The 72089-nt window shown below is 39.4% G+C and overlaps 3 protein-coding genes across 9 annotated transcripts in view; all 3 read right to left on the reverse strand.

Moving 5' to 3' along the window:
* Positions 1 to 16531: 16531 nt before the first annotated feature.
* On the reverse strand, positions 16532 to 42472 carry LOC121400045. The gene is made up of 3 exons (XM_041582488.1): positions 41126 to 42472; positions 22807 to 23002; positions 16532 to 20469 (listed from the first exon to the last, which is right to left on the reverse strand). The coding sequence occupies exons 2-3, from the start codon at positions 22992 to 22994 to the stop codon at positions 17097 to 17099; spliced, it is 3561 nt and encodes a 1186-aa protein (XP_041438422.1). The 5' UTR covers positions 22995 to 23002; positions 41126 to 42472; the 3' UTR covers positions 16532 to 17096.
* A 5929-nt stretch (positions 42473 to 48401) lies between these two features.
* Positions 48402 to 69325, reverse strand: prkag1.L (protein kinase, AMP-activated, gamma 1 non-catalytic subunit L homeolog). 2 transcript variants are annotated; one of them, XR_001934290.2, is made up of 14 exons: positions 69222 to 69325; positions 57714 to 57768; positions 57502 to 57608; positions 56730 to 56811; positions 54992 to 55050; positions 54687 to 54732; positions 53884 to 53938; positions 53510 to 53636; positions 53242 to 53407; positions 51455 to 51492; positions 51031 to 51177; positions 50462 to 50555; positions 49644 to 49785; positions 48826 to 49167 (listed from the first exon to the last, which is right to left on the reverse strand). XR_001934290.2 is itself a non-coding variant. In NM_001092499.1 (13 exon segments), coding segments are annotated over 13 exon segments (1005 nt in total). In that variant the 5' UTR covers positions 69231 to 69237; the 3' UTR covers positions 48402 to 49147.
* A 1458-nt stretch (positions 69326 to 70783) lies between these two features.
* kmt2d.L (lysine methyltransferase 2D L homeolog) overlaps positions 70784 to 72089 on the reverse strand; it is a 99348-nt gene continuing 98042 nt past the window's right edge. For all 6 annotated transcript variants that reach the window (XM_041582489.1, XM_018247369.2, XM_018247368.2 and 3 more), the window contains one exon: positions 70784 to 72089. This exon is cut by the window's right edge and continues 1390 nt beyond it. The gene's annotated coding sequence lies outside the window, so the exon portion shown is untranslated.

Here is a 72089-nt window from a genome sequence, read left to right on the forward strand (position 1 = left end):
AACTTTCAATACACAAGTGTTGTTCTGTGTTCCTTTTACCTCGACCCTCCACCGAGTCTCCATTCAGGACCAGCTCATTGAATGTTCTCAGTCCCCAGACTTCGTGTGTATTTTAGATTGACAAGTAAATCAAGCAATAATTTCTCCTCTGTTAGGGAGCCCAAGAATAACATTGCGACTTTTGTTTAGAGTGAAGTTACAATAATTACTTGACTTGCCTTGTAAAAGTATGTGTTTTGTCCTGAAAAAGCTATAATATTGTGATGTTTGATTATAGTCTGTGATGCATATGTGATTATATTCTGCTTTTCAATTATTTTATCATATGTAAGTACAGGAAATGTATTTTACATAAGAAAACAGACATAATTCCTCTTTTTCTTTTTAAATTAGGAAGCCTCTCATGATACATCATGTGATCGGTGAGATCATTTATTTGTTTCTTCTTAATAATTCTTGATGAAATGGATAATTTTGGCACTTTCTGAATCAATTACAGTGAAACCTCAATTTTACATCCCCTAATTTTAAGTTTCCCCTCATTTTATATTGCTGTTTTGTGGTCCAACATATATATGATGCTTAATACATTTCACTGATTTTACATATTTCTGGATTTTACACCATATTTTTCTGGTCTCCTGAAAAACGTAAAATGGGGGTTCTGTATACAATAGGTTTCCAACACTATTAATTGGACAAAGATGGAATAAGACAAAATATTTGAACGCAATTGCAGAATTTTAACAGATATACAATACAGTACAAAGGGAATCGATTCTCGATTTAAAATATCTAATAAATCATTCAGAATTAAACAAGATCCACCAAATTACAGAGGACTTTTATTACCCCAGGGTGATTTTAGTGGGGTCATGCAAGGTTGCTGACACATTTCTTTTTGCCAGAACTATCCAACAGGTTAACTTTCACCTTTTGACACATAGGGGCAGATTTACTAAGGGTCGAATATCGAGGGTTAATTAACCCTCGATATTCAACCATCGAAGTTAAATCCTTCGACTTCAAATATCGAAGGAAAAATCGTTCGATCGAACGATTAAATCCATTGATCGAATGAATTTCCTTCAATCAGAAATTACTAGGAAAGCCTTCCCCATAGGCTAACATTGGTGCTCGGTAGGCTTTAGGTGGCGAAGTAGGTGGTCGAGGTTTTTTAAAGAGACAATACTTGGACTTCCTGTTCGGCGCCTGAGGTGATGGAAGCACAGAGGTAGAGCTCCTACTTACCAGGGTCGAGAGTCGGCACATAGAAGCTGTTCTCTTCATTTGAAATTTGTTTGTGTTGGTTCCCAGAGTGAGGAGAGCCAGAGGAGCAGAGAGGAAGCAGGTTTTTGGTGGTTTGGCTTCGTATGACTGCTGAGGTGTTCCTAATGTGCTGAGCTCTTTAGTTACCTCAGATTCTGCCATTGCATTTGTCAAGCCCACGCTGTTTTCGAGATTCACCTGTGAACTTGCGGTTCTCTTAACCAGGGGCTCTGCTGCATACTGGTTATATACTACATTTTGAGTCAGTTATCGCAAGTTCTAAGCAACATATTTGTAACAAAATGGTGGCCTCTGATTTCCTGCTGGGACACTGAGTTATCAGCTAACTTAGTCAGAGCTGCTTGCTGAGTCTTATTTTGTGTCACATTGTTTCAATTTTAGTGACAGGAATGTGTCACAAAAAAGCAGTTATCTCTTTGCTGACTAAGACTAAACATTGTTGGTGATTGCTGTCCTTACTGATACTTTTGTTACACCTTTATTGTATACAATGTTGCAAATGCTTGAGGAGGATTGTAACCATAGAAACAAATCAATGGTTACTTCTTTGTGAAAGGAAAACAGAGACAAAGAATAAAACAAGAAGGAAAAATTGACTTGTAATAAAAGCTTTATTAATATTGGGATTGTTGCTCAGGTTTTCTAATATATGAAACATATTCTCCTTCCTTCACAATGTCTTCTAAAGCTAATGGCAAAACATATGAGAAGGCTAACAAGAAAACTGTAAAGCTACAGGAATCTCAGGCCTCTAGTTCTGTCTTTTGAGAATGGGGAGGGGTTGTGATTGCTCTTCACCAGATGACACTTGGGAACACAGGATATATATATATATATATATATATATATATATATATATATATATATATATATATATATATACTCATGTAGAAAGCTGACGCACACTGGGATTTATCAAAATAAAACTTGTTTTATTGGATCGACGTTTCGGTCCACACACGGACCTTTATCAAGATGAAGATAAAGTGCAAGTGTAGACAATTTTATAGACTCACCCACCAGTGAACCTTCAACAGAACACGCCCACATATCAAGTGAATATTTTAACCCTAGAAGACCCAAAAGTCCAGCGAACATGGATGATTTTAACTTGGTCTGAAAAACAAAGTGCATAGAACCATATAATTTAATATGTAAAAATGCATAATCACATATTATAAATCCACTTAAAAACTGTACTAAAATTGGTAAAGAGATTTTTCTCTAAAAAGTGACATTATAGTCAAAAGCGTGAGCTGTTTGCATATAGATATGTTACTATCTGTCAATAACAATACAAGAAATAGTCTAAACTTTATAGTTACTTATAAAAAGCAAGAAAAAGAGCAATATTCATTAAGTCCTTTAGGGGCAATGGTGTTTAGCATTTTAATCCAATATACCTCCTTTTGCAGTAACATGCGATCCCAATCACTCCCCCTAGCCGGTTCGGGAACTAAGTCTATGCCCATGAATTTGAATGTTGGAAGATTGTGACCCATTTTTAAAAAATGTTGTGGTAGTGGCAAATCAGATTTTCCATTTTCTAAGGCTTTTTTAATGGAAGACCTATGATTACCCATCCTCTCACGAAGGGTATTCTGCGTTTTCCCAACATAGGTCAATCCACATGGGCATGTTATCATGTAAATGACATGTGTGGATGTGCAAGAAATGCGGTGTCTAATCATGATCTCTTTCCCAGTATGGGGATGTTTAAAAGATTTACCTGATACCATGTATCGACATGTAATGCAACCCGCACATTTGTAACAACCTTTGTTTAGTTTACTTAAAATGTTACCACCAGATTCATAGCATTTAGTTGGATCTGTCTGCATTAATAGGTCTCTTAAATTGGGTCCAAGTTTGTAACCCCACAAAGGTTTTTGGGTAAGCAATTGGGATAATTTTTTGTCACTTTTCAAGATTTGCTAAACACCATTGCCCCTAAAGGACTTAATGAATATTGCTCTTTTTCTTGCTTTTTATAAGTAACTATAAAGTTTAGACTATTTCTTGTATTGTTATTGACAGATAGTAACATATCTATATGCAAACAGCTCACGCTTTATGGATTTATTAGACATTGTTTTTAGAGTATTTTATGACACTTTTAACACTATATCTACTATAATGTCACTTTTTAGAGAAAATTCTCTTTACCAATTTTAGTACAGTTTTTAAGTGGATTTATAATATGTGATTATGCATTTTTACATATTAAATTATATGGTTCTATGCACTTTGTTTTTCAGACCAAGTTAAAATCATCCATGTTCGCTGGACTTTTGGGTCTTCTAGGGTTAAAATATTCACTTGATATGTGGGCGTGTTCTGGTGAAGGTTCACTGGTGGGTGAGTCTATAAAATTGTCTACACTTGCACTTTATATTCATCTTGATAAAGGTCCGTGTGTGGACCGAAACGTCGATCCAATAAAACAAGTTTTATTTTGATAAATGCCAGTGTGCGTCAGCTTTCTACATGAATATACAATTTTTTCTGACTAGCAGCTGGGTCTTTGCTTCAGTAAGTGTGTGCCACAGCCCTTCTACATATATCTATACCTATTTGCCGTGAGCACCACAAGAAATTGAAGTTTTTTGTACTTACCCACCATATAAACATGGAGGACTTTATGGAGAAAAGCGGACAAAATTTGCTGTTTGCAGAGACATGGCACATCACAGAATCCGAAATTGAGAAAGTATTGTGGCAGAAAACCAACTCGGATGAACCTTCCGTTGATTGTCCGAAGGACATTTACAATAAGCTTCTACACCTAAAGAAACGAGAAATAGATTTAGACCTGCACGGTCTCTTTCTATCAGATTACTTCAGATCTAAAAGGATACCGAGAGGTTTCCGCATTAAAAATGTACCTACCATTGGTCGCCAAAATCCAGACTTTTGTCGAAAATGGATTGGAGTGCTGAATCGCTGCTCACTGGACCTCATGGTTCTGGTTATCGAGGAAGCCAGCATCGAACTGGTTAAAGTGAGAAAAGAATTAGCCACACTGGAAACGAATCACCACATGTCATTAAATGATGTATCGTTCAGTGAGTATCATCATAAGCTAAAGAGTAATATGGAGGTCTTCAGACAGGATTTAATGCGCTTTAAAAGAGAAAAATTACGTAAAGTTGAAGATGACTACCAACAGCACAGGGTCTACCGCTGGCTCAGTGGGAATAGAGAGCCACCAAATTGGCGTGGAAGCTCCCAAAGATGGCGCAAATACAGAGGCCGTGCTGTGAGTACCGTGGATAGCTCCGGTGATTCTGCAGGCGAGGATGATCTGACGTCATCAGAGCGCGACGTTCCCTCGATGCAGCCTAGCAGCGCAGCTGTATCTGGAAGCAGCCAACAACCGGCCCATTTTCCAAGGGATACCCTACCTACCGATCGGGGGCCAGTGGATACCTACACCCCAATAAGCACCAGGAGCGCCGGCAGAGACGCCCTAGGCGCACCAGGAGGGGGAAGAAGCGGCCGAAGCCGTCCTCCAAAATATCCCAAATGAATCCGATCTACAATCTATCGCACCACACATTGACGCCAGCGGAGACCTCACTGCTGAACAAAGGTACCTCATATGTTCCTACTGTGCCATTCAATGGTTTTAAATGGGAAGTGGAATGTTATAAAATGGGAAGGAAATTACGCTTATTAGATCAATTTGGTGAAGCAAAACAGCCTGCATTGAGCTCAAAATGGAAGAATAAAAGTACCTTTGATCCAGCATTATCCAACACTAACATTAATGTTTTCCTTCAGACTGTGTCACATGAAGTCAATTCTCTCCCTTTATCTGTTTTCAAAAGTCATCCAAACTTGACGGTTCTTGAAAGACAGGCCTTGAAATCTCTAAGCAACGATAATACGATTATAATTAGACCTGCAGATAAGGGCGGTGGCATAGTCCTTATGGACTATACAGATTACCATAAAGAATTTATGGGTCAGCTTAATGACACCACTGTATATACGAAATTGAGTATTAACCCTGTGAATAAATTCAGATCTGAAATAGGATTGGTATTGGAGCATGCGGTTGAACAGAACTGGATCACACTAAGTGAGAAACAATTTCTTTTCCAAGTGCATCCGATCTGCCCAATTTTGTACTGTTTACCCAAGATTCACAAAAATTTGAGTAATCCCCCGGGTAGACCGATTGTCTCATCAAGGGGTAGTCTGCTTCACCCTATTGGTCTATATCTTGACCACCATTTACAGAGTACAGTTCAGGCTTTACCTTATTTTTTAAGGGACACACAACAGCTTCTGGAGATTTTATCAAACACGATACTTCCTGATGGACCTATTGTATTGGCAAGCATGGACGTATGCACCTTATACACAATAATCCCTCATCACGAAGGAATAGAAGCAGTACATTGGGCACTTCTCAATTCCACTACATATAAGGGCCCACCCATTGATTTTATCTGGCAACTATTGGAACTGACCTTGAAATTGAACTACTTTCGATTTGAGAAAAAATATTACTTACAAAAGGAAGGCACGTCGAGGGGTGCAGCAATGGCTCCTGCCTATGCCAATTGTTTTATGGCCCATTATGAACAACATAATATTATACCTAAGTTTGGGGAATCTTTATTGTTGTGCCTACGCTACATAGACGACATACTATTAATATGGCGTGGTGATGTGATTGGGTTGATGAATATGGTTGAACATTTAAATGCTCTGAATTTTCCAGTCAAATTTACGGTCACACATAACTTGCAAAGTATCCAATTTTTGGATGTTGAAATTTTCAGACACAATAAGGGATTAGGGTATAAATTATATCGCAAGCCAACCAATAGAAATACCCTTCTGTATTCCACGAGTTTCCATCCTCCTAGCTCTAAAAAAGCAGTTCCATTTTCGCAATTTCTACGCACTATGCGCAATAATTCAAATCAGGATATCCGTGAAAGACAAATAGTGGAAACCGCCGATAGATTTAGACAAAGGGGTTATCGTCAGCATGTAATTACCAAATCCGTCGAAAGAGCCCGGGAACATCTAGCACAGACACAGGATACTCAGCAGATAGTATGTCCCAAGGAACAGAATCGTTTCATTGTAGCATCCAGTTTCACGACTGGTTCCATGGCGGTCAGAAATATAGTTGAAAATAGTTGGCCAATCTTGAAAAGTGACAAAAAATTATCCCAATTGCTTACCCAAAAACCTTTGTGGGGTTACAAACGTGGACCCAATTTAAGAGACCTATTAATGCAGACAGATCCAACTAAATGCTATGAATCTGGTGGTAACATTTTAAGTAAACTAAACAAAGGTTGTTACAAATGTGCGGGTTGCATTACATGTCGATACATGGTATCAGGTAAATCTTTTAAACATCCCCATACTGGGAAAGAGATCATGATTAGACACCGCATTTCTTGCACATCCACACATGTCATTTACATGATAACATGCCCATGTGGATTGACCTATGTTGGGAAAACGCAGAATACCCTTCGTGAGAGGATGGGTAATCATAGGTCTTCCATTAAAAAAGCCTTAGAAAATGGAAAATCTGATTTGCCACTACCACAACATTTTTTAAAAATGGGTCACAATCTTCCAACATTCAAATTCATGGGCATAGACTTAGTTCCCGAACCGGCTAGGGGGGGTGATTGGGATCGCATGTTACTGCAAAAGGAGGTATATTGGATTAAAATGCTAAACACCATTGCCCCTAAAGGACTTAATGAATATTGCTCTTTTTCTTGCTTTTTATAAGTAACTATAAAGTTTAGACTATTTCTTGTATTGTTATTGACAGATAGTAACATATCTATATGCAAACAGCTCACGCTTTATGGATTTATTAGACATTGTTTTTAGAGTATTTTATGACACTTTTAACACTATATCTACTATAATGTCACTTTTTAGAGAAAAATCTCTTTACCAATTTTAGTACAGTTTTTAAGTGGATTTATAATATGTGATTATGCATTTTTACATATTAAATTATATGGTTCTATGCACTTTGTTTTTCAGACCAAGTTAAAATCATCCATGTTCGCTGGACTTTTGGGTCTTCTAGGGTTAAAATATTCACTTAATATGTGGGCGTGTTCTGGTGAAGGTTCACTGGTGGGTGAGTCTATAAAATTGTCTACACTTGCACTTTATATTCATCTTGATAAAGGTCCGTGTGTGGACCGAAATGTTGATCCAATAAAACAAGTTTTATTTTGATAAATCCCAGTGTGCGTCAGCTTTCTACATGAATATACAATTTTTTCTGACTAGCACCTGGGTCTTTGCTTCAGTAAGTGTGTGCCACAGCCCTTCTACATATATATATATATATATATATATAGCACCATGGCCTCCTGTAACTCACCACAATTTTACCCAATAAATCAGTGAGCTTGCCATGTCTATCTATCATGTTTTATGGAACCCTTCAGTAGAAGACACAAGTGCTGCTCTATTAACTCTTACTTGTTACAGATCCGCAATGAATCACTCAGTTAACCCGCTTTGTGTCAAGTGATCTATAGGGTGCCGCTCCATTAAAGTCATTAGCACTGAGCTCTCCTGCTGAGCTGTCTCTTATGACGAGCAGAAGACTGCACATAACATCTGCACATAACATCTCTGCCCCCTGACCCACCACTGCCCCTGTTCATTGCATAGGCCCCAGACAAGTTTCTTTTTTCCCTCTATTCAAAACCATTAATTGTGTAGAATTCTACTCTGGTTCTATAGTTTTATGCTTCTGATTCATAGTTTGTGTGCTGCCCTCACTTCCAGAAACAGTTTGGAACTCACTAGTCAGGGTTAAAACTGAGAAGTTACCCAGATACCTTCACCTGTAGAGTGTATGTTGCTGATAGCAATGAGTTCTTTTTTCCCTTCGATTAAGGGTAGGACTCCACAAGCGATGATGATGATGATGATTTTTGTCGCATGTGTTTTGTCGGATCGCGACAAAATCGCTCGTGGAGTCCTACCCTAATACATCCTTTTGTATCTGAATCAGACCCTTTAAGGGCTCATACACAGGCAGTTTTTCCTGCGCTCCCATGCGTTGCGTTTTTTTCAGATCAGCCGCAGGGAAACGCAGGAGTAGACGCACTCAATTATTGTGAAGGGGGCTGTACTCACACAGACGCATGTATGTGCCGAGCGCAGGTGAAATGCAGCATCCCTCCTGCGATCGGCGCATTCATGCGTCTGTGTGAGTACAGCCCCCTTCACAATAATTGAGTGCGTCTATTCCTGCATGGAAGCGCAGGAAAAACTGCCTGTGTGTAAGAGCCCTAATGCAGGTATTGCATATGACTGTGAATGAATCATTCATGTACTAATGAGGCAGGATTAATACAACACTCACACTCATGGACTGGATTTCAGGTGTGGTTCCGTGTATGGGATTCTATTTATATCAAGCGGATTTTCTCGGTTGTTTTGTGTTCAGTTTGGGTGCAGTGCTTATGAAAGTATATATTTTATATATTGGGGAAATGTATCATTTATTGTTTTTGGATGTTCATGGGATGACATCATGGGAGGAATAGATGCTTATGCCTTGTTTATGGTGTTTGCAACCCATACAATGCTATAAGGGTCGTGCCTCATTGCTCTGTTTAATTAGTCACTTCCTTATCGTTTGTGTGAGGAGAATAGGTCCACCTTTTCCATAGAACTTACTATAGCCAGAGGTACAACATGCCGGCTGCTTTTTCTCCATATAACGCAAACAATATCTGTGTGCCTTCCACCTGCGCAGTGGGAATGTACTAGCCAGGAAGCAAAGCAGCTGGATAGGTTAGGATCTGTGATAAAAAGGTTTAAAGGGGTTGTTCACCTTTGAGTTGACTTTTGGGGGCCGATTCACTAACTTCGAGTGAAGGATTCGAAGGTAAAAAACTTTAAATTTTGAAGTTTTTTTTGGGCTACTTCGACCATCGAATGGGCTACTTCGACCTTAGACTACGACTACGACTTCGAATCGAAGGATTCTAAGTAAAAATCGTTCAACTATTCGACCATTCGATAGTCGAAGTACTGTCTCTTTAAAAAAAACTTCGACCCCCTAGTTCGCCATCTAAAAGCTACCGAAGTCAATGTTAGCCTATGGGGAAGTTCCCAATAGGCTTGGCTAACTTTTTTTGATCGAAGGATATTCCTTCGATCGTTGGATTAAAATCCTTCGAATCGTTCGATTCAAAGGATTTTATCGCTCAATCGAAGGAATTATCCTTCGATGTTCGATCGAACTATCTGCGCTAAATCCTTCGACTTCGATATTCGAAGTCGAAGGATTTTAATTCCTAGTCAAATATCGAGGGTTAATTAACCCTCGATATTCGACCCTTAGTGAATCGGCCCCTTAGTATGATGTAGAAAGTGATATTCTGAGACAAATTGCAATTTGTTTTCAGCTTTTATTATTGTGGTTTTTGACTTATTTAGCTTTGTATTCAGCAGCTCTCCGGTTTGCAGTTTTCACAATCTGATTGCTAGGGTCAAAGTTACCCTAGCAACCATGCATTGATTTGAATAAGAGACTGGAATATGAATAGGAGAGGGTCTGAATAAAAAGATGAGTAATAAAAAGTAGCAATAACAATACAAGTGTAGCCTTACAAACATTTGGTTTTTGATGGGGTAAGAAGAAAAAGACTCTTTAAAATTATAAAAAAAGAAAAATGAGGATAAAGGGGTGAGCCACTCCTTTTACTATAAATTCAATTTGCTGTGGGGCCCAGTAACATGTGGTTACCCCACTGGGCTCCCTATTAATGTTCAGGAAGATAAATTATTATTCAGAGCTATGCTTGAGAGAAAGTTCTGGAATGGGAGAGAGGTACAGATGGAGCAGACTTAATCTAGAATTTCACCTCCAGTGGCTGAACTTGGTGGATTTGTAACAAAACTGTACACATAGCAATGCCTTTTAACCTCAATGTAAAGTTTTCCATAATTCCAGCATACTAGAGGGCAGACACCAAATAGGTGAACCACTCCTTTAATTCCAATGCCCCCCATGTCCCATCAACTCACTACATCTAAATAAAAATTATCAGAATTTTTCCCCTCATTTTTCTTCATTGAAGCCAATAAAAAGATTTAGCCATTTACTGCAAAGTTTACCATAGAACAGTGATCTCCAACCAGTGGCTCACAAGCAACATGTTGCTCACCAACCCCTTGGATGTTGCTTCCAGTGGCCTCAAAGCAGGTGCTTATTTTTGAATTCCTGGCTTGGAGGCAAGTTTTGGTTGTATAAAAAACAGGTGTAATGCAAAATAAAACCTCCTGTAGGCTGTCAGTAAACATAGGTGCTACCAGTAGCACCAGTGACTTTTTGAATGCTTGTCTTGCTCTTCAACTTTTTCTTTTAAAATTTGAATGTGGCTCACAGGAAAATAGGTTGGGTCCCCACCATAGAAGGAATAAAGGTCAGGTATACAAAACTGGGGGTAATCAGTGAAGACCAGAAAATGTTTTTGCTCTTTTACTGTCCAAATTCAATTAGCTGACCGTAACAGCCCCTCACACTGAGAATGCTAGAAGAGAAAGATAGTAGAGAAGAGTAGACAGGTGCGCTCCGCCAATGAGGCGAGCTGAGGCGCTCGCCTCAGGCGGCAGCGCCAGATGAGTTTCCAGGGGCGGCAAAAAGCCACTCCTGTCACTTTAAAGAGCCGAATTTCCGGTTTTGAAACCGGAAATTCGGCTTTACTAGTGCGAGAGAGCGCAGTTGCGCTCTCCGCACTAGTGTTTCTGCGAGGGGAGGGGCGGCATTTAAGGAGCCGCCTCAGGCGGCGTCTTCATTAGAATCGGCGCTGAGAGTAGAAGAGAAAACAGAAGAGTAGAAAAGAAGGATAGAAGACCAGAAGAAAAGACCAGAAGAGAAGGCTAGAAGAGACAGACAGAGGAGAAGGTTAAATGAGAAGATTAGAAGAAACAGATACAACAGAAGGCTAGAAGACAAAGAGAATGTTAAAGGAGAAGATTAGAAGATACAAATAGAAGAGATGGTTTAATGACAAGGTTAGAAGACACAGATAGAAGGGAAGGTTAAACGAGAAGATTAGAAGAGACAGAAGGTTAAATGAGAAGATTAATAGAGACAGATAGCAGAGAAGGCTAGAAGACCAGAAGAAGACTAGAAGAGTTCTGGAAGATCTTTAATCATACCTCCTTTACATATACATCCATTAGAGCAGGGGCAGAAACATTATATAACATCCACTAGGGAAAAAAAAGCACCAGTTGAGCTGGAACCTGTTGCCTCATTTCCTTAAGGAACAAGGGAAAGTTGTTCTCACTACTTTTTAAACCATTAGGCGGGAGGCTGTGACCACAAAATACATATAGACAAATACAAGAGGTCCTTTGCACTCCACTCATTTTCAATATATTAAGGACACTGAGACATTTTGTGCCGTAAACTTCTAAAAAATGCCTTACCCTTTAAACAACACAGGGATTGTTTGTCCATATATTGCAATATATTTAAGCTGGCCAACTACGTCAAAGTCATCCCATATCTGGCCAGTCCTATGCTCAATTTTATCTGATTCATTAAGAATTCTATTGCTTCATTATACATTTTATAAAGGGACTAAGTTTTACCTGCAACTTACTTGCTGCTTTTAAGGTCAAAACTCCCAAATGGTTGTTCTTTTATTAGACACCACTGGGATCACCTGACTATAACTGGAAGGGTGGGAGCTACAACATGGAGCTGGTCACTGCTCCTGTATAAACTATAACAACAAACCTGTCCAGACCAGGGATGACTGTGGCATAGTTGGCCAGCTTAAATATATTGCAATATATGGAAACAAATAATTGAAAAAAACAACCAATCCCTGTTTGTTTAACTAAAGCTTTACTAAAGAAGTAGCTAGAAATGTTATACATTGTGTTTTTGTGCATCTGTACCAGCCCAAGGCAACCACAGCCCTTTAGCAGTAAAGATCTGTGTCCCCAAAGATGCCCCAGTAGCTCCTGATTCACTGCACATGCTCTGTGCTGCTGTCACTTACTGAGCTTAGGGACCCACTCACAATATACAGTACACATAGAATAGAAATGTCAGAATATAAGGCTGATTAGTAATTAATACAGATAATTACTACATTAAACCAGTGCAATTAGCATCGGAATTTAATAATCAGCCCTGTAGCATCAGCTTATATTACAGCCAGGGAAGCTCATTTTCTGCTGGATAATTAGTGACGAGCCCTAAGCTTAGCTTCTCAACAGCTGCTCAGATCCCACTGAGTATGTGAGTGTCACAGTTCATTATATAAAACATGGCATTTTTAGCCACATTCATTTTTAAGCATTAGTTCTCCTTTAAGCACATTCAGACCAGGTGTGGTTAGTACAGTACTTGGTTCTACCATTATTCTTTATTAATATAACAGATATATACTGTAGCTCCTTGTAGAGAATGTTCTATGGCCTACATAAGTCTCTGCACTAGTGGAGTTTGCAGGGGGCACACATGCATTTGGGGGAAGTACGTTCAATTAAAAACTATTTTTTTTTTTGGTTGAGGGGGTAGTCAGGTAAGTTTTACTTCACCCCTGGGGTGCTATTGTGTCTACTTGTAGAGTTGCTGCACATAAATATACTCGGTGGACAGCCCATAACTCAGGTTCCTATATTGCGCTTGGGACATAAAAAATAATAGTATCTATTACACAGTATTAAGAGTTTCTCTATTAACATAATTAAATGGTGACAGTTCCTTAGCCAACATGCATTTTAATGGCCATGTAGTAACACCACCTAGTGGATCATCTGAGCTTTGCAATGTTATTGGTGGATGATTCAGAAATTAAATGAGACTGCTGTTCACAATAAATAAAGAGTGAGGCAGAATGTCCATGTCTCCGGCAGTGTACAGGAAAATGCCATTTGTCACTGCACATGAATCAGACTGCGCAGCTCCTGAAGCTTTGAGTTACATGGGCAGGATCAGGGCAGCTCCAGTTGTTGCTTCTTTAGAAACCTGCCAGCAGTCTGGGTGGGAAGAAGACTTTGCAGCTGCACCATTCCAGCATGAAAACCATCCAAAGCTTTACTGGTACATCAGGAAGCAATAACATGACATAAGGGAAGGGGAATTATCCTGACATGTTTCACACCATGAGCCGAGTAATCACACAGGAGCTCATGTCTATGATAAAGCAGCTTGTGGCGCCAAACATGTTGCACTTATTCCACCGCTATGACCGTGTCACATTATTCCTTATGCACATTCAGTCAAGCCTGGAATTGTTTTAATGGAGCAGCTTACCTTAAAATTTAAGTAGGGGTCCCCAACCTTTTTTAACCCGTGAGCCACATTTAAATGTAAAAAGAGTTGGGGAGCAACACAGGCATGAAAAGGTTCCCTGGGGTGCCAAATAAGGGCTGTGATTGGCTATTTGGTAGCCTATATGTGGACTGACAGCCTACAAAAGAATCTACTTAGCAATATACTTAGTATTTATTCAATTTAAACTTGCCTCCAAGCCTGGAATTCAAAAATAAGCACCTGCTTTGAGGACCCTGAGAGCAACATCCAAGGGGTTGGAGAGCAACATGTTGCTCACAAGCTACTGGTTGGGGATCATTGAGGTGGTGTTTGTCAGGCTTGGAATTTGAACTGCCATCTGGTGGCTCAGGATTAATTACAACAATATGGAATTATAAGGAGATTGACCGAGATGATTAACAATAAGCCTAAAAATAAGGATAAACAGCAAAAAATAAGAATCAAAATAAAACTGAAATTTCATATTTTTTTATTGCTGACCCAACAGAGAGCATTTTTAGTTGCAGCCTGGAAAAGAAAGGAAGGCTGATAATTAACTACCCTGTCTTAGTGCAGTCTGGAGCTACTGCCTGCCCTGTCTTAGTGCAATCTGGAGCCACTACCTGTCCAGGGAGCCCAGGAGGCCCTATTTAATGAGCACTTGGTTGGTAAAACAGGTCAACCTCTGTATACTGTATGTTGGGGGCCCAGTAACATCTAGTTACACCACTGGACATGGTTACAGAGGTGCCAGGGTTATAGAGGGGAACATGGGAAAGGTCATTGGGGTAAATAAGAGGTGGGCCAGTAATTTCCAGGTCCAGCCATGGCTGGTATTTTACCTAAGCCAAAAAGCCATAAAAGCTAAGAATAACTATAAAAATGTAGTCTCACACAGATTTTTTTTCCTGGGGTCAGTGACCCACAACAATTACATCAGATTTATTTTAGTCAGAGAAAAGGCAGAAATAGAAAGGCAAATAGTTCAAAACAAGTGACAAGAACAGGCCCAATCATACAATTGGGGGTCTAAATGATTTTTTATTTATTTCAAATTTAAAACAATATATATTTTTTTTAAAAATGGTTAATGTTTGATCAAAATGTAGTGTCCACAGTCCACATCTGAATTCTGGGCCTTGTACTTTGAGAAGCTTTATATGATAATTGTGTTGAACCCAAAGTTCTGCCATTGACTAAGGACACATACATCTAGTACATATTACAGTATGACCATTTATATGATATCCTGCTGAAACAGCAAATGTAGTATAAAGAATAATGCACAAATGTATCAAATGTATCAAATGTTATTAACAGCAATCCTAATTGTGAAAATAAAGCCACACAAAAAACTGTGAATGTGAGAAAACAAAGAGGAAAGTGTTGGGAGACCTGGGCCCAACGGTGACGAGTAACACTACAGACACAACTCCATGTGCCATAGCCTTTAAGAGTAACTGTCATTTTGAAATAATCAATTCAGATTCATACAAATCATATAATAATAATAATATAAAGGAGGAGCGTGTACCCCCATCTTCCATTAGTTCCATTCTTAATGGTTAGTGATGAGCGAATTTTTTTGCCAGCCATGCATTCGCTGCGAAATTCCACATTTCGCCATCTGCAAATTTTTTGGCGAAATTGACAATGTATTTGGACAAAAAAGTCGCCATAAGAAAAAACGCCCATGGACTTTAATGTATTTGATATGAAAAAAAATTGTCGCACGCGTAAAATATTGTCACACTTTAAAAGAAAATAGACTTCAATGTGTTACGCAAATTTTTTATGGAAACTAAATGGAACAGATTTGCTTATCACTTTTAATGGTATATCACCAATGGCCATAAGTAAATCCTAAATTCCTTTATTAAAAGCCATGGTATTGACTCCAGATGCAGACATTTCAGTCTTTCATGAGTCTCAGTAGTTTGTGCCCCATGACAGTTGGAAAAATTGTTCCAGTTGGGAGTATCTGCCCATAATGGCATTTGAAGGTATTCCTATGGAAACTGGAGCTGTACCATTATCCCAAAGGGTTTTGCAGATATATGTTTTTCTGATGCAGCTAATGTGCACTGTGAGCCCCAGACTAATAGCCAGGCGTGATTCTCTGCCCCTGGCCAGCCTGAGACAGACTTTCTGATGTCACCCCCACTGCCTACAGTTAGGACCTTTACACTCTCTGGTTTAAAAATCAGAATTTCAGCTCTTAAAGGAGAAGGAAAGATCCAATCCAAGGGGGGTGTAAAATGTTAGGGCACCCCCAAGATTGTAATCACTTAGATGATATGATTGGGCCAAGGACCAGACTGAGAATTAAAATAGGCCCTGGCATTTCAGGTACACAGAGGCCCAATCAGCCCACTAAATAGTAACTTTTTATGGCACCTTATATCAGCCCCTGTGGCATTTGCCAGAACCCAAAGATTGCGAGTCTGGTCCTGATTGAGCCAGTGCTCCTGTTATCAGAAAACTGCACCAGCTTGGGGCACTTGAGAGTGAACAATCCTCTTCCTTAATTCGGTCTTCCCATTGATGAGCAAACATAGTAAAGTTAAAAGCCACAAAAATTATTTACAAAAAAAGGCATTCAGTGTCTGACATAGAGTAGGTTGGGGTAGACTTTGCCTCCCTGAGCTGAAGGTCTGGGGTTTGAGCACCTGGACCCCGCATTTACAATCAATGGGGGGTCCAGGTGCTCAAGGCCCAAACCTTCAGCTCACGGAGGCAAACAATTGCAAAATAGAAAAAGGCTGGCACAATCCGGACCACACTCCACAAGTTGATGCAGTAAAAAAGTATTTATTCAGGCAAACAAAACATCACAGCAAAGAGCCTTATGCGTTTTCTGCCTTAGAGGCACTTAATCACAGCCTATGTTTATGTGCCTGAAAGGCATGAAACGCATAAGGCTCTTTGCTGTGATGTTTTTTGCCTAAATAAATACTTTTTAACTGCATCAACTTGTGGAGTGTGGTCCAGATTGTGCCAGCCTTTTTCTATTCTGCAAGAGTTAAAAGCCAGACTTTAACAAGTTTTTGCTCTACGGTTCATGGGTCAGCCACTGGATTTTAAAGAAAGAAGGGAGGAAGAGGATCACTCGCAAGTTGCCCAGGCCAGTGCAATTTTCTGCCAACAGGAGCACTGGACCGGGATATCAGGTAAGTCATTACAATCCTTGGGATTGGGATCTTGCAGTCATATGACCATGATGTTCCAGATCTAGCAATGATGTGACAGTGATTTATGCACTAAAACAGCAGCACTAAGTTAGCGATTTGAGCAACAGAGTTTACATTAGGTTTATGTGAAAACTGAAAGCCTATGATTTCCATGTCCAGCAGCTGCTGCATTCTCCCCAGCACAATTCACTATAAAATGCAAAACATTTGAACTAAATCACCATAAACTAGAATATGATATTGTTTCATGTAAAAGGACCAGTAACACCAGTAAATGAAAGACCAGGTGTCAGTTTGGTGCTACTCATTCACTGAAGGGAAAAAAATTCTTGCTGCGTTCGGTTAAGATCCTGTAGAATCTCCTCAATACAGCTGTTTAAATCCAATCCTGCTGCCCCCTCCTGATGGCTATCAAGGTTAGAACATTCAGTGACTACATCAGTTGCAAACACACTAGTCATCATGGCAGCAGATTCACCATGCAGCACATCCCCAGATACATCACATGCAGGTTGAGCTTCCACACAGCTCGATTCCACCTCTTCTTCTGTTTGCCCTTTAGACAGTATGACAGTGACCTCTGAGTCTGATGTGTCTGAACTGCAAGAGGTCACTACTTCTTCATTGGTTGCTTTATAGTCTACTGAACCAGAACAAGAGGAAGATCTGTCTAAGTCTTCATCGGTGTCGGAGTCAGGGGCTGTGTGGCGCCGAATGCGTGACACGGCTTCTCGCAGATCCTTAGCAAAGTAATTGTACTTTTTTGCATAAGGTTTCTCTGGGGGGCTGTAAGAATGAGTCTGATCTGTCGCTGGGCTCAGCAGTTTGCTTTGGCCACTCTGTGCCTCATATAGATTAGCAACATGTCCATCAAGCTTTACAGACTTCACCTCATGTTCTGCCCCCTCTCTGTTATGTATCTGCCCAGAAGCAGCTGAGAAATGCTTGGTTTTCCCTCTTGCAGGACTATCATGTTGTTTATCATGTTCTGAAGCTGGACCTGTGTTGTCTTTTGATGTCATCACTTTCTGCTCAATTATCAGATTAGCATTTTCTGTATTTGCCCAATTAACACAAATTGTGTCTGTGTTCTCAGTGTTGTGTGCGTCATTGTGCTCCATTAGAGATGCCTTGGGTTCCATCTTGGCTGATGTGTTCCCATGTAGCTGGGGGGCACTCCTGTTGCCTTTGGACTTAGCATTTACCTGAAACTCTACACTTGCCCTGTCAATGTCATCTGCTGTCATATTTATATTATTTTTCGATGTCAGACTATGAGCATCATCAACGTGGCATGTGGCATCCAGTGCACTATTACACACCCGCTTGCTGCTGTTGCAGGACAGTGGACAAACCTCTTGGTTATTTCTAATGGCTACAGTCTGAGAAGAAAGAACCTCCTGGCACCTTTCACTATAATCTTCTTCTGTTACGTTGCGTTTAGCAAGTGCTGCTTGGCTTTCCTCCGTACAGGGCGCTAGCGCTATCATTTTAGCTCTGTTTCCTGGGAATTTGTTTCTTTCCAAATGAGGCCGAGCATCATCTAGTTCATCTGCAGACAGCCCCAAAATCCGTTTTGCTCTTTCCTGCATATTGGGAACTTCTCTTTTAGTTGGCACAGACTGTTCAAATCTATTTGTTGTGTTGCCAACGTTGGTTTCGCATTCATCTGCCAAATGGGATATTTTCCTGTCCCTGGAATATTCTTGAAAGTCCACAATGTCTTCTGTTGTCTGCCCTTGACAAACTTGCTGCTCAGTTATAAATCTCACACGCTCCATTTTTGGTGGTGGAATAAACTCTGCCCTAATCACTACGCAGGTGGCATCAATCACAAACAACCCATCATTTTCCTTGGACCGTTGTGGTTCTTTTTGAGGTGGAACAGTCTCTGTTAACTGGCCATTTCTGTCCCTATGCTTATAGTCTTCATATTGCCTCCAGAAATTCTGATCATGGCTCCTCCCTGGTAAAGTATTTATTCTTCTAGGTTCTCTCCATTTGGGTAAATTTGAGTCTCCATCCTGCCATCTTTGTTTGCTGGAGTACACAGGATCCTTTCTATGCAGCACTGCTGTTTTCATGCTGTCAGACACATCTTTCTTCCAGGGCAGAGTATGGCTATACCAGCCGTATGTGCCTTTACCTGTGAAGGACGCTGGCTGTTCTCTAGATCTTGACTGTTTACTAGATACAACTCTCAGGGTTCTTTCCCCCTTGGATCCACCATCCTCATCAGGCTGTATAGAATGTTTATTGTCTGCCCCTCCTCTTTTACTTAAGTAGTGTAATTTGTCATTTGTATAGCTGTATCCCAAATCCCTTGCCAACTTCAAGTCTTGTGATGGAATGGGGGGACGGGACACATCAAAGTGTCTAGTATAATGTTGCCCACCATACATAGTAACCTTATCTCTTGTCATCTTTGTTATACCTTTCCTTTCAGTGGATCCTTTCTCAGTTGTCCTTGGCAATACATATTGCTGGGGTATGATCATTGTTCCATATGTCATTTCATCAGTATGCAAACCTGGATTCTTCACTTGAGCATAAGACATAGTAGGCATAAGTGAATGATCTTCTCCTGCAACAGTCTCATATATATGGTCACTAAATGTATTGGCTTTTAGGTGTGGCTGGTTGACCTGCCACTGGGAGTAGAACTCCTGGAACGGATTAGGTTTTCTATCCCACTTAATGTTTTGGTAGGCCTGTAGATCATACTTTTGCTTGGCTGCTGCCCATTGACTCCCTTCATGAAGGTTCATGTGAGATGTTGGGGTTAATTTCGGGATGTTTAAAGATTCTGCATTGCACTGTGGGACTTTATAGTCACCCTTCTCACATTTCTCTGTACAAGCCACTGGTACACCGCCACTGACTAGTTTATTTTCAGGAAGGATATTTGAAATGTTTTTTTTCCTACAGGTAGAGAGGATACGATGGGATGAATTGTATGAAGGGGGTGGAACATAAGGAGGGGGTTGTCTTTGCTTTCTCTGAACCTGATTTTCTTTTGTAAACTGGATTTTGTAGAATTCGTTACTGATTTTAGAGCCACCTTCTGCATATATATTGTCTAAGAGCTCCTGGTGCTTAATAGCAGGTAAGTCTGAACCTCCTCCCTTGGGCTGCTTTGGACTCTTGAACCACCACCTTTTCTTTTCTTGAATCTGCTTTTCTTTATGTTGTACTGCTGATTTTTCTTTGTCCAGTTGTGGCTCAGAAGCCCTTAGGGGTATTTTCGGAGTGTGAGAAGTCAATTGACTAAGAAAAGATTCTGTGTCATCCCGTTTGGCTACCTTTTTTTTCTCCCACTTATAATAATCAGGTTCCCATTCTCCATATAAACTGTAATCCTCCATGTGCTTGGCCATCAGCCTGTGTCTGTCAGAAGACGAGAGATTCAGTGAATCTGCTTGTGTTTCTTTCAGCATCTTCCGTCTCTTTCTATCCTGTTCCCTGGCGTGCTTTCTAATCATCTTGTTTGGATCCTCATACTGACGCTCATCTCGTCCACCTGCATTTATTTTTTGATCTGTTCTCAATAATTTAGGACCTCTGGCTCCTTGTGGCAGAGAGGGAGTCCAGTTTGTAGAGTCCTGAAGTATAGAACTTTGGCCAGGTTGGGAGTTAGGCAGCACCCGATTTGGATGTTTCATGGGTCTTCTCTCAACCAACCTTCAATATAAAAAAGATAGAAAATTATAATTTTTATATATAAAGGTTAATTACTTTTTCACCGTTACCCAGCATGGAACACCAAAGATATACATTCCATTGCAATAAAACAAGACAGTACATCAACAAACAGCCAACTGAATAGAATTCCTTTCTTCATGGTTTTGAAACACGTTTAATATTTGGTACGATTAGGCAAACTGTACAGGTATGGAGTCCATTTTCCGGAAACCAGTTATCCAGAAAGCTCTGAATTATGGAAAGGCTGTCTCCCATAGACAAATAACCCCCTTTTTTTTAAAACTGATTTCCTCTGTAATAATACAACAGTACCTTGTATTTGATCCAAACTAAGATATAATTAATCCTTATTGGAAGTAAAACCACTCTATTGGGTTTATTTAATGTTTACATGACTTTCTAGTAGACTTAAGGTATGAAGATCCAAATCTGTTATCCGGAAAACCCCAGGTCCCAAGCATTCTGGATAACAGGTCCCATACCTGTACTATATTCTGAAAATCAGTCCACACCTGCTGCTGATTGTGTTTAAATGAAATGCGATCAATGCATCTGATTTTCTAGAAGTGTCCCCATTTTTTCCCCATGATCTGGACACCTTAACAAATATTAAAAGTAAACAAACTCAAACTTTGTTTTGTTTTTGTTCATTAATTTAATGGCAGGAAAACCAACAAATTGGGTTGTCTTTATTACAGTATATTTATGCTGAGAAGGGCCACCATAAACCTTATTAATCTGTCCCTGGGATGGGCATTGGAATGATAATGTGTCATGTCATACCAGCAGCAAGCCGGCCTGTACAGAGCAGTTGCAAGGCCCTGGCCTTTGCAGAGAAGGTTGTCCTAGGAGATAATATCACCAATATAAGGAGGGGTGAGGAGAAATTTAGCAGGAAGATCTCTTTCAAGGAAAAACAAAGGTAAAAATCACTGAGGGTGGTGTCAAATGTTAGGAAACCCCACTGATACCCCAGGCTAGTGCTCACTGAAATCTGCACCAGCCCAGGTCACTTCTTAAGGAGCACTGCTCTATCTTCTTGCCCTTCTTCTTCTCCATTTGGGCTGGTGCATGTGCAGTGAAGGGAAAGCTGAACTTCAAGCAAAAAGTCTGCTTTTTCATTTTATTGTGCATGTCTGGCCATTGAAGAATCAAGAAGTAGAAGAAGATGGTCCCTCTCTGATGCACCTACAGAAATACCCTGGGGTGGTGCAGTTTTCAGTAACCAGGAGTACTAGGCCCAGGGTATAAGGTAAGTGATTATAATCACTGGGGGTGATTTCAAATTTCATTCTCCTTTAAGGCAGAGCCTCACCTTAAAATAAAGTTTTTATAAAACCACTTTCCAGTGTGAAAATTATGATGACTATCTTATAAGGCCTTCTTCTAATTCATAATACCTTGTACATTACTAATGAAGCACTATCAGCAAGATATTGGTTTTAAATCATAAAAACTAATTTAAAAAAAAGACTAATTGCAAATTTTTAGCACAGGGTTGACATGGCATAGCACAGACATAAGCATAGGGGCTTCAACAATCTTAAAAGGGTTTACCTTCCAAACACTTTTTTCAGTTGAGTTGTTTTCAGATTGTTCCCCAGAAATAAAGACATTTTTCAATTACTTTCAATATTTTATTTTTTACAGTTTTCCCAAAATCTAAGTTTAATGTTCATGTCTCTAGTGTTTCAGTCTGACAGCTCAGTAATTCAGGTGCAGACTATAAACTGTTTTTTTTTTTTGCAACATTTAGTTGATACATTTCTCAGCAGCATCTCTGGAGTATTAGCAAATATTGTATCAATTCTAACAGCTGCCTGTAATGAAATTCAGGGATCCTGCTCAGCAGGGACAAAGATAAGAAATTTATCAACTAAATGTATCAATTTAGAACAGTTTAGAGCAGTGATCCCCAACCAGTAGCTCGTGAGCATCATGTTCAACATGGCACCCCAGGAACAGTTTTCGTGCTTGTGTTGCTCCCCAACTCTTTTTACATCTGAATGTTGCTCACATGTGAAAAAGGTTGGGGACCCCTTGTTAAGAGGGTCAGTGACCCCTCTCTCCCAGAGCTGCTTTAGAAAGGTGACTTATACTTCAATATTAGAAGAACAGTCACACATAGAAAATAGAAAGTAATTGGGAAAAGTCTTTATTTCTGGTGAGCTGAAACCAACTGAACTGAAAAAAGTGTTGGAAGTTGGACAGCCCTTACTATCAGGTCAAAGCCATTATGTCAGTAGTACCTTAAATGGGGAGATTTTAGCTCAGACTCTTCACCTGTAAACCTTTCAAACAGTCACAATAACGTACCTCCCTGGAATTGTACTGTATATGCCTCGGTCCCTGTGTGGCCTCCTGGGTATTTCCACATCTTTAGAATAGGTTTTGTAGTCTGGCCCAGGCAAGGTTCTGTACTTTCCATGGGAGTCTATGTACGTACGTGGTGCTGTGTTGTACAACCAGGCACCATCTTCATCCCTCCATCTGTGGCTGTCCATTCCAACACCTAAAGAAACAAAAAAAGTTAATTGAGAATAATTGTCCAGACTGAGTGATATATTGGCCAATCTGGTTATGGAATTACCCATCAATGTATGCATGTCATGACCAATGTACTTAAAGCTGCCTTACACAATAGACAAAATGGCCATTTGTCCAGGATCTATGAGGACAGGGGGACCCATGGTCTTCCCTTTAATCCATCATAACCTGAATGAAGCATCACTCAAATATGATAGTCTTGTGCCAGTACTGCTATGGGCCTTCCAGTTAGGGTTGACACCTTTTGTGGCTGGGGAGCCTGGGCAGGTGATGTCAGACAGGTTCCGCCGACAGAAATCACAGGGTCCCATACAACAAAACTTTTGAAGTCAGCCCCCAAGCCCTGCCCAGATCCCACCCACTCCACATCACAGTTAGAAGATCACACAGACATCAGCGCTAAAAAAGGCATCCACCCCCCACAAGTTATAAAAAGCTATTGGGGACCAGGGCCACTATAAGTCTCTGCTTCAGGACTTCAATTTCGGCTGTTTTTGTGACTTTGGGTCTTTTCGCCACTTTGGGACTTCGGCTGTTCGGCTTTTTCGGCACTTCCACATTTTGGCTGTTCGAGACTTCGGAAGGATGCAGCACGGCTTCGGCGCTGTCAAGGAGACCCGGCTCTTTTGAAAAGTTCAGCACTGCCGGGCCTCCTTCAGGCTGGTACAATTGCACCCCCAGTGCCCCCCTGATGGCAACCCTGATGACAGGGGTGGGGTGGGTGACTTTGGGTGAAAACTGGACAGGTGCAACATTACCTCCAGTGGGATCTTTGCCCTGGGACTACCAGTACCCCAAAGCAGTCAGATTTTCCTGATGGATTCTCTAAAAAAACAACAGTATAAACTGGAGCAACAGAACTGTCTAAATGCCACATAATTTCTCTCTCCACTTTGTATGCCCACCCATGCCTTAAACTCTAGAGAGGCGGGGTGCTTCCATTTTTGACAAACACAAAGCATTTCAAAGAAATGTTAACCTTAAAAAAGTGAATGTAACATTTCTCAGAGTGCCCTTCTAAGCTGATAACTGCCAAGATGAGAACTGGTAGAAAAGACGACTTTTCTCTCTGACTTCATCTAAATGACATCATCGTCTCCTTCTGAAATTTGGTCGGCTGAACTGAGCAGCAGGTGGCGCTATTGTTTCCATTTCATTATATTAAGGGTGCAAAAACATTCGTTTGCTTTGGCTTTTCACCCAAATAATATTTTGCATAATTACAGCAAACACGAATTAACATTTTTCAGGAATTAAAGTTCATCACAGAACATACAAAACATTGTGGGTATCGCCACTTGCTTATATGCATGCAATTTTAAGAGCAGATTTACTTTTTTGCTGTTTTAATTTTTATTAAATTTTTTAACATGATATTTGGCTCTAGTGCAAAAGAAGACAGAAACACTGTACACTAGATAAGCAGAATCCCTGAGTTTCATTAAAGGACCAGTAACATCAAGTTAAAAAAAAAAACCACAAGGACAAATAAAACTTTTAAATCGTTAAGTCTTTATTAAGAAATAACTTACCGATACTCCACTTGCGCTCATCTTCAGAAAAGGCAATCCGACGATCTATCGTGCAGCGCTCAATTTTTTCTTCCTGCTTTCCTTATAGGAGATAGACAGGGAGGAGAAAACAAGCGCCACATGATGGATCGTCGCCATGACGTTTCCTTTTCTGAAGAGGAGCGCAAGTGGTAAGTTATTTCTTAATAAAGACTTAACGATTTAAAAGTTTAATTTTTCCTTGTGTTTTTTTTTTCGCACAGAAAACGCTCTTGTAGTCCTACCCTTATTTAACCACTCCAGTGCCAGGGGCAGTTCTGCCATGTGGAAAGATTAGTAACTTATCTTCAGCTGTCACAATTCTACAAAAAGCACATGACATGACTCATGATAGAGGCATCCCTTCCAACATTCCTGCCTGGAAAATCAACACATATCAAGCCACGCCCTGATCCTGACCACACCCAGTTACACCCAAACATGTATCCATTCTCAGACCTGCATTTGGGACAGCCCCATCTATATAATAGGGAAATGAGCAGATAAATTCCTTGTTACTTTTATTATACACCTGTATTTTAATGGAGTTTCAGCTTCAGTTATAGCTCATATAGGAGCAGAAAATATAAGTGGGGGGCTGCAAGATAGTTGTGCCTCAGATAACCTATTTAGCTATGATAATATCCATTATCCCGGAAACCTGTTATCCAGAAAGCTCACTATTATGGGAAGCACATCTCCCATAGACTCCATTTTAATCAAATACAGTAGAACCCCCATTTTACTTTTTTCAGGGGACCAGAAACAAATGGTGTAAAATCCAGGAAATTGTAAAATAAGGGAAATGTATTACACATAATATATAGGTGGGACCACAAAACAACAATGTAAAATGAGGGAAAACTTAAAATCAGGGGATGCAAAATGGAGGTTCTACTGTAATTTAAATTAATTTTGTTTCTGTAGTAATAAAACAGTGCCTTGTTCTTGATCCAAACCAATAAATAAATAAATATATATAATGAATCCTTATTGGAGGCAAAACAAATTCCATTGGGTTTATTTAGGTTTAAGTTATTTTTAGTAGACTTAAGGTAGGGAGATCCAAATAACAGAAAGTCAGGTCTCAAGTGTTCTGTATAACCCATACCTGTACCAGTAAATATTTGATTTCCCCAGCCCTATGGGTGTCTTTGTTTAGCAGTTGCTGCTAATGCCACTGTGTTTTATTGCTACTGACAAACAGTTATCGTCATTTATGCTGTAGCAAATTATCTGCACATATACTGTGAATCCAGCCTATTTCCCAGACTTTACTTCACTTATAGATTATACTGACTGCAAAAAAAAGGTTCCATATGAATAAAAACACATCTCTCCATGGGCCAGATTTAGGTGGGACGGCCCCAGTCCATGGGATTGATGGGGGAGATGTAGCAGATTGGAGGTGGGGTGTATATTGTCCCAATTTTCTGATACCAATAAAGAAAAACACTGAAAGAAAATGTAAGTAAAATCCATGCAACATTTCAGTCGTTTTAAAGTCATACTGTATGTGCATATAATTGTAGTTGAATCACTATTTGTTTATTCATCTCGGTAGTCTGGTTTTGACAATGTAGCAGAAGTCAGTTCTTCAGGACAGTTATTTGGCTGGTTTCTGCTACGTTGTGTCGGAATTCAGAACCAGCAGTGCAGAGATTATAAACAGCGAGACAGATACCGCTTTCAATAGCAATAACTTTTAAAAAAATAACTTCAAAAACACTGATGATGTTTAATAGATGTATAATGGAAAGCTGCTTTAGATTTACTTTTTGTTTCATGATGTTAAAATGTTTTTTGGTGGACATGTCTTTCAATCAGCTGCTAATGACTGCTGTGGCTTCTAGCAAGGTGTTAGTTTGTGGTTATGAATGGTATGTATAATGTATTATCTTGGGGGGTTGGAAAGCACCCAGTTAGTGCCACTGTGAAGGGATGAGCATATTATATATATATATATATACATATATATACATATATATATATACATATATATATATATACATATATATATATATATATATACATATATATATACATATATACATATATATATATACATATATATATATACATATATATATATATATATATACATATATATATACTGTGGTAGAGTGACCAGGAAAAGGTGGAAAAAGGTCACTCTAGCCTGTAATTTCTCCCCAGGTACTGAGAGAGGCTCCAGGAAGGGAGTTATTAAACAGAGAATCAGCGCTCTGTTTCAAGACTTTAGTAGCCAGGGACTCCATTCCGCAGATCCAGTCCAGAGATTGGAGTTCACCTTCCACAGGAAAGCTGTCCTGTGGAAAGACTATTTAAAGTTGATTGGAATAGGCGAGTGTGTCTCTCAACAGGGCACAGCAGGTAGGAGACCTGGCTGTGTGAGGAACTCCCAGAGGAGCTGGGAGTGCTGCCTGTTACTGCAAGAAGCAGAGGGAGCCCGTGACTCTCACAGAGATATTGTGAAGAGAGTGAGGAAGCCAGGAGGCTGAATAAGCACTACAGGAAGGAGTCCTGTGAGTACAGGGGTGAGCCAAACCATTTCTTGTGCTGTTTGTCCACAAGGGGCCCAGTCTAGTCAGGGACTGCTTCAAAGTGTGAAGGTAGTGCCCAGTGGGCTAGATTTTATTTTTATTATTTGTTTTGAATGATAAAATGGTCACCCCTGGGTCTGTGCATTATTGACGGTGTATGTTAAAGTTGGAAAATAAACCTTTGTTTTCCTTGAAGAAACTGTGTGTCCCTGTCTTTATGCTCCTTTCTCCTATGCTGCCTGCTCGCCATTGACTAATCCCCCCTAAAAGTTACGTGGTCAAGCCGCCAGCTTGTCACATATGGTGTTTCGGATGCGGGCAAAACAAGGAGCAATAAAGACATACACCTGTTTAAAGGGCTGATGAGCCTAAGAGACTTTACCTATAAGCCTGTGAATATGGCAATTGGTGCTGCTAATCCCATTTCTTCAGCTGTTCAGCAGGAGGCTGTGAGGGCCGTGTTAAAGAAACAGGAACAGCAAGGTGGTGACTGGTGGATGCAGTTCCACAACGATTGGGAGAGAGTCTGCGCGCCAAATGTGGTAAAGATGCCAATGGGGAAGAGATTGCAAAATGCCCCAAAAGTGAAACGTGAGCGTTTCTGTGAGTTGCAAGGAGCAGTGGCAGCTCCTGAAAAGTCTTTAGAGGAAAAGACTAATTTTTTCTGTGTACCACAGAGAGAGTTCTTCCAGCAAGCTTCCTTAAAGGTACAGCGACCTGTGTGTTTTCAACAGATGCCAAAGGAAGTGAGGGAGACTTCGCGAGTGGCAATGGAAGTCACTGTGTCTGGATCCAAGCAAGTTAACTGGGTCCCAAGAGGCGGTACCCCAAAGTTGGAGCCCAGGCGGTGGGCACAAGTGCAGCATGCCAAGGAGAGAGGGTATGCTGGTTTCACAGTCCAGTCTGGCAAGGTTGGCCAAAGATTATCCCCAGCAGTTCCAGAGAGTCTGATGCCCTTCAGGAATGGTGAGACTGTTCTTAAAGGGGCGGTGGAAAGGGAACAGCAGGCTGGGGGGGATAAAAGACTGGGACTGTGGGAGGAAAGGAAAGGTCCTGGGACCTAAAGAGTTAAGTGCGCAATCAGAGTGCACTGTGCCTGTTAAAGGTACTGCTGAAAAGTCAATAGAGGTGAAAGTGAATGGGATTTCACTGTGGGTCACACTGGACATTAACTCAACTAAGTCGTTGGTGTTGCATGAACTGTTAATGTTTGTTCTACCCTGGCAGGAGCTCCCGGAGATGCAAGTGAACTCTGAACCGACTGTATGTCTGTCTTTTGAAACCACCAAAGGGACAGTTGTTCACTCCCTCGTAGTTGCCAGTGAGGGGGAGGTGGAAATTGTTCTGGGAACAGACTTTCCCCTATTCTGGGTGTTGTGGGGAATCCACAAAGGTTTAGATGTGGAGCAATCAAACCAGGTGGTTAATAATGTCTGTTCTATGCAAAATGTTATGTGTAATTTTGCTGACCAATGTCCAGATGTGAATCCTATGTGTGTGACTGTGGGGTGTGAAGTAACACCCAAAGTAAAAAGTTTAGGGGTGACCCCCAAAGTGAGTTTTTCCCTAGCAGAGGTGAATTCTGCAGTGCAAAGGCTGGAAGGTTTAAAGCCTAATTTAACAAACCTAAATGTTGCCAGTGTGAATGAGTATGAGACTGCAACTCTGGTGCAAGAAACTGCAGCAAATGTGGAAAGTCTGCATGGGGAATTGTTGAGCAGAGAAAGCTCAAATACTTTAGCAAACAAGGAGTTAAAGCAAATAGATGGTAACCCTTTGTTTCCCTGCAGTAGCTCATCTATCAAAAGTCTTTATGAGGATGGGTGTACAAATGAGCAGTCTCAGTCAGGTGGTAGGGATAACTTGACTGGGCTTATTGAAAGGGAAAGGTGCGCCCACTGTTTTAGTATAGAGCATGTTACAGACAATTGTGCTCTATATTTTGCAATACAAAGGCTGTTTGAAGTATGCAAGCCGAATTGTGGGAATGAGACACCTGAAAGTATGTCAGGTGAGAGACCTGAAATCCTTGACTGCCAAGCTGTGTGTGTGAACACAGTCAATGCAAATGATGGTTTGGAAAATAGTACCATGACTCTTAATGGTGATAAGCCAGACGGTATGTCTGAGGAAGCGAGTGATAAAAATGTACGATTGCCTCCTGAATCTGTGTGTGTGCAGGTGTCAACCACAGAACTGTTCTCCAGTGTGAGAGTTGAAACACAATGTACTGTAGAGGGAAAAGTTTGTGAAGTAACAAGTTCCCCAGTAAAATGTGTGCCTTCTATTGAGAAGTGGAGTGTGCCTGAGAGTAGCTTAACGGCACAGACTGCCGGTAAAACAGTGAATGTGAACAGACCCGAGTGTGCTGAGATGGAGAATGGTAACATGGCTGTCAATGGGGATAAGCCACATGGAGTGATTGCGGTTGAAAGCAAAGTCATGACTCCTGTGTTACATTCCATGGAAAAGTCTCAGAATCTGTCTGTCTGAAAGAAGATGCGTTGGGTCCCAATACAAGTGATCCCAAATGTGAGTTGCTTGCTAACCCTGAGCATGTGACTGAGTGTGTGTCTGGCTGTATAACACATGTCTGTGAGCAAGATGCAACCAGAGGGCAGACTAAAACTGTTGGCCATGGGCTTGAAGTGAAAGCCCTCAGTGTGTTTAAAAACCCATCATTGCCAGTTGCGGAAGGACACCCTATATCCCAGGCAGTGGGTAAAACTAAAATGAAAAGCGTGCATGATGGTAACAGAGATGCCAAAGTGTGTGTGTCTTCCCTAGTAAATAAAATTCAGGAGTTGGAAGTGTGTGTGGCCGCTCCCATAGAGACACATGTGTCAGATTCATGTGGTAGCAATAATACGTTTTCATTGAAGGGTTCATCCAAAAGGAACTCCCAAAAGTCAAGTAGGAGAACCTGGGTGACTAAAGTAAGGCAAAAGTGCAAGTACATGGTCATGCTTGAGAGTCACTCAGCCTTACAAAGAAGCATGCATGTGGTATCCCTGATTGAGATGTGTGTGTTGGATCTCATGCAGAGGAAAGAAAACATGAGGAAACTTATAGAAATCCCTTTAAGAGAGAGAGAATTTCTATTAGGGTTTCAATGTGCTCACCCCTACGGGTTGAAGCAGAGAGGGGGGATATGTGGTAGAGTGACCAGGAAAAGGTGGAAAAAGGTCACTCTAGCCTGTAATTTCTCCCCAGGTACTGAGAGAGGCTCCAGGAAGGGAGTTATTAAACAGAGAATCAGCGCTCTGTTTCAAGACTTTAGTAGCCAGGGACTCCATTCCGCAGATCCAGTCCAGAGATTGGAGTTCACCTTCCACAGGAAAGCTGTCCTGTGGAAAGACTATTTAAAGTTGATTGGAATAGGCGAGTGTGTCTCTCAACAGGGCACAGCAGGTAGGAGACCTGGCTGTGTGAGGAACTCCCAGAGGAGCTGGGAGTGCTGCCTGTTACTGCAAGAAGCAGAGGGAGCCCGTGACTCTCACAGAGATATTGTGAAGAGAGTGAGGAAGCCAGGAGGCTGAATAAGCACTACAGGAAGGAGTCCTGTGAGTACAGGGGTGAGCCAAACCATTTCTTGTGCTGTTTGTCCACAAGGGGCCCAGTCTAGTCAGGGACTGCTTCAAAGTGTGAAGGTAGTGCCCAGTGGGCTAGATTTTATTTTTATTATTTGTTTTGAATGATAAAATGGTCACCCCTGGGTCTGTGCATTATTGACGGTGTATGTTAAAGTTGGAAAATAAACCTTTGTTTTCCTTGAAGAAACTGTGTGTCCCTGTCTTTATGCTCCTTTCTCCTATGCTGCCTGCTCGCCATTGACTAATCCCCCCCTAAAAGTTACGTGGTCAAGCCGCCAGCTTGTCACAATATATATATATATATATATATATATATATATATATATATATATATATATATATATATATATATATATATATATATATATATATATATATATATATATATATATATAATATATATATATAGATATATATACCACACATACACACACATACACACACATACACACACATACACACACATACACACACATACACACACATACACACACATACACACACATACACACACATACACACACATACACACACATACACACATACACACACATACACACACATACACACATACACACATACACACATACACACATACACACATACACACATACACACATACACACATACACACATACACACATACACACATACACACATACACACATACACACATACACACATACACACATACACACATACACACATACACACATACACACATACACAACATACACACATACACACATACACACATACACACATACACACATACACACATACACACATACACACATACACACATACACACATACACACATACACACATACACACATACACACATACACACATACACATATATATATATATATACATATATATATATATATACATATATATATATATATACATATATATATATATATATATACATATAATTAATAAAGCTGTGTCATTGTATTAACCTTTTAAATGCCACAGATCGTAGAATCTACGTTCTGTGGCAAAGGTACTTGAAATGCCACAGAACGTAGATTCTACGTTCTGCAGCATTTCCTGTTTCAGGAGCGGAGGAGCGGCTGTTAGAGCCGCTCGCTCCGTTCCTGCTCGATCCCCTGCCCCTAGGCAACGAGCAGAGCAGGGGATCGAGTGGCCCCTGGGGCGCGATCGCCCAGGGGCCCAAAAAACAGCAGCAGGCACGTGTTACTTACGTGTCCTGCTGCTGCAGCCTGCACCGGATCGTCGATCTCCGCCCCCACAGCACACAGACAGGAACCACGAGGCAGATGTCTTCCAGGGGCTCTTCCTGATCGCCTGCAACAGTCTCCAGCGATTTTTTCAGGTTAGTGCAACAATTACACACACAAACACACCAACACACACTTATTACAGTAATACACACTTAGATTCACACTTACACACACTTACACATACATTTTTGGGGATTGGGGGGGTCACTTACACTCACTGCACTTACACACATGTGCACACGCACACACGCGCACATAACATGTAATTTACCATTTGTACACACGCACACGCACATACATGGCATTGTGGCCTTTTTTTTTTTTTTCTTATCGCATCGTTTCTTTTTTTGGCTGAAAAAAATGTTTTATTGCCATTACGCATAGCGTATTCGCTAACCGTACTGTGCAATACCTTTTGTATGTTATTTCGGTGATTATATTGCAATTTGGGTATTTTGGTGCATTTTTAGCCATTTTATTGAATTTTTAGCCATTTTATTGCATTTTCAGCTCTGCATATATTGTGTTCACTTTTTTCTAGCCGTATAACCTGTTTGGCCCATCTAAAATATTCAAACTGTGATTCTGACAGCTGATAACACTAGTCTGGAAAAAAAACATTGATTTTTGTGGTTTTATTGGATTTTTTTGCATTTCACCCTTTACTGCCTTATTTTGTTTTGCCTTGTAAATTTTATCTACTATATATCCATTTGGGGGTCTCTGTGCGCCACATAGTTTGGTATATCTATGCATTTTGGGCATCAAAGTGTTCAGTAGACCTCTGGCGTTCATATTTAGGATGTTTTATGCTGATACGTTACAAAATGTGGGGCATATAATGGGGTAAAATTCAAGCTTTCTGACAATTTTCAGAAATTTGATAAAAACCGTTATGTTCAGCATTGCTTTGCAGTTTGGCAGTTTGCAGTAGAAACACTTATTTACCCATATTGGATTCGTCAGAATGTGTACTTTCTGAAAATATATGGTTTTCTGGGGTCTCTGTACTGTTAGGGGGGTCTAATGTCGCATAATACACACACCAGGTGCTTATATTGCAGCAGCCAGCGCGTCAGCTGTGAAAATGTATATACACTATTGTCATTTGGGGGTCTCTGTGCGCCACATAGTTTGGTATATCTATGCATATTGGGCATCAAAGTGTTCAGTAGACCCCTGGCGTTCATATTTAGGATGTTTTATGCTGATAAGTTACGAAATGTGGGGCATATAATGGGGTAAAATTCAAGCTTTGTGACGATTTTCAGAAATTTGATAAAAACGGTTACGTTCAGCATTGATTTGCAGTCTGGCAGTTTGCAGTAGAAACACTTATTTACCCATATTGGATTCGTCAGAATGTGTACTTTCTGAAAATATATGGTTTTCTGGGGTCTCTGTACTTTTAGGGGGGTCTAATGTCGCATAATACACACACCAGGTGCTCATATTGCAGCAGCCAGCGCGTCAGCCGTGAAAATGTATATACACTATTGTCATTTGGGGTCTCTGTGCGCCACATAGTTTAGTATATCTATGCAAATTGGGCATCAAAGTGTTCAGTAGACCCCTGGCGTTCATATTTAGGATGTTTTATGCTGATACGTTACGAAATGTGTGGCATATAATGGGGTAAAATTCAAGCTTTCTGACAATTTTCAGAAATTTGATAAAAACCGTTATGTTCAGCATTGCTTTGCAGTTTGGCAGTTTGCAGTAGAAACACTTATTTACCCATATTGGATTCGTCAGAATGTGTACTTTCTGAAAATATATGGTTTTCTGGGGTCTTTGTACTGTTAGGGGGGTCTAATGTCGCATAATACACACACCAGGTGCTTATATTGCAGCAGCCAGCGCGTCAGCTGTGAAAATGTATATACACTATTGTCATTTGGGGGTCTCTGTGCGCCACATAGTTTGGTATATCTATGCATATTGGGCATCAAAGTGTTCAGTAGACCCCTGGCGTTCATATTAGGATGTTTTATGCTGATAAGTTACGAAATGTGGGGCATATAATGGGGTAAAATTCAAGCTTTGTGACGATTTTCAGAAATTTGATAAAAACGGTTACGTTCAGCATTGATTTGCAGTCTGGCAGTTTGCAGTAGAAACACTTATTTACCCATATTGGATTCGTCAGAATGTGTACTTTCTGAAAATATATGGTTTTCTGGGGTCTCTGTACTTTTAGGGGGGTCTAATGTCGCATAATACACACACCAGGTGCTCATATTGCAGCAGCCAGCGCGTCAGCCGTGAAAATGTATATACACTATTGTCATTTGGGGGTCTCTGTGCGCCACATAGTTTAGTATATCTATGCAAATTGGGCATCAAAGTGTTCAGTAGACCCCTGGCGTTCATATTTAGGATGTTTTATGCTGATACGTTACGAAATGTGTGGCATATAATGGGGTAAAATTCAAGCTTTCTGACAATTTTCAGAAATTTGATAAAAACCGTTATGTTCAGCATTGCTTTGCAGTTTGGCAGTTTGCAGTAGAAACACTTATTTACCCATATTGGATTCGTCAGAATGTGTACTTTCTGAAAATATATGGTTTTCTGGGGTCTTTGTACTGTTAGGGGGGTCTAATGTCGCATAATACACACACCAGGTGCTTATATTGCAGCAGCCAGCGCGTCAGCTGTGAAATGTATATACACTATTGTCATTTGGGGGTCTCTGTGCGCCACATAGTTTGGTATATCTATGCATATTGGGCATCAAAGTGTTCAGTAGACCCCTGGCGTTCATATTTAGGATGTTTTATGCTGATAAGTTACGAAATGTGGGGCATATAATGGGGTAAAATTCAAGCTTTGTGACGATTTTCAGAAATTTGATAAAAACGGTTACGTTCAGCATTGATTTGCAGTCTGGCAGTTTGCAGTAGAAAACACTTATTTACCCATATTGGATTCGTCAGAATGTGTACTTTCTGAAAATATATGGTTTTCTGGGGTCTCTGTACTTTTAGGGGGGTCTAATGTCGCATAATACACACACCAGGTGCTCATATTGCAGCAGCCAGCGCGTCAGCCGTGAAAATGTATATACACTATTGTCATTTGGGGGTCTCTGTGCGCCACATAGTTTAGTATATCTATGCAAATTGGGCATCAAAGTGTTCAGTAGACCCCTGGCGTTCATATTTAGGATGTTTTATGCTGATACGTTACGAAATGTGTGGCATATAATGGGGTAAAATTCAAGCTTTCTGACAATTTTCAGAAATTTGATAAAAACCGTTATGTTCAGCATTGCTTTGCAGTTTGGCAGTTTGCAGTAGAAACACTTATTTACCCATATTGGATTCGTCAGAATGTGTACTTTCTGAAAATATATGGTTTTCTGGGGTCTCTGTACTGTTAGGGGGGTCTAATGTCGCATAATACACACACCAGGTGCTTATATTGCAGCTGCCAGTGCGTCAGCCGTGAAAATGTATATACACTATTGTCATTTGGGGGTCTCTGTGCGCCACATAGTTTGGTATATCTATGCATACTGGGCATCAAAGTGTTCAGTAGACCCCTGGCGTTCATATTTGGGATGTTTTATGCTGATAAGTTACGAAATGTGGGGCATATAATGGGGTAAAATTCAAGCTTTGTGACGATTTTCAGAAATTTGATAAAAACCGTTACGTTCAGCATTGCTTTGCAGTTTGGCAGTTTGCAGTAGGAACACATATTTACCCATATTGGATTCGTCAGAATGTGTACTTTCTGAAAATATATGGTTTTCTGGGGTCTCTGTACTGTTAGGGGGGTCTAATGTCGCATATTACACACACCAGGTGCTCATATTGCAGCAGCCAGCGCGCGTCAGCCGTGAAAATGTATATACACTATTGTCATTTGGTGGTCTCTGTGCGCCACATAGTTTGGTATATCTATGCATATTGGGCATCAAAGTGTTTAGTAGACCCCTGGCGTTCATATTTAGGATGTTTATGCTGATAAGTTACGAAATGTGGGGCATATAATGGGGTAAAATTCAAGCTTTGTGACGATTTTCAGAAATTTGATAAAAACCGTTATGTTCAGCATTGCTTTTCAGTTTGGCAGTTTGCAGTAGAACACTTATTTACCCATATTAGATTCGTCAGAATCTGTACTTTCTGAAAATATATGGTTTTCTGGGGTCTCTGTACTGTTAGGTGGTCTAATGTCGCATAATACACACACCGAGTGGTTATATTGCAGCAGCCAGCGCGTCAGCCGTGAAAATGTATATACACTATTGTCATTTGGGGGTCTCTGTGCGCCACATAGTTTGGTATATCTATGCATACTGGGCATCAAAGTGTTCAGTAGACCCCTGGCGTTCATATTTGGGATGTTTTATGCTGATAAGTTACGAAATGTGGGGCATATAATGGGGTAAAATTCAAGCTTTGTGACGATTTTCAGAAATTTGATAAAAACCGTTACGTTCAGCATTGCTTTGCAGTTTGGCAGTTTGCAGTAGGAACACATATTTACCCATATTGGATTCGTCAGAATGTGTACTTTCTGAAAATATATGGTTTTCTGGGGTCTCTGTACTGTTAGGGGGGTCTAATGTCGCATATTACACACACCAGGTGCTCATATTGCAGCAGCCAGCGCGCGTCAGCCGTGAAAATGTATATACACTATTGTCATTTGGTGGTCTCTGTGCGCCACATAGTTTGGTATATCTATGCATATTGGGCATCAAAGTGTTTAGTAGACCCCTGGCGTTCATATTTAGGATGTTTTATGCTGATAAGTTACGAAATGTGGGCATATAATGTGGGTAAATTCAAGCTTTGGTGAATTTTCAGAAATTTACAAAACCGCTAATGTTCAGCATGCTTTTCGTTTGAGTTTGAGTAGAACACTTATGTTACCCATTTTAGATTCGTCAGAATCTGTACTTTCCTGAAAATATATGGGTTTGGGGGTCTCTGTACTGTTGGTTTAATCGCAATAAACACACACGAGTGGTTTATTGCAGAGCAGCGCGTTCAGCGTGAAAATGTCTATACATATTGTCATTTGGGGTCTCTGTGCGCCACATAGTTTGGTATATCTATGCAATGGGCATCAAACTGTTTAGTAGACCCTATGTTTATATTTAGGATGCTTTATGCTGGTAATGATACATGGACAATACGATGCTGGAAAGTTGAAGCTTTGAGGCAATTTCCAGATATTTCACCAAAACCGCCAAATTTGGCAAAGCCTTGCGACTCAGTAGTTTGGAGCAGAAAGGCATGGGTACCCATTTTAGATTCCGTAGAATGTGTACTTTCCAAAAATATATGGGTTTGGGGGGTAAACATATATTTCTGTGTTTTTACCCCCAAAAATGCAGTCAATGTGTTGATTTTTCATTAGCTGAAGTTACCCACGGGACTGTTTGTATGCGCTAACTTCATTTTGGGGCCTCTAAATGCCAGATACTTTGGTAAACTTATGAACAATGGCCACCAAAATGTTCAGAGGAACCCTGGCAATCATATTTAGGGTGCTTTTTCTTAGTACGTAATGACACATGGGTGATATGGTGCTGGGAAGTTGAAGCTTTGAGGCAATTTTCAGATATTTCACCAAAACCGGCAACTTTGGGAAAGCCTTGCGACTCGGTAGTTTGGAGCAATAAGGCATGGGTACCCATTTTAGATTCTGTAGAATGTGTACTTTCCAAAAATGTATGGGTTTGGGGGTAAACATATATTTCTGTGTTTTTACCCCACAAAAATGCAGTCAATGTGTTGATCTTTCATTAGCTGAAGTTACCCACAGGACTATTTGTATGCGCTAACTTCATTTTGGGGCCTCTAATTGCCAGATACTTTGGTAAACCTATGAACAATGGCCACCAAACTGTTCGGAGGAACCCTGGCAATCATATTTAGGGTGCTTTTTCTTGGTGCATAACGATACATGGGTGATATGGTGCTGGGAAGTTGAAGCTTTGAGGCAATTTTCATATATTTCACCAAAACCGACAAATGTGGGAAAGCCTTGCGACTCAGTAGTTTGGAGCAGAAAGGCATGGGTACCCATTTTAGATTCTGTAGAATGTGTACTTTCCAAAAATGTATGGGTTTGGGGGGTAAACATATATTTCTGTGTTTTTACCCCACAAAAATGCAGTCAATGTGTTGATTTTTCATTAGCTGAAGTTACCCACGGGACTGTTTGTATGCGCTAACTTCATTTTGGGGCCTCTAAATGCCAGATACTTTGGTAAACTTATGAACAATGGCCACCAAAATGTTCAGAGGAACCCTGGCAATCATATTTAGGGTGCTTTTTCTTAGTACGTAATGACACATGGGTGATATGGTGCTGGAAGTTGAAGCTTTGAGGCAATTTTCAGATATTTCACCAAAACCGACAACTTTGGGAAAGCCTTGCGACTCAGTAGTTTGGAGCAGAAAGGCATGGGTACCCATTTTAGATTCAGTAGAATGTGTACTTTCCAAAAATATATGGGTTTGGGGGTAAACATATATTTCTGTGTTTTTACCCCACAAAAATGCAGTCAATGTGTTGATTTTTCATTAGATGAAGTTACCCACAGGACTATTTGTATACGCTAACTTCATTTTGAGGCCTCTAAATGCCAGATACTTTGGTAAACCTATGAACAATGGCCACCAAATTGTTTGGAGGAACCCTGGCAATCATATTTAGGGTGCTTTTTCTTGGTGCGTAACGATACATGGGTGATATGGTGCTGGGAAGTTGAAGCTTTGAGGCAATTTTCAGATATTTCACCAAAACCGACAATTTTGGGAAAGCCTTGCGACTCAGTAGTTTGGAGCAGAAAGGCATGGGTACCCATTTTAGATTCGGTAGAATGTGTACTTTCCAAAAATATATGGGTTTTGGGGGTAAACATATATTTCTGTGTTTTTACCCCACAAAATGCAGTCAATGTGTTGATCTTTCATTAGCTGAAGTTACCCACGGGACTGTTTGTATGCGCTAACTTCATTTTGGGGCCTCTAAATGCCAGATACTTTGGTAAACTTATGAACAATGACCACCAAAATGTTCAGAGGAACCCTGGCAATCATATTTAGGGTGCTTTTTCTTAGTACGTAATGATACATGGGCGATATGGTGCTGGGAAGTTGAAGGTTTGAGGCAATTTTCAGATATTTCACCAAAACCGACAATTTTGGGAAAGCCTTGCGACTCAGTAGTTTGGAGCAGAAAGGCATGGGTACCCATTTTAGATTCAGTAGAATGTGTACTTTCCAAAAATATATGGGTTTGGGGGGTAAACATATATTTCTGTGTTTTTACCCCACAAAAAATGCAGTCAATGTGTTGATTTCTCAGTAGCTGAAGTAAAGTCCTGATCAATTTGGATGTGCTAACTTCATATTGGTGTCTCTAAATGCCAGATACTTTGGTAAACCTATGCATAATGGGTATCAAACTGTTCAGTGGACCCCTGGCAATCATATTTCAGGTGCTTTTTCTTGGTACCTAATATAGTTTGGGATATGCGGAGCAGCAAAATAAAACCTTTGAAATGATTTTTCAGAATTTTGAATTTTTTTTTGAAAAACCGCTATTTTCAGACAAGCTTTTATGTTTGGTAGTTGGGAGTAGAGAGACATAGTTACCCATTTTGTAATCGGCAGAATGTGTACTTTTCAAAAATGTATGGTTTTCTGGGGTAAACCTACGGTTTCAGGATTTTTTGCCTTGGAATCTAAAGCATGCCGTTTTCTGCCTTAGTGCTTTCAAAATTCGGTAATATACTGCCGGGAGTTTTTGCTGTACAGAAATCCTAAATCTCCCTAAAACTATACATATCTGGTATTGGCACGTTCGAGAGACATAAGGCTTTCCAAATCAGTTGGATTATCATCCCTAAAATAAAATATTTTTCTGGTATAAATTGATATACGATGAAAAATGGTAATTTTTCATTTTTTTTTGGTATTTAGCACTATAAATTTTTTTGCACAGGTGGAAATACATGAAAACTCCGGCAGATTTAGAAAGCTCAGTTTCTACCGAAAAAAACAATGTATAGTTTTCCTAGGTAAACTATAGGTTTCCCCTCAGAAAATGCCCCTAAAGTGAGAGAGCACAAAATGTTTCAAAAACGGCTGGCATTTCGCGTAACCAAAATGTGAAATTCTGCTGGCACTTAAAGGGTTAATTTTGTCATTGTATTTATTTTATGTTTTGGATGGAATGTAAATGTAAAAGTAAATACTGCTGTCCAAAGAGGCCCACTCACACTTCCAATAAAGAGTATCAGCCTAAGGCACCTTATAGCAGCCTGGCATTTGCTAGAATATCTGTATTGTAAGTCCAGGCCTGTTTCTGAACCACTACTTTAAAGGGATACAAAAGCTCTTCTGTTCTTTACACACTGGCCATCAGGTAATTTAAAGATTTACCTTTAGAGAGTCACCATTGTGTTACATTGGCAACTACACTGTTAGGGATCTTCTAAGGCAGCAAATGATAGGCTACAAGTCCAACTATAATAGGAGAGGGCAAGCAATTCTCACACCCTTTGCCCACCGAGCACACACCTTTACAAATACTAGAAAACGTAAAGATCCAGGGCCTCATTTATTAACAGGAAAAAATTCCAGCACATTTGCGCCTTCTTAATTACAAACCATTTGGGTGCAAAATGTCATGCTGGTCAATAGATTACACACAATTGCACATGACATAAATGCATCTAGTGGGTTAGATGCGGGCATATGTTTAAATACCCCTAAATTACACGTGATTTTTGGAGCTTCATTTTAGCACTCAGGAGCCTTGTGCTTTATGCCTGGTCAATGGCAGATGAAAAGTTTAGGGTCTCCCTTTCTCTGCTGCATCTTGTGCTAAATAAATGGCATTTCAACACATATCAGTTGGAGCCTATGTTAGTAAATGAGACTTCCCACTGTCTTACAATGTGCTTCTAAATATACAGATAAAATCCCATCATCAGCAGTCGTTTGGGAAGATCTCTATAGTCTTCATTCCCCTTGCACATCTGCTGAATTGTCTCAGCGAAGTAACTGCCTAGAATCCAGTAAACACCTGCATACATAACTCATATGTTTACTAACACCACTTTCATTCTGTCACTGGGAAAGGTGAGCAAATCTTTTCCCATTCTACTACTCACCTGTATACAGAGGCACCCCAGGATTCTTTCTCAAGCTCTGATCTTCTTGCCCAACGGCACTGAGCTAATACTACACACCAGTGGCAGCTTATATCCCTGCAGACAGCCCTCCTCCAACTTTAGGAATCTTCATTATGGCCTGAAGTTTGAAAGGAAAACAGTCAGGGTCATTTTTTCATTATCCAGGTCAGTGCAGAGCCAGACTCCTCCGTACACTAGTGTGAGGAGTTGGCAACATATTAAAAATCAATATTAGAAATAGGAGACAGGAATGCTAAACAGGACTGTATGTAAGGCAGGTTTATGAGCATCATTATAACATCCCATGGATATAACATAGAAGGCTAATGATGCAATGAATCATTTAAAATGTATTTTTTTGCCACGCATCAGACATTATACATACACATTTATTTTCTAACTGATCATAAGCTGAATGATTGTAGATCCTTAACCGTCTTCTACACATCATGTATCCAGTCTAATTTCTCTGTATATAGGGGAGAGCTGCATACTTATATTATAGCACAATAACACTCTAATAACAAAGTGCAAAGTGCCTGATTTCAAAAGTCTCCAGGCTCTGCCTTGGGATAAATGGCATCTCATGCAAAAATATTACATGCTTCTAGGGCTGATATTTTTTATTTATTATTCACTGTATTGCCATGTTGTGTGAGTTTTAAGAATGAATACAGGGGAAAGGTGGTAGATTTTGCATTAGATGCCTTACAGGACTTACATAATTGGTTCAGATCTTCCTCTGCCTTGATTGCTCCTTTCTTTCAGGGAAAATATTTCTCTGAAGGGCACATGATTCTGTGGAAGAAAGATGCTAGGAAAGATCTGAATATGTAAGTCTTTATTATCAGCAGCACAGACAAGACAAGTTGCTTTCTCTGCCCTGCCAGCATATCTATTTACTGTTTATGCCAGTCTGTGATTACAGTATGTAGGCAGAACGTTTACATTTAAGATATACTTATACTAATGTAAAGAGAAAACAACATAGGTGAATAGAATTATTTTTGGAACAGGAAACACATTTTGTTGACAGCGTCTCTTTAAGGCATTGAGCAAAACAATTCTGATTGGACATTCCTCGGAACTAAACAACTGGCAGACAGACTAGATTTACTAACGGATGGCCAATTGTTTTGCCTATTATGATGTCAGTGACCATTAAAACAAGGCAGTTGGTTGAATAAGAGAGAGAGAGATGGATATAAAGTAATACTGGTTTAAACAAAAAACATCAAAAGACTCCAGCTGTATCAGCTTTATTTTGTATCACTTTTGAACTGGAAAGTTTAGGGTAGGACTACACAGACATTTTCGCCGCGATACAATGCGCTGCGACAAAACGGCGGCGATGGAAATGAGGTAAGTGAATGCATTGTTGGATGATTTCGCAGCATTGCTGCACGCTGCGTCTGCATCCAACAATCGTGTCGCGTCAGATCAATGCTGCGACTTCATCCGCCATTTCTATCTCTTACCTTATTACCATCGCATGCGATTTGACATTGGCGTTTTGTCGCAGCACGGCGAAAACGTCCGTGTAGTCCTACCCTTAGTCGCAACTGAACCTGGAGTGTTAGTGGTTGGACATCGCTGTGTTAGTCCATAATGAACCTTATGTTAGCCTATGATTAGAGGGGTTGTTCACCTTTAAATTAACTTATTGTATGATGTAGAGATGTTATACTGAGACAACTTGCAATTGGTTTTCCTTTTTTATTTGTGGTTTTTGAGTTATTTAACTTTTTATTCAGCTGCTCTCCAGTTTGCAATTTCAGCAATTTTTTGCTAGGGTCCAATAACTAGCTAATTCCTAGCAACCATAAACTGATTTAAATAAGAGACTGAAATATAAATAGGAGAGGACCTGAATATAAAGATGAGTAATAAAAATAGCAATAACAATATTTTTGTAGCCTTACAGAGCATTTGTTTTTAGATGGGGCCAGTGACCCCCATTTGAAAGCTGGATAACAGTCAGAACAAGAAGGCAAGTAATTAAAAAACTATAAAAATGAAAGTCGGTTATATTTAGCCATTCTGTATCATACAAAAAATTAACTTAAAGGTGAACCACCCCTTTAAGTACCTCTTGGGCATGAAATGTGTAAGGCTATAAAGGTTATGATATTTGATGACCTTTGTTGCCCATTATCCATTTTTTGCTTCTATTCATGGATCTTCCTGAGGGTCTGGTACACCTGGGCCATTGGTTTTACTTGTCTGTTTCTGTGCCCTGCCATTTTATTTAACATCAGCTTTCCACTGTATCTTGTATCACGTTCCAACTGCAACAGGCGATAAGTAATTGCACCTTAACAACAGCTGGAGGGTTGCTGGTTGGACATCACTGTGTTAAGTCCATAACGAACAGAATGTTACACCCAGGTAAACCATAAGTAACCCAGGTTGGTTATTGGGTATCTGGATAGTCAGTTTTCCATGGACCAGACACAAAAGCAAACATTAAATATAGTAGCCTGTCCCCTGTTCACCTAGTTCATTTTCCATACCAAAACCATATGAGAGGTTGCACTAACCAAAGACCACTTGTATATGTTTTTATGGTTGTGTAGTCTTACCTGTACAGAGATTCTTCCTCCCAGTGTGGCGCCCAGCAGATATGTGCCCTCGCTCCCACAGTGTGTGTCTCACAAGCTTTGCAGATACCCAGCCCCACACCAGGGCTTTTTTTTTTTTTTTGTTAAGTTCAGTGAGCAGAACAAACAGGGATTTTTGCAGTACAAGAGCAACTCACACTCAGCAAAATTGTGCTGGCACCTCACCCCATTCAAACAGAGAAAACAACTCCCTGCTTAATATAACAGTAACAGAGTACTAGTGCAGGAGGAGGGTGTTATTACTAGTTACATAGCATATTATATATACACATACATAGCTTATCAAATATAATCACATTTTAAGACAATGCTTGGCTGTAATTCTGCTAAAGCAAATTTAGAAGTCAAATAATATAAGTGCAGCCTCTTTGGAAAAAGGGGTCATTAAATGACGACTAAAGCACTGCAAAAAGCATGGATTCTTTTAATTAGCTTTACTATGGCTGGTCTCAGGGCAAGTGAACCTATCTGAATCAGTAGGACCATATAAACTTAAGGGGTCCTGCACTTTCTACAACAGGTTTAATTTTGAAAAGGAAAGGAAGAGCCTTCTAAAATGGTTGGAACAGAGAGCAAAATGTAAAATTATATAACAAAGAACAAAAGATCAGTGCTCTGCTACCTGCCATCAAGAACAATCTAGATTAAAGGGTTTGTTCACCTTCAAACACATTTTTCAGTTCAGTTGGTTTCAGATTCTTCACCAGAAATAAAGACTTTTTCTGTTTTCTACGTGTTACCATTTTTCTAATATTGAAGTGTAAAGTTTCATTTTTCACCCTCTAAATCAACTCTGGGAGGCAGGGTCGCAGACTCTTTAACTGTTCTAAATTGATACATTTGTTATCTTTTTCCCTGCTGAGCAGAATCCCTGAGTTTCATTAAAGGCAGCTGTAGAATTGATACAATAGTTACTAATACTCCACAAATACAGCTGAGAAATGTATCAACTAAATGAAGCAAATTGTAACAGTTCAGAATCTGCACCTGGATCACTGAGCTGCCAGACTGAAACCTCAGAGACACTTAACATTAAGGGGCAGATTCATTAAGGGTCGAATTTAGAAGTTAATAATACTTCGAAATTCGACCCTCGAATTGAAATCCTTCGACTTCGAATATCGAAGTCGAAGGATTTAGCGCTAATCCTGCGATCGATCGATCGAAGGATTTTTCGTTCGATCGAACGATTAAATCCTTCGAATCGAACGATTCGAAGGATTTTAATCCAACGATCGAAGGAAAATCCTTCGATCAAAAAAAGGTTAGCAAACCTATGGGGACCTTCCCCATAGGCTAACATTGACGACTTCGGTAGGTTTTACCTGCCGAAGTAGGGGGTCGAAGTTTTTTTTAAAGGGAAAGTACTTCGACTATCGAATGGTCGAATAGTCGAACGATTTTTACTTCGATTCGTTCGAATTCGAACGAATTTAACCAATTCGATGGTCGAAGTACCCAAAAAATACTTCGAAATTCGAAGTATTTTTCATTCGAATCCTTCACTCGAGCTTAGTGAATCGGCCCCCAAATGTGAAACTTAAATTTTGGGAAAATAATTAAAAGAATCTGAAAACTGAAGTGAAAGAAGTGTTTGGAAGGTGAACAACCCGTGTTGTGTAAGGAGATGAAACCAGGATACCGAGGAAAATATAGTTTTCTATATTTTTTTTTATAGTATAAGGGCACAAAACCCTGCAGTAATACAATCAGTGGGTTTCATATAGGATCTGTGAATCCTGTGGTTACAATGCCCTGGTATAAGGAAGGCTAAAATCCACATATTCTGCTTTACTAGAACAAACAACCCTCGTTTTGTAATTTTCGCATTATTTAATTAGACACTATACCATTAGTTTCCATTTCCCCAATGGATTTTGTAAATACTGAGGTTGAAAGCACATGTGGCACTTTTCAGCTGGCAGAAAGGCCTGAAATGACTCTATTGCTGTTGGTTAAAGGAACAGTAACATCAAAAAATTAAAGTGTTTTAAAGTAAGACAAATATAATGCAGTGTTGCCCTCCACTGGTAAAACTTCTGTGTTTGCTTCAGAAACACTACTATTGTTTATATAAATAAGCTGCATTGTGAAAATGGGGGCAGCCATTCAAAGGAGAAAAGAGTCAGAGTTACACAGCAGATAGCAGATAAGCTCTATAGAACATAATAGTGTTATCTGCTATTTAAAACACTATCATTTTTGGTGTTACTGATGTCTTACAAGGAAACTTCGGTGACTTTGGAAAACGAAGCACTCCGAGTACCATCCTGACAGCAAATTAGATTCTAGCTGGTTCAAAGGCTTTTTGGGGAGATTAGTTGCCTGAAGAAGAGGCAATTTGTCGCCAGGCAAATCTCCCCGAATCTTAGCATATGCCTTTACCCTAAAAAGTGCTAATTGTATTGAGTGGTTAGCCCTGCTAGGGTTTCTATGTCTGACCTAGAAGGTTAATTGGCTTCTGAATTGATTAGAGTGCCTGACTTGAAAGGTTGCAATAAAAGTAGTGACCAACCACTAAGGGTGGTGGCACACGTAAAGATTCGGGGGAGATTAGTCACCCAGCGACAAATCTCCCCTTCTTAAGGTGACTAATCTCCCCAAATGCCTTCCCGCCAGGTAAGAATATGAATCGCAGGCGGGATGGCATACATTTCCGAAGCTCACGAGGAAACTTCAGGGGGAGATTAGTCGCCCGAAGAAAAGAAGATTTGTTGCTGGGCGACTAATCTCCCCCGAAAGCCACCACCACAAAGTATGAAAAATAATACGCAGAAGCCAAATCTTGTATTACACCTCTGCCTTCAGTGTGAAGTCATAAGAACCATAAACAATTAACAAGAAGTGGTGGCTACATACGCAGACCTAGCTGCAAAATCGTGTATTTATTAGCGCTTTAATAAATATATTTTTTTTAAATGGTAGAACTGGGCATGTAGCCTCTTCTTGTTAATTGTATATGGTTCTGATTTCAAAGGTTAAACCAACTCTGAAAATACATTGCCTAAAAGTCTGTTGCAGCCAATCACAAAGAAGAGTTCCCCTAATTAATCTTTGCATTGGAGTCTAATACATAGTTCCTATGTCAGCAAGGCAAATCATTTCTCACAATGGTATATTGAAGGCTACTATATGATCTGCAGGATGTTGCCCTATCTAAAGATTTTCTGGTAAATGTATTTATTGCATGTGTATGAGACATTCAGTATCTATGATATTTGAGTATATGTTATATTGAGTATATAATAAGTACCTGGTCTGTATACTGTCAGCTAACTATTGATTTGCTGTTCTGCTCGGCTACATTGCACTGTAACAGGGCTTGTACTTCCAACCTTAATTTTCAGTGACATTTTGCCAAAAAACTTCCACTAATATAGAGTGCAGAGGAAGATATAACATTTTTGTTGCTAAAATCTGCAGAAATTTTAGCCATTTATCTACACGCGCCTATATAATTAAGGGTTAAACCATGATAAGAGCTGTACATAAGCAACATCCGGTTTACAAGGTAAATAAACTGTGCTGTGTGGCAAAAGCATGGTATAAACACAGGTCATAATGAACCTTGCAGAATCTAAACTCCAATGCTATCAGCTTCACATTACTCCATCACTAATCTGCCCAAGCAAATAAGGAAAATAAATATCTCTACATACAGTACATACTCACATGTAACATACCAGATGTGAATATCAGTACATACTCACATGTACAATTCCTTCCTGACTTATTGCTTAATTACATGTCTGTTATCAGGTGGGAAAAAAATAACCCTGAAGGTTCATGTGGCTCTTTCTTTCCAAGCTTTGAGCCGTTAAAAGTATCTTCTCACCAACCATCAGTGATAGAGTGAAAAATCCTCTGTGTATTTCACCAACTTTCCTTGTGAAGAATAATAAAAGGCTGCCCTGAAAGCAATTTGATTCGTGCATTTCCTACAACATGCAGTAGAGAAAACGGAAATCATTTGCATTTGTAAAGTTGGTTAACCTAATAAGTATTTACATGGATGAATGCTTAGATCTTGTGTAATACATAAAGATAGATGGTAGATATTGATAATGATAGATATTGATATATAAATTGATAGATGATGGATACATCAATATTGATAGATAAACAGATATTAATCAATAGATGATATATATACATATACTGTATATATACATATACTGTAATTATATATATATATATATATATATATATATATATATATATATTATATACACAGTATATATATATAAGATAGATACATCAATATTAATTTATTGATAGATACATAAATATTCATAGATAGATGATAGATAACCACACTTCTGATTCAGGTATAAATGTATATGTATCTAGGTAATGTACAAATATCTACACGCATATCATTAAGACCCAAAGGCATTCACTGGTAGATGCAGGGGACATACTTAAAATTCCTGATGGAATTTGGATACGTTAAGTGCAACATAAATGCTAACAGCATTGGGTGCTGGGAAAGTCTACATGTGTAGTTAAGAAGACCCCGAGCTGCACACTTTAATGCAATGTAAGTATATCCCATTATATACACATTTCTGCATCACTCTTAGTGCCTTTTTCTTGTATTAAAGCAAATAAAAACTCAAACAAGGAAGAACCAAAAAATTAAAGAGAATTTTATTCAGTTGTGTTTTACTCATGGACAATTATTGTCCAAAATCTGAAAATCTGATGGACACAGGAAAAATGTGACAGATACTTGGTATTAAAGGAATCTATTCTTTTGTGCCCATAACAGATGCAACATTAACATTGATTAAAAACAAAATTAACCTTGTCTGGGAGAAGCAGTCATTTCACTGCACAACCATAGAAATGATGGAGTTTCTTTTATCATCCCTAGGTCTAAAGATCGAACAGAAAATGGTGGCAAAAAAAAGTGATCGTGATGTACAAAATTTATGCAGCTCCAAAATATAACAGGCATCCTACTCTCTGTCATGACCCCCTATACTGGGCATTTCAGCTGTATCCTTCCACACTGCACATCAACATGCAGAGAGCAGGGAAGAATAATGTGCTGCTAGGGTTCTTGGGCAGTGCATACATATTTATGAGGGCTTAAGCCCTAAAATACTGGAAGTGTGCAAAAATATTAATAATGTTTCATAGTGCTGTAGATCTCTCAGAAAGAGTCTTTGCAAACAGTGGAAATGTTCAGTCTGAGGATTGCTTAGAGGTGAGAACTATGGAATCAGTATTGCTTTTATATATCCACTAGATGTCACAATCTAGTTTTTCCAGGACTCTCTCCAAGTGTTCAAGGTATTGCTGGTATTTTGCAGCTTACTCAGTACTGCATGTAGATGCTAATTTGTAGTGCCTCATACAGATGAGTTCAGAGCCTTTAAATTAAGCTCTTTTCGCCTGAAAGATAAAACAGATGTTGAAATATGCAGAAACGGAAAGCAAAGTCACATTCTATGTCCTATTTGTATGAGCACATTGAAGACAAGTAAACAATCCACTGAGAAGACCTCTGCGTTGTGAGACGCCTCAAAAAGCCCAACATGCTGTAGCTGGGACAGGTTTGTTTAAACAGTGTGTTTCTCAATAGACTGGTGAATTGTTTTTATGAACAGTAAGTAGAATGTGACTTTACCTGCAGCTTTTTTTATTTTGTTTAGTTCAAGAAATAAGGAAAATCATGCACATTTCCAAAGTAAAATAGTCGAAAAGTTTCTTTAGCAGCCGGTATAATATTTAAAGCATAAGGTCACATTAAATTTCATTTCTAGTATGATACACACTGGCCTGTTCTTCATGACTTGCTAAACTGATGTTGTCAATTTCTTTTTTTTCATTTCTAAGGGTTATTTTCTATTGGTTTCTAAAAGACTTACCTTCCTAACTGATCCTGAAAAAAAACCTGATGCTCTTTGAGGATAATTGTTATGGTTCATCTTTCTATACAATCCCTCTCCCATCCCATCTTACATTTGACTTCTAAACCATTGCCTGGTTGGTTAGTGCAACTGTGTGAAACTGAAAGTGGAGAACTAAATTAAAAAAAAATACAAACAAATGCTACTAAACATACTAAAAAACATTTTGTACCACTTTTCATAGCTAGTGCCTGAGGATAAAGTTAGAGAGTAACAGTTACCATGATTTTATCCAAGCTTTTTTAAATTTAGGATAACCCTATACAAGTATGGGATCTGTGTTATCCAGAAAGCTTGGAATGATGGAGAGGCCGCCTCCCACAGACTCCATTTTATCCAAACAATCCAAATGATTAAAAATTATTTCTTTTTTCTCTGTAATAATAAAACAGTATCTTATACTTCATCAAAATTAAGATATAATGAATCCTTATTGGAAGCAAAACCAGCCTTTTGGGTTTATTTAATGTTTACATGATTTTCTAGTAGACTTAAGGTATGAGGATCCAAATTACAAAAAGATCCCTCATCTGAAAAAAAACCTAGGTGCCGAGCACTCCTAATACTAGATCCCATGCCTGTACTCATTTCAGATAGCTCTTACACAAAGCAACGGGGGTAATGATTTTGATTGTACTAATGGTGTTTGTTCAGTAAGGAGTAAACCACTCTGTGTGCTATTACCTTTATGCATAGTGTAGTGTTGATGCACATAAACAATATAATCAAGTTAGAATAAAATGAAAGATAATAACAATAACACAATGACCACTCACCCCCAGCTGTCAAAACTAAACACTGTAATATGTCTGAAAGCGAGACAATCCCTTTGGCTACATCATTCTCATCAACCACAACCAGCCGGTGAACCTTAAGAGAAACAAAAATGAACAAGAGAGCAATGCACAATGTGAGTCTGCGCTGCTGTTCATGGGAAGCAGAGTAAACAGAAGAAACAGTAATCCAGAGCAATCATTGAATAGTTATTAACGTTTCTCTCTCAGTTGACATGACAAAATCAAAACAATTGAGCAGTTGCTCTTAGTTACTAAAACAAGGCAACATTTTGCCAGTTACTACATAACCCCTCAGGGACATTCTCAGACACTACATCTCAATCTATTTCTACACTGTTATGACTTTGGTCTGGTTTGCATAAAGCAATTAGACTACTGACATTGGCTTTTAGACTGCTCCAGTATGGCCTTAATTATAAACCATTAATACATAGTTACAGCTAAGCAAAAGCACTGTACATTGAAGTGTGACAGATCTAGAGACTATAAAAGGCAGCAGACATTGGTACTATTGTAGCACCATTCAGGTAAACATTTAGAAATAATACCTCTGCTTCTACTAGCCGGTTGATGATAGTTTCAAGCGTTTCATGCTGGTAACATTTCAGCACACCTTCGAAGTAATGGGAACGATGGCCCAGAGCTTTGGTCACTGTGATGTCAAGGTTATTGTACGTCTTCTCAGCCGCCAGATTCTAAGAAATCAAAAAGAAAGTATATATATATATATATATATATAATATATATATATATATATATATATATATATATTATAGTAGCCCGTATGAGTATGCACACCAGGGACAGGGGCACAACCCCTATGAGCATGTCAGAGAAACCTGGAATTATTTGGAATTATCCAATTTTTACAGAAAACATATTCAAATGGCTCCACCCCACACAATATATTCAGACACACATATATACCCTTGCTTTGCACATATTAAATAAAAGAGCACAAGAGGTACTCACAATGACATCAAACTTGGAATATATATCAACAACTCGTCCTATAATGGAAAAAAAAGACAATTACTGTCTGGTAACAATTGAGAACATTTGCTTTGAAACAAGAAGACTAGTTCAATACATCTGACTGGTTACTATATGAAATGGCAATGGTGTACTTTACCACGTGTGTTAGCAATCTCTAGTCTCTATAAATATAGTAAAGCTTGAATCCTGGATGTTACCTCAAGATAAAGCTTCTATCTGACATTACAGAAGCTGTGGCAAGGAGAGGCCATATAAAACAATTGCAGTTTGACGTGTATTACAAACTGCCATGCTAGCCAGGACTGCAGATAACCCAGAATATTTAAAAAGAACAAACAGGTAGAATGCTGGAAGATGCTCCTCTAAAACATAACTACAAATGTCCCAGAGAGGCTTATGGAGAATGGCAGCTGTGATGTAATATATATATATGTCCTCCAGGCAAATAGAAGGAAAGCAGAGAGGTAGCTGGAAACCAAAAGCATAATCAGTTACCAGGGAACTAGGAAGCAGAAGAATCCATTAGATGACACTCACTTAAGTGTTAAGCCTTATACGGTCATATGTTAATGAGGTAGGATACCCCTTCATACACCTTTGCGAGAGAATAAATAGAAAATGTATTCTGGTAATTCTTTTAATTTAAAAAATCAATATTTGCCTAATATATTGCCATTATAAAGCACTATTGGAAACTTGGTTATTCACTGAACTCATTCCCCACTCTCTCCCTATAAACTGAGTACTTTGTTCAAAGGAAGATAAAGAGCTCTGTATAAACAAACTCCTACATTTGATAAGGTAAAGCCATTGAAGTAAGGGACAAGGTGGACTGATAATTTGTTTTATCAGCTTTGCTTCTGCTTGGCAGAATCAGGAAGTCATTTCCTATTCTTTTTTAGTTCAGAAAATAACCACCATAGTTGTTTCTTAATTAAAATAGGCAAACAGTATTTTCAGCATAAACCCTATATATTGAGATTATGTTAAAAGGGGTGTATATGGCACCTTAGCATTTATACACAGTTACAAATTAAGGAGCAAGCACAGGCAGGGTGATTTTCTTAGGAACAGTAACATCAAAAAATGAATACAAATTTAATGCAGTGTTGTCCTGCACTGGTAAAACTGGTGTATTTGCTTCAGAAACACTACTATTGTTTATATAAATAAACTGCTGTGTAGCAATGGGGGCAGCCATTCAAAGGAGAAAAAGCTCAGGATACACAGCATATAAACTCTGTAGAACATAATGGTGTTATCTGTTATCCACTATTGAACCTGTGCCATATAGTCTTTTTTCAATTTCCACCATTGCTACACAGCAGCTTGTTTATATGAACTATAGTAGTGTTTCTGAAGCAAACACACCGGTTTTACCAGTGCAGAGCAACAATACACGATATTTTCATTACTTTGAAACACTTATTTTATGGTGTTACTGTTCCTTTAAGCAGAGAAAACATAATCTGGTACAGCCGTCTTGAGTTTCAAAAATTAGAATTTTTCTAGCCTAACTGCTCCAGGGATTAAGACACACTTCCTGGGATACTGGCATTTTCCTTTACAAATTATATTGTTCAATATTAAAATCACTTATTTATTGTACCCTATAGAGGAAGTGGAGAATGTTGAAATTAGTAAATTTATTGGAATATGTGTATATATATATATATATAAAGTTGTACCTCATGTCAACTACAAAGTGATAGGAGGAAATGACAGACTGTGCCTTGGCCCTGTCTCTGAAATCCTTCACTAACCTGAGTCATCCACAACTGGCAAAGCAGACACCCGCCGCTGCACAAAGATGCCCAAAGCAACATACACAGGAGTGTCTGGGCGAACAAGGGCAATATTTTCATAAGTGCCAATGCGCAGATCCTTTAGAGATTTGGTCACAAAACCAGGTTTCTCAAGTTCAGACATCTTCTCATCGACCAAAAGAAAAAAATAGAAAATAAGAAATGCTGATGAAATGAGGTCTTTAGGTAGAAGCCAAAGGAATAGTAGAAATAGAGCAAGACTTACAAAAAGCTTAAGGAATTTCAGGATTCGTTTGTGTGTCAGGATGTATAGAGTATTCCCTGAGTCAGGAGAGATGACAGGAAGACGGTGTATCCGGTTTTTTATCAGTGATGAGACTGCATCAAACAGACTGAGGACAAAAGGAAGAAAATTTCCAGTGCATTATTTCCTGTGACAGTCTTATTGCATACGGAATAGTTAATATGAATCATTTATAGTATTCTCTCCGTCCATGGGCCATCCTAGCACCAGTGTTTTGGGTAAATAATGACAAAAAATGCCATATATTATACATGAAGAATAAGGACAGAAGAAAGACCAAAAAAAGAATTCACAGCACATTACTCTGGCTCTCAACAAGTTAACTCAGTTCCTACCTTGCACTGGGTGAAATGCTAACCAGAGGCTTAAAGGAATCCTGCAAGTAGAGCTCTAAAGGAAAAAGAAATATTCCACATCAGAAAATTAACTAAACTATTTCCTGGGCAAATATATATTTGTACAATTAAATTTCAAGCACAAAAGGAAGTCAATCACTTGCTGTTATACAATACATTGGCATATATCCTGCATTTACAAAAGGCTGACTGGGCCAGACACCCAACTTAACTTAATGAAAGAGTATTTTGGTGGTGTCCTTACCCCTAACCATCGCATTGTATCATGCTGTGATCCTTCCTGTATGTCATAATTTGTGTCCTTTGTGTCCAAAGTTTAAGTACCACAACATTGGCAATTTGCGGTTTATATCTGAACGGCTCTGTCACTGTGCGTCTGCTCTGCAAGTGTATTATGCAAAAATCCTGTGTCTTACACAGAACTACTGATCTGTTTGTGGGAAATATGTGGATATCCCTTTCCATGTACTGTATTTCTGGCCTGTTAATGCCCACAATCCACACTGATGTACTGTGATGCTGGTCTGTCTGAAGGTAATAAACACATAGCATTTGTTGTGTGTCTTCCCCATTGTGGAATTATCTTATTACATTTTGGGTGACTTTCATATTTGGTTTATCCCCACTGTGTAGTAGTCCTGCAGGACATTAGCCCTCCATACTTATTTTCCCACAGTTGATAACCCTATTTCAATTATTTGTATCACCTGAAGAAAATACCTCCCCAGCATGACACTAAAAAACAGCATTGCTCATATCTATGTGTTAATATCCAGACTCACCTCTCCAGGTCTCAATTTTATGTTCCTCCAGCTCATAAATCTGCACCTGATTTAAAGATGAAAAGAAATTCAACATTCCACCTTAAATTCCTACACAAAGGTAGAACAGAAGTTTCCTTCCAAAGCATGCAATGTACAATAGTAAACATGTAATATAAAGCTCAATGTAAAACTGACATGGCAGTTTCTTTAATAAGTTCAATACATATTTACCATATATTAATGTAAGTATAATATATCCTAAAATGCATATAATCTATGATGCCCAAAAAACAGATATGACTAGATACACCTTTTTTACTCACCATGGATGACTTGTAGTAGCGATGGAGAATATTGATGAAGTCAGTTATGGTTAGCATGCCTGTAATTAGGATAATAAAGAGACAAATGGACAGTTTAAGGCAAGAATGCTGATCAAATGGTGATCAGATTATCAACAAATTATAAAATAACTGATGTCACATTTCATTTGAGGTAATACCATTTTCTTGGTACTTTAAATGTGTATCCAAAGAAGCTGCCCATCTATAAGGTATATATTTATTTGAAAAGATTCATATTTCTGAGACTGTAGTATTCCTATAAAGGAGAAGGAAAACTACCAAGGCAGTTTATTGCCAATAGATTAGCCACAACACTGCAAGCTAGAACACCATTTTTATTCTTTAGACACAATTCTAGACACCGTCTCTGTTTGTTTAGGGCAGCAGCTGCCATATTAGCTTGCTGTGACATCACTTCCTGCCAGAGTCTCTCCCTGCTGACTCATAGCTGTGAGCTCAGATTACAGCAGGGAGGGGAGGAGGAGCAAACTGAGCATGCTCAAGCCCAAGCCCTGGTGGTTTAAGCTGAAAACAGGAAGTCTGATACAGAAGTCCATGTGTACACAATAGAAGGAAAGAAATGTGGTGGACAGAGGACTCAGAGAAGAATTACTTTGAGGGTTTACTGGTGTATTCATATAGAACTTTCTGATAAAGCTTAGTTTTAACATTTCCTTCTCCTTTGACAAAAACATGCTTACACTAAACACTGCAAATAAAATTCACCATTCCAAGTCTACACATTTATAAAGCCTTTAAATAGATTAAATAGATTCTGATAAATCATTTTTGATTCTCTGTATGGCAGAATTTCTGCCGGTTTGTTCAAGTGACCAGTAAAAAAAAAAAATGACCGCACACACACTTATGAAAACAAAGTCTTTTGAATGCCTTTATTAAGCAATTGGGGGCAATAGCAATACTTAATAAAATGGTATTTTTAAAAAACAGGCCAAGTTCCTTGTTGGCTACTTGTAGGAGAACAGGATGCTAGAGAACAATGGAGGTCTTTGTGCAAAGAAGAGTGAGCTAAAAATTTATAGATGGTAGAGAATATCCAAGAACAATTAATGATATGCAAACCTTCATTACATGAATGTAAAATTGCTCAGTGTGCTTTTCTAAGCTATTAGCAGCATTGAACTTTGTAACTACGGTGCCACTGCTAGTCAGTTCCTCCGACAGCATCGTCAGAAAGAGAGAGTTTAGAAGAAAAGAAACAGAGACATGTTCTTATGTTGCTTTGCTTAGGAAAGAGATGGGAAATGTCATCTGAGGATTTCAGATTTTTTTCTCTGAGCGAAGCAACATCAGAAAAGTTGTCTGTTTTCCTTCTGAACAATCTCTATGACGGTTAGAGGAACTGGCCAGTAGGTGGCGCTGTTTAGCTTTGAAACAACAACAACATAATAAATGTAAATTTAAATAACCTGAGCAATTTTACATTTATTTTGCTAAATGCAAAAATTATATAAAATAAGTTTTATTTGTAGGAATTACAGTTGCACAAATTAAATCCAACATGTCATTTTTCTTGGTCAAGTACACAAATAAAAGTGGCCACTTAGTTAATGTGGAAGTAATGTGAACAAAAAAAAAACAAGTCATTTTCTTCTGCTGGTCAAAGGATACTGTAGTTCCAAAAAAGAGACAACTTAGTAAATATGTTAGTATATTCAGGTCTCATTCTAACATAATTATTTTATCAGACGCTTACCTACAAAGCCTTGCATTTTGCTATCCCAGAGTGGTGCAGCTCTTACCCCATTAGTTACTAGAGCGAAGAATGCTTTCTTCACCTGAAAATTGAATATATTTGAATAATTAAATAATCTAAAGAATGAAGGCCTTTTTTTTAATTCACGCTTCCCCCCCCCCCTTTCCTTTGCGGTCAGAAATTTCAGGGTCCCTCTTAGCTTATTACAGATACAGGGATATAATCTATTATCCAGAATGCTTGGTACCTGAGGTCTTCCAGATAAGGGATATTTCTATAATTTGGATCGCTATATAGTAGGTCTGCAGAAAATATTTGAGCATGTAATATCCTGAAAAGTAATGTTTTGCAACTAATATGGATTCATGCAGCCTAGCTGGGATCAAGAACAACGTACTGCTTATTACATACCAAACAGTTTGAAAATAAAAATAGAGACAAAAAAGCTGGTGCGTGTAGCATAGCGATTTTTTTTGACCAAGCCCATTTTTGTGGTCACACCCCCTAATTACGTGTTAATTTTACAAAATTTGGCAGGTTATGAAAGTTTGAACATATTTCTGTGTTTTTTTTCAGTTATTACAGTTTTGCTAATGAAGGTGAATTGCCCTGTGAGTCTAACTTCTCCCAAGGGACCTGTTATCTTATATTGTTACAATTACTTATTTGCTTATTTTGAAATTGTTACAAAAGTATCTTATCTGCTGCTGTGGCTGTTCCTGGCTCTCTGCCAAAAGCTAATTCAGTTAGAAACTTTGTTTCTCTTTCTCACCTGCAGGGAAGTATCAAAAACAACAAGCTTTGAGCTGATGGGAATAAGATCATAGCATTTGTGATTCTTCATGAACCTCGTGTAAACTCCACTTTCTGATTCCAGAACTATGTATGAAATAGAAAACATAAATATGAGCCGCGAGTAGAAGAGTTTTCATGGCTGACAGCCACTTCTTAGTTTCTGTATTTTCTAATACAAAACCTACTTACCATCTGAAGCAGGCTCACATTTCTCCTGCATGTTAGTTTCGATCATAACGGAACCCTACAGCATAAAGAAATATCAACATACAGGATGATTTATAAATATTAAAAGACCACAGAAACGTTACTGTACTTTTTACTTTACTGGCACTATTGATTGTATATTGTGATTTTTTATTTTTAAACCTTTATCATTTAATTGTAAATTTAAACAAAATGTGAATTAAATAAAATTATAAGATTATATTAAAAGGAGAAGGAAAAATAAACTTTTACTTCTTGTGGAGTAAAAAACATCGGATGGGTGTTTTTTTTTAACATGTAAGAACACATATATTGCATGTACATGGTTTTTTAAAGCAACTAACAGTGTTTTTGTGCCAAATGCAATCCTGAATTCTACTGTTTTTGAACATGTGTCAAGCACAAAAAAATGAAGAATTTTTCATTTAAAAACTGCTGTAAAACTTGACTGCAATAATATACATGAGTACAAATATACAGAATGAAATCAATTGACTGATGTGTTTAGGTAGCTCTCAGCAATCTGTCTCTCTACATGAAGAAGTTGGAGTCTCATAGAGTCCTGCATCAGGTCAGGTATCCGTGTATACCAAAAAACTGGTCAAGTTTTGAGCATGAAGTCCTCAATTGCCTGTGTGTGTGTGTCCCGCCTTCCCCAGTTAAAGGGGACCTGTCACCCTAAGAAATAATTCCAAATCCTATATTATGCTATTAGTCAAGCAAAACAAACTGTATTTACACTATATAAATTATTTTAATCTTGTTTCTTTGAGTTTTAGAATTCACAATCAGGTCGCAGCCATTTTGTAAACACTTATTAAAGAAAGCTTTGCATTTTTCCAAAATTTTGTTCATGCACCAGAATGGAGGACCTGATGCGCATGCCCATGCACCGGCTACAAAATTAGATGGTAAGGAAGGAAAGAGAATGTGGGGAGTGCAGTGACATCTATGAAGTGCAGAAGGGAAAGTAATTACTTGCCCCGCCTCTATGCCTGAAGCATAGAGGAGGGGCAGGCAATATATGATTGACAGCTGAGATTTATTAAATGCGTTTATAACCGGTATTGATGTTTTAATTAAAAAAATAATGTGGATTTCATGTTCAGTTTGAAAAGGACTTTTATTATACAGCTTTTTATGTCTGGGTGACAGGTCCACTTTAAAAGATTTTTTCCCCCTGACCTAGTTGATCAGGCTCCAGAGTCATGTCACATCAGTTTTGTGGGTCTGGTTGCAGTCTGCCCAACTGGACCTGTGTAGGACTCTAGCACCTGGCCTAGTCAGCTTGTTCCCCAATACAATCCTCACCAGGAAAAGTGGTTAGAAAATAATATTATATGGAAAATACACTATATGCCAAAAAGCATCCGGACACCCACTTTTACTTTGTGTATTTAAACCACAACAACTACAGACACAGGTGGTCAATTAAGCACATAACCATGTAGGCTTCAGAAAGAAATACTGGCTGCAGAATGGGTCGTATTCATGGGCTCAGTGACTTTCAACAAAGCTCCACAATGATCCACAAACTAGTGGGAAGATGTCAGCATTGATAAGCTTTTTAAATCTGGCTCAGAGTAAGGCAAATGCTAAGCGTCATGGTCCAGAAAAGTGGGGGAAGGAGTAGGGGTGGAGTGAGATGAACAAGCAGAAGGATCACTGGTATTTACAATGGAAACAATTTTTTTTATTTAGCAAAGAATAGATATATCATAAAATTCCCATGACCAACCAATCAATGCCACTGAAAATCGTAGAATTTTAGAAAAGACTAGCAAAAATATCCCATTCATTCAACAAGTAAATAACATTTAAAATTATTTCAGTGCACAGGATTCAAAACAGTTGCACAAATGAAAATATATTAGTGATTCAATATCGAAGCAAATTGTTGTCTTATGTATAAAAATATCAATAAAAAGATGGAGCGGAACCTCTGACAATACTGTGGGAGAAGAACTAGCAATATTGGGGCTTATTTATCAACAAGCTCAGGCCCGGATTTGTGGAAAGGCCACCTAGGCCCAGGCCTAGGGGGGCGGCATGCTGCCCAACCACACCCACATTGGTTCAAAAACATAGGGGATGCGCTGGACAGCGCCGATTCTAATTAATGCGCTGCCTGAGGCGGTTCTTTCAATGCCGCCCCCCCTTGCCGGCAGGAACACTATTGCGAAGAGCGCAATTGCGCTCTCTCGCAATAGTAAAGCCGAATTTCCGGTTAAAAAAACGGAAATTCAGCTCTTAAAGTTTCCAGGAGCAGCTTTTTCCCGCCCCTGGATACCTCTCTGGTGTTGCCGCCTGAGGCGAGTTTCTCAACTCGCCTTATTGGCGGCGCGCCCCAGTCGCTGGAGATACAATAATTTTTTTAATTTCCCGTGTGCCAATCCCCATTTCTCTAGTCCAGATGATGAATGTTTGCACGAATAAAGGGGAGGGGACAGGGGCAACGAATGGCAGTGGGCCTAGGGGCGCCCACTATGTAAATCCGGCCCTGAACAAGCTACCCATGGCAATCATTCAAATATTTGTTTTCAGTGTTCTACCTTCAGCTGGCTGGGAAAAAGCTAATCACCGATTAGTTGCTTTGGACTGCTACCCAGAGTTAATAAATGACCCACTGTATGTATGTGTGTATGTATAACTTTATTTTTAAAGCGCTGTTATGGAGCCGCAGTGCTGTATAGTGCATAAAAGTACAATATATATAAAAGTATATATGGGGGTGACAAATCACATAATAAATATATACAGAATCATAGGACAAAGATCTTAAGGGCTATGTGGTAAGAGACATAGTGTGACGGAGGTCCCTGCCCCGCAGAGCTTACAGTCTAAGTGGATGGGAGGCTAACATACAGGTACAAATTGGGGATAAAAAAGTGCACAAGGTAAGGCATAGTCAGTAGGGACAGTGTTCTAGTGGTCCAAAAGGTAGACGTTTTTTCTTGAAGAGATTAAGAGAGGATTCCTTACAGAGGAATTCAGGGATGGAATTCCAGAGGTAAGGAGCAGCACAATAGAAGGGTTTGAGACAAGTGGTGGCAGTGGATGTGGATGGTGTGAAGAGATTGTGGCTCTGAGAAGAGCGGAGAAGACGACCAGGAACGTATAGTGAGACAAGAGAAGAAATGTAGTGAGGAGCTGAAGGGCTTTGAATGTCTGTCTTTCAGTTGGAAGGTGACGTTGGTAGAAGAACTGATACTTATGTATTGAAGAGGGGAGCTTGTATTATCTTATTGCAGGGACTGAATGAAAGCAAATGCTGTATAACAGGCTTTGAGTATGCAAACTTAATTTAATAAGTGCAGGCTAGGAACTCAATTTGCTATGTTTTTACCCACAGAACAGTGTTTATCCTAACAATTACATAGCATTGGATGGAAAGTTGTGTTTTGTGTGTCAGTATGGACCTTGGGCAGGTGGGTTGCAGACATTGTTATAGGGACCAGGGGATAAAATACACAGCTGTCAGGGCCAATTTAAAGTGAAGGTATACACAATAAACTGAACACACGCTATTTTCACTGAATTGATGTTGAACACGATTGTATACTGCCCCTTTAAATTAAATGTACACCCTATATTCCAGACACTGATCAGGGATACACTTGAATAACAGAGTTGGATTAGAGTGAGGAGCACACTGTTAAGCGTTTGAAGCATGACACTAACACTGTGCCCTAATACATATCAAATTAGCAGCCTTGATTAAGAAGGTTAAGAATTGAACTTTACTTTTAGAGGGATATTCTCATCTGTTGGTCATTAGTGTTCATTTTCTCTGCCTCAAATAAGTGGTTATTTCCCCCAGATTCTTAAGATGGTCACAGATCAGTTTGGAGATAAGGCTCCTGTCACTTCTGGACAGGCTAATGATCTCCTATATTGAGCAACGAGCGGCATCAACAGACTGCTGGCACAATCGATTGTATTCACACAGGGAACTGCCAAAATGGCCTCTCCAGGTTGCCCCACTCAGGACAAAGGAAGTGTAACTTTTACATTACATAACTATATTTCTCTGTATATGGTCAACTTTAATCCATCACAGGGCTCTCTATCCATCAGTGCCATGGTGCACTTTAACCCTTTAAGTGCCACAGAACGTAGAATCTACGTTCTGTGGATCAAAGGACCAAAGTGCCACAGATCGTAGATTCTACGTTCTGCAGCACTTCCGGGTTTGCGAGCGGAGGAGCGGCTGTTAGAGCCGCTCGCTCCGCTCCTTCACGATCCCCTGCCCCTAGACAACCAGCAGAGCAGGGGATCGTGTGGCCCCTGGGGCGCGATCGCCCAGGGGCCCCAAAGCAGCAGCAGGGACGCGTTTCCTATGCGTCCTGCTGCTGCCTGCGCTGCACTTCCGCCCAGCTCCGCCCCCACATGGCTGATGACCGTTGGAGCTGCAGATCTGCTGCGTGGAGCCCTCTCTCATGGATCTGATGCATCTACCCCAGGTAAGTGTAACATTTACACACACAAAAACACACAAACACACCAACACACACTTATTACAGTAATATACACTTACATTCACACTTACACACACTCACACATAGATTTTTGGGGATTGGGGGGGTCACACACACTCACAGCACCCATGTACACTTGCACACGCGCAAATAACATGCAATTTACCCGTTGTGCACACGCATATGTACATATATGGCTTTGTGGCTTTTTTTTTTTTTTCTTATCGCATCGTCTCTTTTTGGGCTAAAAAAAATGTTTTATTGCCGTTCCGAATAGCGTATTCGCTAACCGTACTGTGCAATAGCATTTGTATGTTATTTTGGTGGTTATATTGCAATTTTGGGTATTTTGGTGCATTTTTAGCCATTTTATTGAATTTTTAGCCATTTTATTGCATTTTCAGCTCTGCATTTGTGTTGTTCACTTGTTTCTGTCCGTATAATCGATTTGGCCCAGCTAAAATATTCAAACGGTAATTCTGGTGGCCGATTACACTAGTGTGAAAAAAAAAAGCATTGATTTTTGTGGTTTTATTAGTTTTTGGTGATTTATTTGCATTTCACACTGTTCTGTGTTATTTTGTTTTGCCTATGTAAATTTTATCTACTATATATCCATTTATGGGTCTCTGTGCGCCACATAGTTTGGTATATCTATGCATATTGGGCATCAAAGTGTTCAGTAGACCCCTGTCGTTCATATTTAGGATGTTTTATGCTGATACGTTACGAAATGTGGGGCATATAATGGGGTAAAATAAAGCTTTGTGACGATTTTCAGAAATTTGATAAAAACCGTTATGTTCAGCATTGCTTTGCAGTTTGGCAGTTTGCAGTAGAAACACTTATTTACCCATTTTGGATTCGTCAGAATGTGTACTTTCTGAAAATATATGGTTTTCTGGGGTCTCTGTACTGTTAGGGGGGTCTAATGTCGCATATTACACACACCAGGTGCTTATATTGCAGCAGCCATTGCGTCAGCTGTGAAAATGTCTATACATATTGTCATTTGGGGGTCTCTGTGCGCCACATAGTTTGGTATATCTATGCATATTGGGCATCAAAGTGTTCAGTAGACCCCTGGCGCTCATATTTAGGATGTTTTATGCTGATAAGCTACGAAATGTGGGGCATATAATGGGGTAAAATTCAAGCTTTGTGACGATTTTCAGAAATTTGATAAAAACCGTTATGTTCAGCATTGCTTTGCAGTTTGGCAGTTTGCAGTAGAAACACTTATTTACCCATATTGGATTCGTCAAAATGTGTACTTTCTGAAAATATATGGTTTTCTGGGGTCTCTGTGCTGTTAGGTGGTCTAATGTCGCATAATACACACACCAGGTGCTTATATTGCAGCAGCCAGCGCGCGTCAGCCGTGAAAATGTATACACTATTGTCATTTGGGGGTCTCTGTGCGCCACATAGTTTGGTATATCTATGCATATTGGGCATCAAAGTGTTTAGTAGACCCCTGGCGTTCATATTCAGGATGTTTTATGCTGATAAGTTACGAAATGTGGGGCATATAATGGGGTAAAATTCAAGCTTTGTGACGATTTTCAGAAATTTGATAAAAACCGTTATGTTCAGCATTGCTTTGCAGTTTGGCAGTTTGCAGTAGAAACACTTATTTACCCATATTGGATTCGTCAGAATGTGTACTTTCTGAAAATATATGGTTTTCTGGGGTCTCTGTACTGTTAGGTGGTCTAATGTCGCATAATACACACACACCGGGTGGTTATATTGCTGCAGCCAGCGTGTCAGCCGTGAAAATGTCTATACATATTGTCATTTGGGGGTCTCTGTGCGCCACATAGTTTGGTATATCTATGCATTTTGGGCATCAAAGTGTTCAGTAGACCCCTGGCGCTCATATTTAGGATGTTTTATGCTGATAAGTTACGAAATGTGGGGCATATAATTGGATAAAATTCAAGCTTTGTGACGATTTTCAGAAATTTGATAAAAACTGTTACGTTCAGCATTGCTTTGCAGTTTGACAGTTTGCAGTAGGAACACATATTTACCCATATTCGATTCGTCAGAATGTATACTTTCTGAAAATATATGGTTTTCTGGGGTCTCTGTACTGTTAGGGGGGTCTAATGTCGCATATTACACACACCGGGTGCTTATATTGCAGCAGCCAGCGCGCGTCAGCCGTGAAAATGTATACACTATTGTCATTTGGGGGTCTCTGTGCGCCACATAGTTTGGTATATCTATGCATATTGGGCATCAAAGTGTTCAGTAGACCCCTGGCGTTCATATTCAGGATGATTTATGCTGATAAGTTACGAAATGTGGGGCATATAATGGGGTAAAATTCAAGCTTTGTGACGATTTTCAGAAATTTGATAAAAACCGTTACGTTCAGCATTGCTTTGCAGTTTGACAGTTTGCAGTAGGAACACATATTTACCCATATTGGATTCGTCAGAATGTGTACTTTCCGAAAATATATGGTTTTCTGGGGTCTCTGTACTGTTAGGGGGGTCTAATGTCGCATATTACACACACCGGGTGCTTATATTGCAGCAGCCAGCGCGCGTCAGCCGTGAAAATGTATACACTATTGTCATTTGGGGGTCTCTGTGCGCCACATAGTTTGGTATATCTATGCATATTGGGCATCAAAGTGTTTAGTAGACCCCTGGCGTTCATATTCAGGATGTTTTAGGCTGATAAGTTACGAAATGTGGGGCATATAATGGGGTAAAATTCAAGCTTTGTGACGATTTTCAGAAATTTGATAAAAACCGTTATGTTCAGCATTGCTTTGCAGTTTGGCAGTTTGCAGTAGAAACGCTTATTTACCCATATTGGATTCGTCAGAATGTGTACTTACTGAAAATATATGGTTTTCTGGGGTCTCTGTACTGTTAGGGGGGTCTAATGTCGCATAATACACACACTGGGTGGTTATATTGCAGCAGCCAGCGCGTCAGCCGTGAAAATGTCTATACATATTGTCATTTGGGGGTCTCTGTGCCCCACATAGTTTGGTATATCTATGCACATTGGGCATCAAACTGTTTAGTAGACCCCTATGTTTATATTTAGGATGCTTTATGCTGGTAATGATACATGGACAATACGATGCTGGAAAGTTGAAGCTTTGAGGCAATTTTCAGAATATTTTACCAAAACCGCCAAATTTGGCAAAGCCTTGCGACTCAGTAGTTTGGGGCAGAAAGGCATGGGTACCCATTTTAGATTCTGTATAATGTGTACTTTCCAAAGATATATGGGTTTGGGGGGTAAACATATATTTCTGTGTTTTTACCCCACAAAAATGCAGTCAATGTGTTGATTTTTCATTAGCTGAAGTTACCCACAGGACTATTTGTATGCGCTAACTTCATTTTGGGGCCTCTAACTGCCATATACTTTGGTAAACCTATGCACAGTGGGCACCAAACTGTTTGGAGGACCCCTGGCAATCATATTTAGGGTGTTTTTTTTTGGTGCGTAACGATACATGGGTGATATGGTGCTGAGAAGATGAAGCTTTGAGGCAATTTTCAGATATTTCACCAAAACCGACAATTGTGGGAAAGCCTTGCGACTCAGTAGTTTCGAGCAGAAAGGCATGGGTACCCATTTTAGATTCTGTAGAATGTGTACTTTCCAAAAATATATGGGTTTGGGGGGTAAACATATATTTCTGTGTTTTTACCCCACAAAAATGCAGTCAATGTGTTGATTTTTCATTAGATGAAGTTACCCACAGGACTATTTGTATGCGCTAACTTCATTTTGAGGCCTCTAACTGCCAGATACTTTGGTAAACCTATGAACAATGGCCACCAAACTGTTTGGAGGAACCCTGGCAATCATATTTAGGGTGCTTTTTCTTGGTGCGTAACGATACATGGGTGATATGGGGCTGAGAAGTTGAAGCTTTGAGGCAATTTTCAGATATTTCACCAAAACCGACAATTTTGGGAAAGCCTTGCGACTCAGTAGTTTGGAGCAGAAAGGCATGGGTACCCATTTTAGATTCTGTAGAATGTGTTCTTTCCAAAAATATATGGGTTTGGGGGGTAAACATATATTTCTGTGTTTTTACCCCACAAAAAATGCAGTCAATGTTTTGATTTCTCAGTAGCTGAAGTAAAGTCCTGAACAATTTGGATGCGCTAACTTCATATTTGTGTCTCTAAATGCCAGATACTTTGGTAAACCTATGCATAATGGGTATCAAACTGTTCAGTGGACCCCTGGCAATCATATTTCAGGTGCTTTTTCTTGGTACGTAATATAGTTTGGGATATGCGGAGCAGCAAAATAAAACCTTTGAAATGATTTTTCAAAATTTTGAATTTTATTTTGAAAAACCGCTATCTTCAGACAAGCTTTTATGTTTGGTAGTTGGGAGTAGAGAGACATAGTTACCCATTTTGTAATCGGCAGAATGTGTACTTTTCAAAAATGTATGGTTTTCTGGGGTAAACCTATGGTTTCAGGATTTTTTGCCTTGGAATCTAAAGCATGCCGTTTTCTGCCTTAGTGCTTTCAAAATTCAGTAATATACTGCCGGGAGTTTTTGCTGTACAGAAATCCTAAATCTCCCTAAAACTATACATATCTGGTATTGGCACGTTCGAGAGACATAAGGCTTTCCAAATACGTTGGATTTTCATCTGTAAAATGAAATATTTTTCTGGTATAAATTGATATACGATGAAAAATGGTAATTTTTCATTTTTTTTTGTTATTTAGCACTATAAATTTTTTTGCACAGGTGGAAATACATGAAAACTCAGGCAGATTTAGAAAGCTCAGTTTCTACAGAAAAAAACAATGTATAATTTTCCTAGGTAAACTATAGGTTTCCCCTCAGAAAATGCCCCTAAAGTGAGAGAGCACAAAATGCTTAAAAACGGCTGGCATTTCGCGTAACCAAAATGTGAAATTCTGCTGGCACTTAAAGGGTTAAATAAAAATATTACAGATCTTTGCATTAGTCCAGTGTGTACACTTTGCCACATTCAAGAAATGAATTGCTTCTTTAAAGATCAGCATGTTCAACTAGAGAAAACAAATCCTCTGTCATACAGGGTTGGCTGCCCAATAATCTCACTGCTTTCAAGACACAAAATTACACCAAATATAAAAAAAGCATGAATGCAAACAGGTCTGGACTGAGAGTCAAAATAGGCCCTGGCATTTCAAGTACACAGAGGCCCAAACAGCCCCCACAAGCCCAATAAATAGTGACACTGGCAGGAGCCATTTTGTGGACACATTTCTTAAGGCAAACTTTGCATCATGGAAAGATCTTGTTTATGTACATGAATGGGGCAGCCGATGTCTATGCCCAAGCACTGGCTACACAATTAGATGGTGAACAGGAAGGGGGAATGTGGGGAGGGCTGTAAAATTTAGGAAGTGCAGAATGGAAAGTGAAAATAATAGTATGCCCCGCCTCTATGCCTCCGGTATTATATGATTGACAGCTGAGACTTTCAAACGATTTTATAACAGGAATGGATGTTTTAATAAAAAAAAAAAAATTGGGCTTCATGTTTGCAAAGGACTTTTATTATACAGCTTTTTATATCTGGGTGACATGTCCACTTTAAGTGGCTAGAAGCAGGGCCACCATCAGGGGAGGACAAGTGGCCCGGACATGAAGGGGGGGCCTGGCAGTGCTGCACTTTTGAAAGAGCCGGGCCCCCCTTGCGAGCCCCGAAGCTTGGCGGCCATTTTTGAAGTCCCGAACAGCCGAAATGCGGAAGTGCCGAAAAGCCGAAGCCCCAAAAAGACCCAAAGTCATGAAAACAGCCAAAGCCGAAGTCCCAAAGTGGCGAAAAGACCCGAAGTCACGAAAACAGCTGAAATTGAAGTCCTGAAGCCTGGCACCAATGTTTTCTTAAAAAATATTCTTTGGGGCCCCAATTTTTTTTTTACTTGTAAGGGGGGCCCTGGCACCAATGCTTTTTTAAAAAAAAAAAAAAAAAAAAAAAAAAAAAAAAAAAAAAACTTATGGGAGGCCCTGGCGCCAATGTTTTTTTTTTTTTAACTTTAAGGGGGCCCTGACCATCAATAGCTTTTTAGAACTTTTGTGTGGGGGGGTTACTTTTTTAGCGCTGATGTCTGTGTGGTCTTTTAACTGTGATGTGGAGTGGGTGGGATCTGGGGTGGGGTGGGGTTTGGGCGACAGGGTGGGCTTGGCCCAGGGGGCCCCGAAAATTTTGTTATACGGGGACAAATGATTTTTAATGGTGGCCCTGGCTAGAAGTGTAGAGTTGGTAAAGGGAAGGTTGTCGGGAATATATTAAGAAAACAGGATTTCCTTTTTTTTTTTTTTTTTTTTAAATTGGTGTAAAAATCTACCACAGAAGTAAAAACAGGAAAAAGGAAACAGCTGGACAGAGGGTAATGCAATGTAAACAAAGGATTCCATGAAACAAAAGGGCAGCAGCAGCAGGATAGTTGTGCAACACGACTGCTCATCATTGCAGCACATGCAGGTAAAAGTGTTTCTTGTGGAATAAAAAGGTAAAGGCATTTTACAAAAGCATCAACAGTAAAACTGATGAAAGGACATACAGGAAGCCTATAGTTGTGCCTAAGGACACATGGTGTTTTGGTCCCTGGCTGCTGATAATGTATGGAAGATTTAAAGAGCATTTCTTTTCTTTCAGTAGTAATTAGCCTTCCGACTTGTCACCTAAGTAACTAAAGATAAACAGTTCATAAAGAAACGCACATAAGTCTTTCTATGAACTTCTCGCCCATCTAAACTAGGAATCCATCGATCAGACAAGCGAGTAGATAAGGCTCCAGGTCTAGCGTCTGCTCATAGCGCTGGCTGGCATTGCGGAAGCTTGCTACAGGAATAACGCGGCAGGCATCAAGGCTGTGCGCAGCGACGTTAGAGCCGTAATGTTACATCTGAAGTAGGCTTTAAAAGCACGACGTGAGACAGAGCGTTAACAAACCTGCGTCTACGTCTATTTAACGCTATACATGCTCTAACTTTCATGCCTCTTACCGGTTCCATGGCGCCCTCCTCATCCGTGACTAAAATTGAAACCATTTCCGCCCTTTTTGTACGTGTGCTTCCGCCCACAAGTTCCTCAAGCTTACAGAGGAAATGCAATCATTTTCTTCACTGGGTTGCCTCGGGAACCATCTTTATTAGGGGCAACTCGTAACTTTCCTTACCGTGCTGCAGGCTATAAGTATATTTATACACAGCCCGAACCAGAAGCAGTGCTGCCAAGTGGTCTAAATTTTAAAAACCAGTAATTAAAAAAAAAAAAAAAAAACTATTTCAAAAGTAGTCCCATTTTCATCCATTTCCACTGTGAAAAAAATTGGCCATGCCAGGGGGTTGTTCACCTTTAAATTCAGTAACATGTAGAGCGAAAAACCTATTTCAAAAGTAGTCCCAAAACATAAGATAGGGTCAGTGACTCCCATATGAAAGCTGGAATGAGTCAGATGGTGCTTAATAATTTTAAAACTATAAAAAAAAAATAATTGGCTATTGTGTGAATGCTAAAAGTTAAAGGCGAACCACCCCTTTAAAGTTCATTGCCTGGTGTAATGAAAGACGTGCCCTACCTATACTGGGCTCACAGAAAAACTACATTCTCCAGCATGGACTGGGCAGTGAACTCACTAAATACAAATGGGCCAGAAAATTGAATTAAAATTAAAATGACTAATCCACAAAAGGGGTGCAAAAGTAGCAGTCAGGTTGGTATTTTGAAACCGCATCATTTAACCATATATAAGAATATAAAAAAAAATCACCTAACTTGGCATTAAACCCACCAACCTGGTAACCTGCAGATGAGGAAAGCCCCTGCTAAAACTAGATACCCTAGGGCAGTGATCCCCAACCAGTAGCTCGTAAGCAAAATGTTGCTCATCAGCCCCTTGGATGTTGCTCCCAGTGGCCTCAAAGCAGGTGATTAGTTTGAATTCCAGGCTTGGAGGAAAGTTTTAGTTTCATAAAAAACAGGTGTTCTGCCAAACAGAGCCTCAATGTAGGTTGACAATCCACATAGGGGCTACCAAATGACCAATCACAGCACTTAATTGGCACCCCAAGAACATTTTTCATGCTTGTGTTGCTCCCCAACTCCTTTTTCTTCTGAATGTTGCTCACGGGTTCAAAAGGTTGGGGTCCCTGCTCTAGGGGCTCAGTTATCAATACCAGGCATGTTTGTCCATGGACAGTAACCCATACCAACCATTCAGTGATTGGCTTTTTTCAGATAGCTGCAGGTGAATGTTACAATTTGATTGGTTGAAAGGCAAACGGGTTGGTGGTGGTCTGTATAACATAAGTTAAATATTGTGTTCAACTTCCATATAGTTGCCCCGTGCTTGCAACTCCACTGTGTCAATAAACAAAAAATGGAAGGAGAACGCCAGCAGATCACTGCAAATACTTTTATTATAGGTTGTGGTTAACAACATGTTTTGGGTCAAAACTCTTTATCAAGTTAATTGATTGGTTGCTGCGGGTTACTGGCCATGGGCACATTGTATATTGTATTGTATATTAGCAGACTGATGAATAAGTAATGCAACATGCCATTGTGTATTTAAAATGCATTTTATTTGTCCTTTAAAAACAAACCAAAAAGAAGCAAATGAGACTTCTCTTACTTGCCCCCTTTCACATAAATTATATACATTTCAAAATTATATTCAATACAAAACATGCCACGTACAAGTATTTTCATTTTTTTTTCTTTTTTTTTTTAAAAAGGAATAATTTTATATTTTCTACCATGGACAAATCTTCTGTACAGAATTCTTACCACACAAATTACACCTCCTCATAGAATTGTCAATAAAAAATGGAAATGGCAAAAAAGGAAATATATATATATATATATATATATTTATAAAATGAAAACCGAATATTTGCAAGTGAAGACCAAAATTAAAATCAAACACAGCAATTTAAAGTTTTTTTTTTTATACAAGCAGAAAAAAAAAATCAAGTATTTCAAGCTTGGGTCTGGATAATATTTTTTATATATATATAAAAAATAAAACCTGTATAGGGTATACCTAAAAGCTACATAACTATTTATAGCTATGATAATCTAGAATCACTTTTCTGTTGGCTTCCACTGAAGAGCCTGTTGCCCTCCCAGAAGATTCACGGTTGAAAGATGCGGGAAATTGGAGGGAAAGAGGGGCCTTTTCATTAGGAATTTGCAGGGTTTTCATAGTGTCCAGTGGTTTTTCGTGCTAAAACGGTGCCGACTATGCACGCCATTCTGATTTTTTTTTTTAATTATTTCTTTTCTATTTTCTTACATTTATTTACACTTATCTTTCCTTTTATTTGTACAAGTCTGCAGCTTTTAAAACAGGTGTGGAAGCAGCTCGTGTTAAAAAGCAACAGCACTTAATTACCTCTCCTATTCACACGGTTTTTGATTTTAAATGCCCTTGGCCTATTCTTGCCATCAATCTTTTTCTGTGCACTTCAAACATAATTGCTGTGTCTGTTATTAAAGTAACATCCACAGACATGTGGCTGTGGGGACAAGACTAATTTCACACTGCTCTGGTACACACATACTAAAAAAGAAAACATTTCTTGCATTTAAAGCACTAGCAGGTTAAAACAAAAATGTAGCTTGGAAGGCAAAAGGATTGTGACCTACTCTATGCAGAACCAGTATGTGGACTGACCACACTTCCCAGGACATCACTAGTGCTTAATCATTACATGTACACCTTTGCTTTATTACTGGAAGTCGATAACTGAACATTTCAGCTATGCAAACCCCAGGAATACCATGCCAGTCATAAAAATTGACCCTGTACTTCCCTCACACAAGGCTTTAATTCATAAATATAATTACATGTATAAATAAATAACTCC

This window comes from Xenopus laevis, chromosome 2L (assembly GCF_017654675.1).
Source record: "Xenopus laevis strain J_2021 chromosome 2L, Xenopus_laevis_v10.1, whole genome shotgun sequence".
Classification (NCBI taxonomy): Eukaryota; Metazoa; Chordata; class Amphibia; order Anura; family Pipidae; genus Xenopus; species Xenopus laevis.

Excerpts from the sequence above, each read along its gene's own strand:
- LOC121400045 (XM_041582488.1), bottom strand. The coding sequence starts at position 22,994 with ATGGACAGCCACAGATGGAGGGATGAAGATGGTGCCTGGTTGTACAAC. Across the intron at positions 20,470-22,806 it reads TACAGTACAATTCCAGGGAG|GTTGGTTGAGAGAAGACCCA; the intron begins GTACGTTATTGT and ends TTTATATTGAAG.